At 46.0% G+C, this 71,107-nt stretch overlaps 1 protein-coding gene across 1 annotated transcript; it reads left to right on the top strand.

Moving 5' to 3' along the window:
* The first annotated feature begins 36,598 nt into the window (after positions 1-36,598).
* Positions 36,599-41,116, top strand: LOC132330810 (N-alpha-acetyltransferase 20). The gene is made up of 6 exons (XM_059853512.1): positions 36,599-36,756; positions 36,890-36,914; positions 37,003-37,093; positions 38,259-38,394; positions 39,335-39,480; positions 40,790-41,116. The coding sequence occupies exons 1-6, from the start codon at positions 36,671-36,673 to the stop codon at positions 40,873-40,875; spliced, it is 570 nt and encodes a 189-aa protein (XP_059709495.1). The 5' UTR covers positions 36,599-36,670; the 3' UTR covers positions 40,876-41,116.
* The last annotated feature ends 29,991 nt before the right edge of the window (positions 41,117-71,107 follow it).

The raw sequence follows: 71,107 nt of genomic DNA, 5'->3' as shown, positions 1-71,107 counted from the left end.
TTCGGTTTTTAAAGTTATTTTTACAGAGTATTGGTTATTCTTTGACTTAGTGTAGAGGTAGAATTTTTTTTTTTTTTTTTTTTTTTTTTTTTGTAAAGTTCAGGGTCATTGGCACTGTTTGGAGTTTAGTAAGGTGGTTTGAATTCTTCTTCGTAGTTTTTGTGATTTGCTGTGTGCGTTTCTATTGGGTTTTCTTTTATATTCGTTGCATTTTTCTGATGTGATGAGAATTGTTACGGCAAAGAGCGTTGTGTGGCTTTTTGCTGGCCGTCGGTTGGCTGGTGGAGGTATCTGGATGCTTTTGGAGGATATTGGTGGGAATTTGATGCTGTTTGTTTTGTCCTATTATTTAGGAATTGGATTTTAAATGTAAAATTATAACTATAATGATAATTAAACAAAACAAATAGATGTATAAAAATGGGAATAAAACCCCTTAAAATTTAAATATAGACCGAATATATAAAAGTGAAACATGTAACATGAATCATTATATATTACAATAAGCTATTATAATTTTTAATACAGAGTATTACATATGTTTATAGATATCTAAAGATCTAGATTATAAATAGAAACAAAGCCCCAATCAAAATATAAATATAGAAATGGATGACAAATATATGCAGACATATATAACAATATAAGATAATTATAAATACAGAATAATAAAAATCGATGCAATACATAATACAAGTAATACTGTATATATCTTATGATAATATATTATAGGAAATATGTATTGGATATATATAAGTAGAGTACATCAATATGTTATCGTATACTATATAACAAATTATAAATATAAATATGAAAATTATAAATATAAAAATATTGTTAAATAGTAAAGCGGGTTTTTTTTTGTCAATAGGCAGAGTTTTGATTGTAAAAATTTTAGATACAAATAATATAAAGGTGGAAATCTAAGGATAGAAATATATCATAAATACATACAGATATATATAAAATTTAAAAATATAAGAAAAAATCAGTTGTAGCAGTAGATATGATACATAATAGAAATAATAATTTAAATACTTTCTTAGGATTTTATATATCTTATATGCAATCACTATTATAATGCATCAAAAGAAACGAAAGAATAATATGTGAATATAATTATAGGAAGTAGAAATAAAAATATTTCAATGTCGTTTAAAATAAGGGGGGGGTTGTATTTATTTTGTTAGAGACAGGGTTTTTATTTTGAATAATAGAAGTATTATATAAATATAAATCTAAATAAAGAAATATACAATCGATATAGACAGATATGTATAAAAACGCAAAACATAAATAAATACAAACCATAGGAGTAGATGTAATATATTATACAAATTACCTAACGCATCAATGTCCGGTATAAAGATGCATGTGAATGTAAACATGAAAAATTTAAATCTAAAATAGATTTAAATATGGTTTTAAAGAAAGGGCGCTTGTTTCGTTCCTGTTGGGTAAGAGGCAGGTTTTCGGCGTTTATTTCAGAGGATTTTTTGGGGGATGGCAGCCGGCTTTTTGCCCGCCTTCCCCGCCCGCAGCCGAGCGCGGTCCCGCCCCCCGGACGGGCAGCGGCCGGGACGCGTCCGTGCCGAGGCCCGCGCGCGATCGCGCCCTGGGGGGCGGCTCGGCCGGGACGCGCTTGACCTTCCCAAGATGGCGGCCAAAAGGGCGGGAAGAAGGAGCACCGCGGTCTGCGTACCAGACTGCCTGCCCGCCGGCCCGGCGGGATTTTCCGTGAGGTATGCAGCGCCGGGCACACGGGCCCTGGGTCAGTGGCGCCGCTGGCGGGCGGGTGGCGGGCGGGCGCCGACAGGCAATGGCACGGACGCCTCTCTCTGCCGGGGACCCGCAGCCGCCGCCGTCCCGGGACTCGGGAGAGGCTCGGCCGGGAGCCGGGTGACCTTCCCAAGATGGCGGCACGAAGGGGGGGCGCGGTCGAGGCTCGCGGTCCGTTCGCTGCGCTGCCCGCACGGCGCCCCCGTGGCGGCGCCGGCCCGTCGGGGCTTTCCGCGGTGGTTCCGGTGCGGGGCTGGCGGGCTGTGGGCTCGGCAGCGCCGCGGGCGGGCGGGCGGGTTTTGGGGGGCCGCTGACGGGCACTGGCGTGGTGGCCTCTCTTCGCCGAGGTACTCACGGTGCATCCTCTGTTGCTGGAGGGGGGTTTTGTACTGAAGAAGCTTATTTTATTTTTCCGAATGAAAATAAGCTGCCCGGTATGCCCGTGTACGCGTCAGTAAAACGCTTGCTTTGGTAGGGAATTTAGTACTTAAAAGTAGGGGGTTTATTTTATTTAAGCGTGGATGAGTCTCCAATGACTCAATAGTCACAACAATGTCAATATTACAGCCTGGCAGGTGACCGCGTTGGAGAGAGGAGGGCAGCTGCCAGCAGGCAGCCCCCCGGGGAAAACAGGGGAGTTTCAGTGGTTTCTGGAGCCTGAGGAACAGGGAGATGCCCTGAGCTAAGCAGGAGTTAAGCGCAGTCATGCGGAGGCCTGGCTGTTACGATTGAAGGTCGCTTCGTGAATATCGATAGTTTCTGTAGGTATTTTTATATCTATAGAAAGATAAAAAGTAAAAGTAGAATATAGAGCATTGTGCAGGAGAAGAAGAACCCTTTATGTAAGATGTGACCTGAGGGGCATCATGCCAGGCTGTCCCTTCCAGATTGGGAAGGATTCAGTGTTTTGTATGGCACGATGGAGAGTTTTGAAAAGTAAGATTTCCTCTTCGGTGCAGGTCCGATGGGTGAGGCCTGGCAGCTTGTGCACTGCCACTGTGCTAACCTGCGTGCCTCTCCTTCCCTCCCTGCTCCGCAGGCACAGCACGGGATCAGCAGGGAGGGGCGGCTCTGTCGTGGAGGATCCAGGAGCTCGGCGTGCGTGTCTGAGCCTGCAGCTGCGAGCCGCAGCAGGACCCAAGGTCTGCACACGCCTGTGTACAGGTACTCTCAGAAATGTTGACTGTCCTGACTGAGCCCTCAGGAGCTGGCAGTGCCAGCCTGGAGAACAAGAGTAACTTCCAGCCATTTCTTTTGTCTCCGTGTCCAGTGTTCAGTCTAATTACTGCTGGGCCTTTGCCCATCATGGTGTGAAATGCTTCAGGGAATAAAGGGGGGGGAAAAAAGCGGGGGGAAAAGAAAAAAAGATCAAACAGGGGTCTAAACCTCCGGAGGAAGAAGACATCTGTCAGGACACACTCTTAAGAGAAATGGGATAAAGAATACTTGTTTACTAAATCTTTCGTATCTGTAGCTAGTTCAAAGACAGTCAAAGCCAGTCCTTCCCATTAGAAGGGCAAAAGAAGAACAGAGAAGCCCTCAGCCTAAGCCATTGGAAGCAGCAGCAGCAGCTTTGTGTACTCTGGTGTGGCAGGCATTCCTAGGTTGGCTTTTTTTCTTTTGCATCTAGCACCGGTAGAGGAAAGTTCTTTGCAAGGTGATAGTTCCAGCCTTGTATTGAAATGTGAGCAAAGAGGAGCTTTCTCAATTGGATTTGGGTTTATTCACGGCACTTGTAAACAGAGTTAAGGTGAAGATAACACGGGCAGGGAGTGTGCCGTGGGTTACCACAAGCGATAAAGGATTTTGGGTCGGTGACAAGGCAGTTTCCCCTTCAACGTATTGTTTTTTTTTTCTAGAAGAATGATGCGAGGACAGAAAAGTTGCAATGGCATTGCAGTTCCCTGCACAGAAAATAGCCAGGGAGGTGAAGCGCGGCCAAGTGGTGCCGTTCGACTGCGCCCCGACTGGGAGCATCAGGTGAGTGACGAGGACTGAGCCGCTCCCCCCCTTTAGCAAGCACACCAGCAGTGTCAAGCCGCATCACCCTTTTCCAGACCGCTGGCATGTGCTTGGGGACAATAACCTGTACTTTTCACAGCCAGGTCTTCTGAGCCACAGCACCTCCTGCTCTGCGGTGGCCACTGCTCACTGATCCCAGTGAAAACAAACTTGTGTACAGGCACTCTGCAAAATTCCCACCTTAGATGCCACTGAAGCGCAGCTTTGGCTTTCGGGCATCTCCCCTGCAGGCCGTCCCTTGTGTCATTTCCGCAGAGGATTCCTTGTTAGTTAATTACTTCATTTTGTTTTTCATTTCCAAAGAATATCAGTTGACTTTTACAGCTTCTTCAGTGCTCCCCAAGCTTCATGCCACACCTAAATGCTCATCTTCGCTGCCTGAAGGTCCTTTCTGACCTGAACGATTCTATGACTTTGGTCCGTACTTCAGCTTATGGGAGAAGCTGCACGTTGATTGGGTTTTGGAGAAAAAGATTTGAATGTCCAGCTGTGAATTGATCTTGTGTTTTGTCTTCCAGGTTCATTCCCATTGTGATCTGCAAATGGCAAATCAGGGTTGCTCTTTATTAAAACCAAAAGCGCTCTCAGAATGTTGATGGAGGTGATGATTGCAGGGGCGATGCTTCTGGAGAATAGCTCCCCCATCTTCCCCAGGGCCTGGGCAGAGAGAGGTGGAGCTCGGAGTCCCCCCAGTCCTCCCGCGGGTGTCGGCGTCTGCAGCGCCATCGGGACGGGATCCACGGCGCAGCTCCCTCCTCCAGAGGCCGAAAGCTCAGCCTCCAGTTTCGTGCAGGGTGATCACCTTTCCAAGGCAATACAAGCACTTCCCAAGAGCAGCTGGTGAAGATGGCGCAGAAGCAAGGACAAGGGTGCAGTGAAAAGTTTGGTGCATCGATCCAGCTTCCGGACATGGTAGGGAAGACGCACCGTTTGATAAAACACCAAACACGGTAGTTTTCATTCTTTGTGTTTTTCTGTGCCCCCATTGTGATCACCCCTGGAAGTATTATTTTTGAAAAACATATCTAGGAGAGAAATCGTAACCTGCTTTGCGTCCTTCTGCCTGGAAGGGTTGTGACACAGGGAAGTGAGGAAGGGGCTGGCCGGGGTCAGCCTCTGCTGAGCCTCAGCTCTGGCTGTTGCTCCTGCTTCCCGGGTACACCCAAAAGCTGTCATGATCAAAAGAGCAGGCAGCCCTTCTGTCCTGAGTCACAGGGGCCATTTCTTCCTGAGTGACTCAAGATGGGAAATCATTCTTGGAGCTTCAAAAGAAAAAAAAAAAAAACCTCATGCAATCATTTGTAAGTGTGTATATATACACATACATTTCCTTCAATGAAGAAGAAAATCTTAGAAATATCATGTCACGTCTGGCTTCCTAGAGAAAATCCTTATCTCTGGGCTTCTGAAATCAAATGTCTGTGCATTTATAGAGCATTTCCCCTCTTTTTATGTGCCTCCCACAGTGATCTTCTACCCTGCCCCATGGCAAGAAGAGTTTGGTGATTTTGCTGCTCTGCTCTCTCAAGGGTGTTGCAGGCTGCGTAGCAGGGAGTGAAGCCCTTGTCGCTGCTCATCAGACACTTTCCTACAGAATTCTCCCTGCAGTGATAAAATTAGACTGGTGTTTGTGAGCTGCCAAGTAGAGCAGGTAACATTGGACAAGAATGGTTTCTGAGCTGCTGTTCACTAGCACGTGTTTCCCCTTTCCAGCGCGGTGCCGCCGCCCAAGAAAGGATTTTTGTGGGTCAGCCAGATGTGCTCCTGCCTCCCACTGAGGCTCTGAGATGGAGCCGAGTTTGCATTCCAGTTTATTGCAACAGAGGGTCATCGGAAATTTCCTCAGCTATCTCAGGCACAGAGCCATGGAAGCAAGTAAGCCTGAGCTCCTGCGTGCTTGCTGTGAGCCTTGAGACGAGTGTGCATCATTGCAGGCTTGGAATTTATTGAAATGCGCTAAGGAAACCGGCTTTGGGGGGGGAGGGAGGGAGGGAGGGAGGGAGGGGAAATCCTCTCTTCACATGTGCCAATCCTTCTCTGAAACTCATCCCGGCAGGTCAGCACGAAGACTGAACGTGTAAGAAGATGTGGGGTGCAATGGAGAACCTGGCAGGAGCATCCGACGCACACGTGCACGAGTTTTGCTTTTTGCTTGGATTGAAGCTCAAAAGTTGTAAGGAATTTGGGAATGAGATGGGACGTTTCAGAAGAAGAGGAAGGAGGCGAAGAAGTTGTTGTTACAGTCCTGGCAAAATCCTTTGTTCTAGCTAATAAAAGAAGTTAGTTTAAAAAAAAAAAAAAAAAAAAAAAAAAAGTGTTTTTTTTTCTTGAATATTATATTCATTGGTGGTGTATGGTGTGTTGCTTTATTTCTTGGTATTATTAACTCTCTGTCATTGTTTTCTTTTTGAGTGAGGCTAACTTTATGGATGGGTTGGTTTGTATTTGAGTTAGGATTAATTTCAGTAGGTTTCTTTAATAGACTTGGGATATTGTTGGGATTTTGGTTTTTGTTTATTGGATGTATAAACAGAGAGATTTGGTAGGGCTAGCTCGGCTGCTGGAGTTTTGGGTGTTAATTTATTAGATGGCTTTTGTTAAAAGCCGTTTTTAAATTGTTGAAAGTTTTCTTAAAAAGGTAGTGGTTTAAAGGTGGTTTTTAGTAATTGATTGTATTGTTTTATGCTGTTTGTAGCTGGTGTACGAGAAGGGATATGGTGTACTTCTTGAGTGTTACGGTTTTAGCGTTCCCAAGTTCCGATTTATTTCTGGTGTGATGGGTTTTGTTTAGTTTTTATCTTTGGGGACAGGGGCATTTTTATGGTGGGTTTTTATAGGCAACATTTTTTAAAATTTGCGTAGTGGTATTTTTAGTATTTTAATAGTTTAGATTTTTTTATTTGTATGCTTTTAATTAGTTTTTTTTAATTTTTAAGGTAATTTTTATAGATTATTTGTTCTTATTTGTGAGTTAGCATAAAGGTGGAGCTTTGGGGGCTTTTTGTAGTAATGTTTAGGGTCAGTTGCACAGTTTTGAGTTCAGTGAGTCGGTTTGATTTATTTTTTCATGGGTTTTTGTTTTTATTAGCAGTTATTTCATTTTCAATGTGATTTTGAGGTTTTTTGGGTTTCTGAGATACTGGTTTGGGAGGAAGTTTAGGATTGGAATGGATGGGGGGGTTTGGGCTAGTTATAGAGGGGTTTTAAAATTTATTTCCAGTTGGGTTTCTGTGAGTTTTTAATGGGGTGAAATGTAGTGGGGCCTTTGTTCTTTGTTAGTAGCAGAAATAGGTTTTGTTTGGATGTGCTGCGACGGGACGAGCGTGCCCTGCGCGCCGGCGCTGACCGAGGCGCGTCGGGATTTCTCTGGTTCTGACGGGTCAGGTGAGTGAGTTGATATGGTTTACTAGACAGGTCAAAATAGAAATAAAAATAAATTTGAAAGGAAATCTAAAACTATAACTGTAAACATAAACATGGAAAACAGATAAATATATAAAACTATCATATAATGTATGTTATTGTGACATACTATCATATATAGAAAATAGAGCCTAATATATATACACAAATGTATATAAGTAGAGATTGTAAATATAAAAATATTCACTATAGTTTAAAAGAAATTGGGGTTTTTTTTTTGTTTTTTTAGGTTATAGGCTGGGTTCTTTTATAAATAGTAGAAATATAAATAATGTAAAACTATAAATCCAACTATACAAATATATAATATATCTACTGATACCTATAAATATTTAATATAACTAAATATAAGTAATATAAATATATAGTATAAAGACAGATCTGTTCTTCAAGGCATTCTCTATACTAGATAATCTATAAATATAGTAAAAAATAGAAATGTACATGTGAATATAATGATGAAAAATAAAATTATTTTTAAACTTTTAAATACGGTTTAACTGAAGGGGTGTCTTTGGTTTTTATTTGGTTAGAGACAGGGGCTTTATTTTAAACAAGGCAAGTATTATAGAAATGTAAATCAAAATATAGAAATATATTATAAATATATAAAGATATATAACTATAATTAAACTCTAAATGTAAACCTAAATATAAATATGTGTAAGTAATGTGAAGAGATGTAATGTAGAATATCAAGAACATTATAGGGCAATTGAAATTATAAATATAAATGGATAAATAAATACGAAATATATTACTATAAAATATGTTAATATAATTTAAAAGAAAGGTCTTTTTTTCTTTTTATTTGGTGTGAGGCAGGGTTTTTGTTTTAAATAATATGAATATAGATATTATTGTTTTATATTTCTAAATATAGAAATATAGAAAGAAGATATGAAAATACAGATATAGAAATATAAGCTAGAAATATATATAAATAATAGGAAGAGGTGTAATATAGAACACAAATGACACCATACATTAAGATATATACGAGTATAAATATGAAAAATAAAATAAAAAATAATGAAATAAATTTTAAAGGAATGGGGTTCTTTTTGGCTTTTGTTTGGGTAAAGGCAGGGGTTTAATTAGAAATAATGTAAGTGTTACAGAAGTAAAAATCTTAACCCGAAATATCTAATCAGTATATAAAAATATGTATAAAACCATAGAAATAAACCTTAGTAATGGGAACAGACGAAATATAGAAATTCAATTTCTATCTAAATAGAAATTTGTAAGTATAAATTGTTAAATTACATTATACACCAATGTACATGATAGATATAAATGTGAATATAAATATGAAAAAATATAAAAAGTGAAATAGATACTGTTTTAAAGGAATGTTTGGGTTTGGGCTGGTTTTGGGGTTTTTTTTGGTTTGTGTTTTTCTTTCTGTTTCTTATTGGGTGAGAGGCAGGGTTTAATTTCTTCCGGCTTATTTTTTGGCATTTCTTTCAGAGGAGTTTTCGGCGGGGGCCGCCCCTGTTCTCTCTCGCCGCCTTCCCTGCCCGCAGCCCCAAGGCGCGCGGCTGCCCCCGGCTGGGGCGCGCGGCGGTGCTGCCGCCTTGTGGGCAGAGCGCGGTACTGCAGCCCGGCACGGGCAGGCGTCCCCGCTGCCGCCATGTTGGGAGTGGCGTGCGGCGGGTGTCGCGGAGCCGCTTGACCTTCTCAAGGTGGCGGCCCAAAGGGCGGGAAAGTTGAAAAGACCCGCGGTCTGTCTATTGGAACTGCCTGCATAGCACCCCGACGCCAGGGCGGCCCCGGCAGGATTTTCTGTGGCGTTTCATGTGTCCCGGACGCGGGCTGTCGGCTCAGCGGCGCGGTGGGCGGGCGCTTTTCGGCGTGTTTCTGACAGGCATCTGCGTAAACGCCTCTCTCTGCTGCTGGGGCTTCTTGCGGCCGCCATGTTGGGAGTGGCGTGTCGCGAATGTCGCGGACTTTCTCTGACCTTCTCAAAATGGCGGTGCAAAAGGGCGGGAAAATTGAAGGCCCCGCGGTCCGTCTAACCGGACTGCCTGCACAGCACCCTGACGCCTGCGCGGCCACGGCGGGATTTTTTGTGGCGTATCAAGTGCCTCGGACGCGGGCTGTGAGCTCAGTTGAGTCGCGGACGGTTGTAATTTGGCGTGTTTCTTACAGGCATCTGCGTAAACGCCTCACGGTGGGGGGGGGGGGGTCCTCGTTTGGCCGCCATGTTGGGAGTGGAGTGTCGCGGATGTCGCGGACTCGCTTGACCTTCTCAAGGTGGCGGCATAAAGGGCGGGAAAATCGAAGAGCGCCCCTCCCGGTAAGTCTGCCGCCTTGTGGACAGAGCGCGGTACTGCAGCCCCCCCGAGCCAGCGCCCTGCCCATCCCCAGGCGTTGGAAGCGACCGCAAAAAGGGCGGTAGAGGGATAGAGATCTGTACAAAGAGACAGAAATAGGGATCGTAAACAGAAAAATATTTGAATGTCGTTTAAAATAAATTGGGGCTTTTTTGGTTTTTATTAGGTTATAGGCTGGAGTTTTTGAAAAATAATATAAATATAAATAATATAAAAATATAAATCCGACTATACAAATATATACTATATATACCGATACCTGTAAATATCTAATATAAATAAATTAAACTTATAGAAATACCTATTATAAAAATAATATATCTGATAGATCAAAAGGTTTTCTCTAGACTATATATCACATCTATAAATATAACGAATAAAAATTATAAATGTACATATAAATATAATTATGCATAACAAAATTCTTTTTAAATCTTTAAATACGTTGTAAATAAAGGGGTGTTTCTGGTTTTCATTTGGTTACAGGCAAGGGTTTTATTTTAAATAATGTAAATATTTTAGAAATATTTTCTATATCTAAATATAGAAAGACAAAATAAATGTATCAAGATATACACCTGTAACTAAACTATAAATTTAAATTTAAATATGAATATATGTAAGTAAGTTGAAGAGGTGTAATTTAGAATATAAATAATATTAGGCGGCATAATAATTATTTAGTATAAATGTGTATATAAATATGAAAAATGTAAATATAAAGATATGTAAATATAGGTTAAAAGAAAGGGTTCTTTTCGGTTTTATTTGGTTAGAGGCAGGGCTTTTATTTTAAATAATATGAATATAGATATTATTGGTTTATATTTCTAAATATAGAACTATATAATCAGGATATAAATGTAGATATAAAGTATAAATCAATAGAAATAATAGGAAGAGATGTAATAGAGAGCACAAATAATTAATATATACATTATTATACATTTGAAATGTAAATGTGAGTCTAAATATAAAAACCATAAGTAAAACAAAAATTAAATGCAGTTAAAAAAAAAGTGGTTCTTCTCGGCTTTTATTTGGTTCGAGGCAGGTTTATTTTTTTAAATAATAGAAGTGTTACAGAAGTAAAAAACTTAACCAGACATATATGATCAATATAAAAACATATATAAAAATATATAAATAAATATAAACAATAGGAATGTATGTAATATAGAATATAAATTTATATACAGATAGAAAACGATAAGCATAAATGTACAAATAAACGTTATACATCAATATACATTTTAAATAGAAATGAATATAAATCTAAAAAAAAAAAATTTAAATATTTTTTACAACAAAGGGCTGGTGGGTTTTTGGTTTTTTTTCGTTTTTATTGGGTTAGAGGCAGGGGTTTTGTTTTAAATAATATGAATATAGATATTATTTTTGTCTATTTCTAAATATAGAAATATATAATCAGGATATAAATATATAGATAGAGAAATATAAAATAGAAATAAATATAATAGGAAGAGATGTAATATAGAACACAAATGACACTATACATGAATATACATTTAAACTGTAAATGGGAGTATAAATATGAAAAATGTCATTTAAAAAAAATTAAATAAAGTTCAAAAGAAAGGGGTTCTTTTTGGCTTTAATTTGGGTAGAGGCAGGGGTTTTATTTGAAATCATATGATTGTTACAGAATTATAAAATCTTAACCAGAAATATATAATCAATATGTAAAATATATTAATAAATCTAAGTAATAGGAATCGATTAAATGTAGAGTATAAATTTATATATCAATAGAAAATTATAAATATAGAAATCAACATTATGCATCAATATACATTATAAATCGAAATTTGGGTATAAACATGAAAAACTTGAAAATAAAATATATTTAAATATTGTTTAAAAGAAAGGCTTGGGTTGTTCTTTGTTGACTTTTTTTTTCTTTTTTGCCGCCTGGTGGGCAGAGCGCGGTACTGCAGCCCCCCGAGGTTAGCCGACGATAGCCGAAGTTAGCCGAAGAACCGAAAATATCTGAGTGTGGACGAAAATAGCCGAGCGGAGCCGAAGAACCGAAAATAGCTGAGTGTAGACGGAAATAGCCGAGTGTAGCCGAAGAACCGAATAGGACCGAGTTTAGACGAACCGCGCCGCGTTCAGCACAAGAACTTTTCCCCTCCTTTTTCGAGGTGCATTGGGTGTCCCAAGGAGGGCTGGGTTCCTCAGCAGGGGTCTTAGGAGTTGGCGCTGATTCTGCTTTTTCTGAAGGTGTATCAAAGTGTGCTACCTGAATGACAGTTCTCTCCCCTGGAAAGCTTTCTCTCAATGCCATCAGCGCACGAACGCGTTTTAGTTGTGGAACCAGACGGAATGAGAAAAGCCAACACCCGTAGCAGATTTCTGTTTGCTCTGGGTCTGTGAGAAGCGGGCTCTGCGCTGGTCACCGAGAGGCGCTGTTGGAGAGTGGCACCAGCGCCAGGTGTGAGTGTGACGATGATGAGGGCTCGGAGCAGCCCCAGGTGTGAGTGTGAGGATGAGGAGGGGCCGGCTCCTGCCGGGGTCTGTTTTAGGGGGAGGGTTTGCCTCAGCTCCCTTTTGCATGGTGCTGCTGCTGAGTAGCGGGGTTCATGGGGGGTTCCCGGGGCTGTCTCATGGAAGGACGGTGAGAGCTTCTCCCGGGGTCTGGGGGAACACCAGGATGCGCGCTTGGATACGTGGAGCGTTGCTTAAAGGAGGTGCCGAGAGACACAGCTTTGTGCCGGGAAGCGGCAGCCGAACAGGTGAGCCCGTGTGGACTCGGAGCGGGGACTTTTGTCCTTTCCATTCTCAATTTCATCTTGCCAGTCCCTCCCCGGTTCCCCAGGAACAAAAAAAAAAAAAAAAAAAGGAGCTTATGAGGACAAAAGAAATTAAGGAGAGGGAAGCAGCTACTTTTCTTTCATTGTCCATGTTTGAACCGGGGGGGATCTGCCTTCACTTGTGGATTTAAGGGTGTTGATTGAAGGAAAACCTGCCTTTTCCCGGCTGTTAGGGGTATCACAGGGGCGACAGGGAATCCCTGCGTTCTGTTTTAAGGGGAATTGGAAAAATATCGTGGTCGTATTGTGAGTTTGATTTGAAGGTAGCCACCCCATTTTCATCATCCTAAGGTTTAAATTGAGGGGGCAGCCCTGTTGTCCTTCCTTCTCAAGGGTTCGAATTGAGAAGGAGGGACAACCCTCTTTGCCATCAGTTGAAGGCTTTCATTTGAGGAGAACCCCTTATTTTCTGTTATTACAGGGGATGAAAATGAAGGGGAGCACACATTTATTCGCCCTTGTTGAAGCGAGGTGAGCCCCGCCCGCGGCGTCAGTTTCGGGGTACAATTGCGGGCACCTCCAGCTCTCGCAGCGTTCGCAGGCTTGCGATCGGGCCGTGCCGCTGCATTCGAGGGCGCTTCTTCTGCCCGTGGCCCGGCCCCGAACGTTCCCGCTCGGGAGCCCTCCCGGCACCGCCCGGGCGCTCGCTGAGGCGGACGGGGAATTTGGCGCGGCGGGGCTGCCGCGGCAGCGCCGGTGCGAGCCGTGCCGGAGCCGAGCGGGGCTGTGCCGGGCCGGCGGGCGGGAGAGGCGGCCCGGGCCCTGCGCTGGCCCGGCCGGTGCCGGCCGCTCTGCCCGCTCCGGGCGCGGGGCTCGGGCGCCGCCGGGGCCCCCTGGGCCCGGTGCCGGCCCCGCCGGGCCGGGGGAGCGGGCGGGGGGCTCCGGGGCGGCGCCGCCCCTGCGCGCCGGAGGAGCCGCTGTCCTGCCGGCAGCCGCGCTCCGTCCGTGCCGGCAGCGCGGGCTTCGATTGCTGAAAGTTCTTGGACGTCGTGGTTTCGAGGCGGGTTTTGGGAATCGATTGCATCGGTTCGTTCTGTTTGCAGTTGCTGGATGCTGAGGGATAGGGTGTTTTTCCTGAATGCTGTGGATCTCGGTTCAGGTGGTGACGATAAAGGTTTGTTTTGAATGGAGTTTTGTTGTCGGATTTTTTTTTTTTTTTTTTTTTTTTTTTTTTTGCCGGGGTGTGCGATGTTTTCTAAAGGTGTGCGATGGTTTTTATGGGTCGTAGCGTGAAGTAGAGGTTAGGCGTTTAATTCTGTTGTGGTGGCTTTTAGTAGCGTGAGTGTGTAGCGTTTGTTCTGGTGGGCTTGAGGTAGCGTCAGGTAGTTAATAGCAGCGGGGTTTTAAAGATATTTATAATTGCATTTGTGTTTATCGTCTTACAGGGCTTTCATTTATTTGGTTTGTTCGATTGTAGCGTATGTTTTATTGTGACGGATCATTTGGGAGATATTGTTTATGGTTCCGTTTCTCTTTAGGCTTTGTGTTCGTTTCTAGGCGGCATTTTATTTTGATAGATTGAGGCACTATGGGTTTATTCAGTTAGGAATTTTTTGTTGTTGTTGTAAATTTAAGTTTATTTAAATTTAAGTTTTCGGTTGGGTTTTTTTGGTGGTGCTTTTTTTTTTTTTTTTTTTTTTTTTGGCCTTTGATATATTTGGGTGTTGTTTATCAGGGGTTTTTTTTTTGGAACATGGGTATTTATAGGGTGGGTCTTTTTAAGTAGTTTTTTTATTTGGGTAGTTATTTTCTTATTTTGTAGTGGTTGAGATTTTTTTTTCTGTTTCGTTAATTAGTTCGGTTTTTAAAGTTATTTTTACAGAGTATTGGTTATTCTTTGACTTAGTGTAGAGGTAGAATTTTTTTTTTTTTTTTTTTTTTTTTTTTTTTGTAAAGTTCAGGGTCATTGGCACTGTTTGGAGTTTAGTAAGGTGGTTTGAATTCTTCTTCGTAGTTTTTGTGATTTGCTGTGTGCGTTTCTATTGGGTTTTCTTTTATATTCGTTGCATTTTTCTGATGTGATGAGAATTGTTACGGCAAAGAGCGTTGTGTGGCTTTTTGCTGGCCGTCGGTTGGCTGGTGGAGGTATCTGGATGCTTTTGGAGGATATTTGTGGGAATTTGATGCTGTTTGTTTTGTCCTATTATTTAGGAATTGGATTTTAAATGTAAAATTATAACTATAATGATAATTAAACAAAACAAATAGATGTATAAAAATGGGAATAAAACCCCTTAAAATTTAAATATAGACCGAATATATAAAAGTGAAACATGTAACATGAATCATTATATATTACAATAAGCTATTATAATTTTTAATACAGAGTATTACATATGTTTATAGATATCTAAAGATCTAGATTATAAATAGAAACAAAGCCCCAATCAAAATATAAATATAGAAATGGATGACAAATATATGCAGACATATATAACAATATAAGATAATTATAAATACAGAATAATAAAAATCGATGCAATACATAATACAAGTAATACTGTATATATCTTATGATAATATATTATAGGAAATATGTATTGGATATATATAAGTAGAGTACATCAATATGTTATCGTATACTATATAACAAATTATAAATATAAATATGAAAATTATAAATATAAAAATATTGTTAAATAGTAAAGCGGGTTTTTTTTTGTCAATAGGCAGAGTTTTGATTGTAAAAATTTTAGATACAAATAATATAAAGGTGGAAATCTAAGGATAGAAATATATCATAAATACATACAGATATATATAAAATTTAAAAATATAAGAAAAAATCAGTTGTAGCAGTAGATATGATACATAATAGAAATAATAATTTAAATACTTTTTTAGGATTTTATATATCTTATATGCAATCACTATTATAATGCATCAAAAGAAACGAAAGAATAATATGTGAATATAATTATAGGAAGTAGAAATAAAAATATTTCAATGTCGTTTAAAATAAGGGGGGGGTTGTATTTATTTTGTTAGAGACAGGGTTTTTATTTTGAATAATAGAAGTATTATATAAATATAAATCTAAATAAAGAAATATACAATCGATATAGACAGATATGTATAAAAACGCAAAACATAAATAAATACAAACCATAGGAGTAGATGTAATATATTATACAAATTACCTAACGCATCAATGTCCGGTATAAAGATGCATGTGAATGTAAACATGAAAAATTTAAATCTAAAATAGATTTAAATATGGTTTTAAAGAAAGGGCGCTTGTTTCGTTCCTGTTGGGTAAGAGGCAGGTTTTCGGCGTTTATTTCAGAGGATTTTTTGGGGGATGGCAGCCGGCTTTTTGCCCGCCTTCCCCGCCCGCAGCCGAGCGCGGTACCGCCCCCCGGACGGGCAGCGGCCGGGACGCGTCCGTGCCGAGGCCCGCGCGCGATCGCGCCCTGGGGGGCGGCTCGGCCGGGACGCGCTTGACCTTCCCAAGATGGCGGCCAAAAGGGCGGGAAGAAGGAGCACCGCGGTCTGCGTACCAGACTGCCTGCCCGCCGGCCCGGCGGGATTTTCCGTGAGGTATGCAGCGCCGGGCACACGGGCCGTGGGTCAGTGGCGCCGCTGGCGGGCGGGTGGCGGGCGGGCGCCGACAGGCAATGGCACGGACGCCTCTCTCTGCCGGGGACCCGCAGCCGCCGCCGTCCCGGGACTCGGGAGAGGCTCGGCCGGGAGCCGGGTGACCTTCCCAAGATGGCGGCACGAAGGGGGGGCGCGGTCGAGGCTCGCGGTCCGTTCGCTGCGCTGCCCGCACGGCGCCCCCGTGGCGGCGCCGGCCCGTCGGGGCTTTCCGCGGTGGTTCCGGTGCGGGGCTGGCGGGCTGTGGGCTCGGCAGCGCCGCGGGCGGGCGGGCGGGTTTTGGGGGGCCGCTGACGGGCACTGGCGTGGTGGCCTCTCTTCGCCGAGGTACTCACGGTGCATCCTCTGTTGCTGGAGGGGGGTTTTGTACTGAAGAAGCTTATTTTATTTTTCCGAATGAAAATAAGCTGCCCGGTATGCCCGTGTACGCGTCAGTAAAACGCTTGCTTTGGTAGGGAATTTAGTACTTAAAAGTAGGGGGTTTATTTTATTTAAGCGTGGATGAGTCTCCAATGACTCAATAGTCACAACAATGTCAATATTACAGCCTGGCAGGTGACCGCGTTGGAGAGAGGAGGGCAGCTGCCAGCAGGCAGCCCCCCGGGGAAAACAGGGGAGTTTCAGTGGTTTCTGGAGCCTGAGGAACAGGGAGATGCCCTGAGCTAAGCAGGAGTTAAGCGCAGTCATGCGGAGGCCTGGCTGTTACGATTGAAGGTCGCTTCGTGAATATCGATAGTTTCTGTAGGTATTTTTATATCTATAGAAAGATAAAAAGTAAAAGTAGAATATAGAGCATTGTGCAGGAGAAGAAGAACCCTTTATGTAAGATGTGACCTGAGGGGCATCATGCCAGGCTGTCCCTTCCAGATTGGGAAGGATTCAGTGTTTTGTATGGCACGATGGAGAGTTTTGAAAAGTAAGATTTCCTCTTCGGTGCAGGTCCGATGGGTGAGGCCTGGCAGCTTGTGCACTGCCACTGTGCTAACCTGCGTGCCTCTCCTTCCCTCCCTGCTCCGCAGGCACAGCACGGGATCAGCAGGGAGGGGCGGCTCTGTCGTGGAGGATCCAGGAGCTCGGCGTGCGTGTCTGAGCCTGCAGCTGCGAGCCGCAGCAGGACCCAAGGTCTGCACACGCCTGTGTACAGGTACTCTCAGAAATGTTGACTGTCCTGACTGAGCCCTCAGGAGCTGGCAGTGCCAGCCTGGAGAACAAGAGTAACTTCCAGCCATTTCTTTTGTCTCCGTGTCCAGTGTTCAGTCTAATTACTGCTGGGCCTTTGCCCATCATGGTGTGAAATGCTTCAGGGAATAAAGGGGGGGGAAAAAAGCGGGGGGAAAAGAAAAAAAGATCAAACAGGGGTCTAAACCTCCGGAGGAAGAAGACATCTGTCAGGACACACTCTTAAGAGAAATGGGATAAAGAATACTTGTTTACTAAATCTTTCGTATCTGTAGCTAGTTCAAAGACAGTCAAAGCCAGTCCTTCCCATTAGAAGGGCAAAAGAAGAACAGAGAAGCCCTCAGCCTAAGCCATTGGAAGCAGCAGCAGCAGCTTTGTGTACTCTGGTGTGGCAGGCATTCCTAGGTTGGCTTTTTTTCTTTTGCATCTAGCACCGGTAGAGGAAAGTTCTTTGCAAGGTGATAGTTCCAGCCTTGAATTGAAATGTGAGCAAAGAGGAGCTTTCTCAATTGGATTTGGGTTTATTCACGGCACTTGTAAACAGAGTTAAGGTGAAGATAACACGGGCAGGGAGTGTGCCGTGGGTTACCACAAGCGATAAAGGATTTTGGGTCGGTGACAAGGCAGTTTCCCCTTCAACGTATTGTTTTTTTTTTCTAGAAGAATGATGCGAGGACAGAAAAGTTGCAATGGCATTGCAGTTCCCTGCACAGAAAATAGCCAGGGAGGTGAAGCGCGGCCAAGTGGTGCCGTTCGACTGCGCCCCGACTGGGAGCATCAGGTGAGTGACGAGGACTGAGCCGCTCCCCCCCTTTAGCAAGCACACCAGCAGTGTCAAGCCGCATCACCCTTTTCCAGACCGCTGGCATGTGCTTGGGGACAATAACCTGTACTTTTCACAGCCAGGTCTTCTGAGCCACAGCACCTCCTGCTCTGCGGTGGCCACTGCTCACTGATCCCAGTGAAAACAAACTTGTGTACAGGCACTCTGCAAAATTCCCACCTTAGATGCCACTGAAGCGCAGCTTTGGCTTTCGGGCATCTCCCCTGCAGGCCGTCCCTTGTGTCATTTCCGCAGAGGATTCCTTGTTAGTTAATTACTTCATTTTGTTTTTCATTTCCAAAGAATATCAGTTGACTTTTACAGCTTCTTCAGTGCTCCCCAAGCTTCATGCCACACCTAAATGCTCATCTTCGCTGCCTGAAGGTCCTTTCTGACCTGAACGATTCTATGACTTTGGTCCGTACTTCAGCTTATGGGAGAAGCTGCACGTTGATTGGGTTTTGGAGAAAAAGATTTGAATGTCCAGCTGTGAATTGATCTTGTGTTTTGTCTTCCAGGTTCATTCCCATTGTGATCTGCAAATGGCAAATCAGGGTTGCTCTTTATTAAAACCAAAAGCGCTCTCAGAATGTTGATGGAGGTGATGATTGCAGGGGCGATGCTTCTGGAGAATAGCTCCCCCATCTTCCCCAGGGCCTGGGCAGAGAGAGGTGGAGCTCGGAGTCCCCCCAGTCCTCCCGCGGGTGTCGGCGTCTGCAGCGCCATCGGGACGGGATCCACGGCGCAGCTCCCTCCTCCAGAGGCCGAAAGCTCAGCCTCCAGTTTCGTGCAGGGTGATCACCTTTCCAAGGCAATACAAGCACTTCCCAAGAGCAGCTGGTGAAGATGGCGCAGAAGCAAGGACAAGGGTGCAGTGAAAAGTTTGGTGCATCGATCCAGCTTCCGGACATGGTAGGGAAGACGCACCGTTTGATAAAACACCAAACACGGTAGTTTTCATTCTTTGTGTTTTTCTGTGCCCCCATTGTGATCACCCCTGGAAGTATTATTTTTGAAAAACATATCTAGGAGAGAAATCGTAACCTGCTTTGCGTCCTTCTGCCTGGAAGGGTTGTGACACAGGGAAGTGAGGAAGGGGCTGGCCGGGGTCAGCCTCTGCTGAGCCTCAGCTCTGGCTGTTGCTCCTGCTTCCCGGGTACACCCAAAAGCTGTCATGATCAAAAGAGCAGGCAGCCCTTCTGTCCTGAGTCACAGGGGCCATTTCTTCCTGAGTGACTCAAGATGGGAAATCATTCTTGGAGCTTCAAAAGAAAAAAAAAAAAAACCTCATGCAATCATTTGTAAGTGTGTATATATACACATACATTTCCTTCAATGAAGAAGAAAATCTTAGAAATATCATGTCACGTCTGGCTTCCTAGAGAAAATCCTTATCTCTGGGCTTCTGAAATCAAATGTCTGTGCATTTATAGAGCATTTCCCCTCTTTTTATGTGCCTCCCACAGTGATCTTCTACCCTGCCCCATGGCAAGAAGAGTTTGGTGATTTTGCTGCTCTGCTCTCTCAAGGGTGTTGCAGGCTGCGTAGCAGGGAGTGAAGCCCTTGTCGCTGCTCATCAGACACTTTCCTACAGAATTCTCCCTGCAGTGATAAAATTAGACTGGTGTTAGTGAGCTGCCAAGTAGAGCAGGTAACATTGGACAAGAATGGTTTCTGAGCTGCTGTTCACTAGCACGTGTTTCCCCTTTCCAGCGCGGTGCCGCCGCCCAAGAAAGGATTTTTGTGGGTCAGCCAGATGTGCTCCTGCCTCCCACTGAGGCTCTGAGATGGAGCCGAGTTTGCATTCCAGTTTATTGCAACAGAGGGTCATCGGAAATTTCCTCAGCTATCTCAGGCACAGAGCCATGGAAGCAAGTAAGCCTGAGCTCCTGCGTGCTTGCTGTGAGCCTTGAGACGAGTGTGCATCATTGCAGGCTTGGAATTTATTGAAATGCGCTAAGGAAACCGGCTTTGGGGGGGGAGGGAGGGAGGGAGGGAGGGAGGGAGGGAAATCCTCTCTTCACATGTGCCAATCCTTCTCTGAAACTCATCCCGGCAGGTCAGCACGAAGACTGAACGTGTAAGAAGATGTGGGGTGCAATGGAGAACCTGGCAGGAGCATCCGACGCACACGTGCACGAGTTTTGCTTTTTGCTTGGATTGAAGCTCAAAAGTTGTAAGGAATTTGGGAATGAGATGGGACGTTTCAGAAGAAGAGGAAGGAGGCGAAGAAGTTGTTGTTACAGTCCTGGCAAAATCCTTTGTTCTAGCTAATAAAAGAAGTTAGTTTAAAAAAAAAAAAAAAAAAAAAAAAAAAGTGTTTTTTTTTCTTGAATATTATATTCATTGGTGGTGTATGGTGTGTTGCTTTATTTCTTGGTATTATTAACTCTCTGTCATTGTTTTCTTTTTGAGTGAGGCTAACTTTATGGATGGGTTGGTTTGTATTTGAGTTAGGATTAATTTCAGTAGGTTTCTTTAATAGACTTGGGATATTGTTGGGATTTTGGTTTTTGTTTATTGGATGTATAAACAGAGAGATTTGGTAGGGCTAGCTCGGCTGCTGGAGTTTTGGGTGTTAATTTATTAGATGGCTTTTGTTAAAAGCCGTTTTTAAATTGTTGAAAGTTTTCTTAAAAAGGTAGTGGTTTAAAGGTGGTTTTTAGTAATTGATTGTATTGTTTTATGCTGTTTGTAGCTGGTGTACGAGAAGGGATATGGTGTACTTCTTGAGTGTTACGGTTTTAGCGTTCCCAAGTTCCGATTTATTTCTGGTGTGATGGGTTTTGTTTAGTTTTTATCTTTGGGGACAGGGGCATTTTTATGGTGGGTTTTTATAGGCAACATTTTTTAAAATTTGCGTAGTGGTATTTTTAGTATTTTAATAGTTTAGATTTTTTTATTTGTATGCTTTTAATTAGTTTTTTTTAATTTTTAAGGTAATTTTTATAGATTATTTGTTCTTATTTGTGAGTTAGCATAAAGGTGGAGCTTTGGGGGCTTTTTGTAGTAATGTTTAGGGTCAGTTGCACAGTTTTGAGTTCAGTGAGTCGGTTTGATTTATTTTTTCATGGGTTTTTGTTTTTATTAGCAGTTATTTCATTTTCAATGTGATTTTGAGGTTTTTTGGGTTTCTGAGATACTGGTTTGGGAGGAAGTTTAGGATTGGAATGGATGGTGGGATTGGGCTAGTTATAGAGGGGTTTTAAAATTTATTTCCAGTTGGGTTTCTGTGAGTTTTTAATGGGGTGAAATGTAGTGGGGCCTTTGTTCTTTGTTAGTAGCAGAAATAGGTTTTGTTTGGATGTGCTGCGACGGGACGAGCGTGCCCTGCGCGCCGGCGCTGACCGAGGCGCGTCGGGATTTCTCTGGTTCTGACGGGTCAGGTGAGTGAGTTGATATGGTTTACTAGACAGGTCAAAATAGAAATAAAAATAAATTTGAAAGGAAATCTAAAACTATAACTGTAAACATAAACATGGAAAACAGATAAATATATAAAACTATCATATAATGTATGTTATTGTGACATACTATCATATATAGAAAATAGAGCCTAATATATATACACAAATGTATATAAGTAGAGATTGTAAATATAAAAATATTCACTATAGTTTAAAAGAAATTGGGGTTTTTTTTTTGTTTTTTTAGGTTATAGGCTGGGTTCTTTTATAAATAGTAGAAATATAAATAATGTAAAACTATAAATCCAACTATACAAATATATAATATATCTACTGATACCTATAAATATTTAATATAACTAAATATAAGTAATATAAATATATAGTATAAAGACAGATCTGTTCTTCAAGGCATTCTCTATACTAGATAATCTATAAATATAGTAAAAAATAGAAATGTACATGTGAATATAATGATGAAAAATAAAATTATTTTTAAACTTTTAAATACGGTTTAACTGAAGGGGTGTCTTTGGTTTTTATTTGGTTAGAGACAGGGGCTTTATTTTAAACAAGGCAAGTATTATAGAAATGTAAATCAAAATATAGAAATATATTATAAATATATAAAGATATATAACTATAATTAAACTCTAAATGTAAACCTAAATATAAATATGTGTAAGTAATGTGAAGAGATGTAATGTAGAATATCAAGAACATTATAGGGCAATTGAAATTATAAATATAAATGGATAAATAAATACGAAATATATTACTATAAAATATGTTAATATAATTTAAAAGAAAGGTCTTTTTTTCTTTTTATTTGGTGTGAGGCAGGGTTTTTGTTTTAAATAATATGAATATAGATATTATTGTTTTATATTTCTAAATATAGAAATATAGAAAGAAGATATGAAAATACAGATATAGAAATATAAGCTAGAAATATATATAAATAATAGGAAGAGGTGTAATATAGAACACAAATGACACCATACATTAAGATATATACGAGTATAAATATGAAAAATAAAATAAAAAATAATGAAATAAATTTTAAAGGAATGGGGTTCTTTTTGGCTTTTGTTTGGGTAAAGGCAGGGGTTTAATTAGAAATAATGTAAGTGTTACAGAAGTAAAAATCTTAACCCGAAATATCTAATCAGTATATAAAAATATGTATAAAACCATAGAAATAAACCTTAGTAATGGGAACAGACGAAATATAGAAATTCAATTTCTATCTAAATAGAAATTTGTAAGTATAAATTGTTAAATTACATTATACACCAATGTACATGATAGATATAAATGTGAATATAAATATGAAAAAATATAAAAAGTGAAATAGATACTGTTTTAAAGGAATGTTTGGGTTTGGGCTGGTTTTGGGGGTTTTTTTGGTTTGTGTTTTTCTTTCTGTTTCTTATTGGGTGAGAGGCAGGGTTTAATTTCTTCCGGCTTATTTTTTGGCATTTCTTTCAGAGGAGTTTTCGGCGGGGGCCGCCCCTGTTCTCTCTCGCCGCCTTCCCTGCCCGCAGCCCCAAGGCGCGCGGCTGCCCCCGGCTGGGGCGCGCGGCGGTGCTGCCGCCTTGTGGGCAGAGCGCGGTACTGCAGCCCGGCACGGGCAGGCGTCCCCGCTGCCGCCATGTTGGGAGTGGCGTGCGGCGGGTGTCGCGGAGCCGCTTGACCTTCTCAAGGTGGCGGCCCAAAGGGCGGGAAAGTTGAAAAGACCCGCGGTCTGTCTATTGGAACTGCCTGCATAGCACCCCGACGCCAGGGCGGCCCCGGCAGGATTTTCTGTGGCGTTTCATGTGTCCCGGACGCGGGCTGTCGGCTCAGCGGCGCGGTGGGCGGGCGCTTTTCGGCGTGTTTCTGACAGGCATCTGCGTAAACGCCTCTCTCTGCTGCTGGGGCTTCTTGCGGCCGCCATGTTGGGAGTGGCGTGTCGCGAATGTCGCGGACTTTCTCTGACCTTCTCAAAATGGCGGTGCAAAAGGGCGGGAAAATTGAAGGCCCCGCGGTCCGTCTAACCGGACTGCCTGCACAGCACCCTGACGCCTGCGCGGCCACGGCGGGATTTTTTGTGGCGTATCAAGTGCCTCGGACGCGGGCTGTGAGCTCAGTTGAGTCGCGGACGGTTGTAATTTGGCGTGTTTCTTACAGGCATCTGCGTAAACGCCTCACGGTGGGGGGGGGGGGGGGGGTCCTCGTTTGGCCGCCATGTTGGGAGTGGAGTGTCGCGGATGTCGCGGACTCGCTTGACCTTCTCAAGGTGGCGGCATAAAGGGCGGGAAAATCGAAGAGCGCCCCTCCCGGTAAGTCTGCCGCCTTGTGGACAGAGCGCGGTACTGCAGCCCCCCCGAGCCAGCGCCCTGCCCATCCCCAGGCGTTGGAAGCGACCGCAAAAAGGGCGGTAGAGGGATAGAGATCTGTACAAAGAGACAGAAATAGGGATCGTAAACAGAAAAATATTTGAATGTCGTTTAAAATAAATTGGGGCTTTTTTGGTTTTTATTAGGTTATAGGCTGGAGTTTTTGAAAAATAATATAAATATAAATAATATAAAAATATAAATCCGACTATACAAATATATACTATATATACCGATACCTGTAAATATCTAATATAAATAAATTAAACTTATAGAAATACCTATTATAAAAATAATATATCTGATAGATCAAAAGGTTTTCTCTAGACTATATATCACATCTATAAATATAACGAATAAAAATTATAAATGTACATATAAATATAATTATGCATAACAAAATTCTTTTTAAATCTTTAAATACGTTGTAAATAAAGGGGTGTTTCTGGTTTTCATTTGGTTACAGGCAAGGGTTTTATTTTAAATAATGTAAATATTTTAGAAATATTTTCTATATCTAAATATAGAAAGACAAAATAAATGTATCAAGATATACACCTGTAACTAAACTATAAATTTAAATTTAAATATGAATATATGTAAGTAAGTTGAAGAGGTGTAATTTAGAATATAAATAATATTAGGCGGCATAATAATTATTTAGTATAAATGTGTATATAAATATGAAAAATGTAAATATAAAGATATGTAAATATAGGTTAAAAGAAAGGGTTCTTTTCGGTTTTATTTGGTTAGAGGCAGGGCTTTTATTTTAAATAATATGAATATAGATATTATTGGTTTATATTTCTAAATATAGAACTATATAATCAGGATATAAATGTAGATATAAAGTATAAATCAATAGAAATAATAGGAAGAGATGTAATAGAGAGCACAAATAATTAATATATACATTATTATACATTTGAAATGTAAATGTGAGTCTAAATATAAAAACCATAAGTAAAACAAAAATTAAATGCAGTTAAAAAAAAAGTGGTTCTTCTCGGCTTTTATTTGGTTCGAGGCAGGTTTATTTTTTTAAATAATAGAAGTGTTACAGAAGTAAAAAACTTAACCAGACATATATGATCAATATAAAAACATATATAAAAATATATAAATAAATATAAACAATAGGAATGTATGTAATATAGAATATAAATTTTTATACCGATAGAAAACGATAAACATAAATGTACAAATAAACGTTATACATCAATATACATTTTAAATAGAAATGAATATAAATCTAAAAAAAAAAAATTTAAATATTTTTTACAACAAAGGGCTGGTGGGTTTTTGGTTTTTTTTCGTTTTTATTGGGTTAGAGGCAGGGGTTTTGTTTTAAATAATATGAATATAGATATTATTTTTGTCTATTTCTAAATATAGAAATATATAATCAGGATATAAATATATAGATAGAGAAATATAAAATAGAAATAAATATAATAGGAAGAGATGTAATATAGAACACAAATGACACTATACATGAATATACATTTAAACTGTAAATGGGAGTATAAATATGAAAAATGTCATTTAAAAAAAATTAAATAAAGTTCAAAAGAAAGGGGTTCTTTTTGGCTTTAATTTGGGTAGAGGCAGGGGTTTTATTTGAAATCATATGATTGTTACAGAATTATAAAATCTTAACCAGAAATATATAATCAATATGTAAAATATATTAATAAATCTAAGTAATAGGAATCGATTAAATGTAGAGTATAAATTTATATATCAATAGAAAATTATAAATATAGAAATCAACATTATGCATCAATATACATTATAAATCGAAATTTGGGTATAAACATGAAAAACTTGAAAATAAAATATATTTAAATATTGTTTAAAAGAAAGGCTTGGGTTGTTCTTTGTTGACTTTTTTTTTCTTTTTTGCCGCCTGGTGGGCAGAGCGCGGTACTGCAGCCCCCCGAGGTTAGCCGACGATAGCCGAAGTTAGCCGAAGAACCGAAAATATCTGAGTGTGGACGAAAATAGCCGAGCGGAGCCGAAGAACCGAAAATAGCTGAGTGTAGACGGAAATAGCCGAGTGTAGCCGAAGAACCGAATAGGACCGAGTTTAGACGAACCGCGCCGCGTTCAGCACAAGAACTTTTCCCCTCCTTTTTCGAGGTGCATTGGGTGTCCCAAGGAGGGCTGGGTTCCTCAGCAGGGGTCTTAGGAGTTGGCGCTGATTCTGCTTTTTCTGAAGGTGTATCAAAGTGTGCTACCTGAATGACAGTTCTCTCCCCTGGAAAGCTTTCTCTCAATGCCATCAGCGCACGAACGCGTTTTAGTTGTGGAACCAGACGGAATGAGAAAAGCCAACACCCGTAGCAGATTTCTGTTTGCTCTGGGTCTGTGAGAAGCGGGCTCTGCGCTGGTCACCGAGAGGCGCTGTTGGAGAGTGGCACCAGCGCCAGGTGTGAGTGTGACGATGATGAGGGCTCGGAGCAGCCCCAGGTGTGAGTGTGAGGATGAGGAGGGGCCGGCTCCTGCCGGGGTCTGTTTTAGGGGGAGGGTTTGCCTCAGCTCCCTTTTGCATGGTGCTGCTGCTGAGTAGCGGGGTTCATGGGGGGTTCCCGGGGCTGTCTCATGGAAGGACGGTGAGAGCTTCTCCCGGGGTCTGGGGGAACACCAGGATGCGCGCTTGGATACGTGGAGCGTTGCTTAAAGGAGGTGCCGAGAGACACAGCTTTGTGCCGGGAAGCGGCAGCCGAACAGGTGAGCCCGTGTGGACTCGGAGCGGGGACTTTTGTCCTTTCCATTCTCAATTTCATCTTGCCAGTCCCTCCCCGGTTCCCCAGGAACAAAAAAAAAAAAAAAAAAAGGAGCTTATGAGGACAAAAGAAATTAAGGAGAGGGAAGCAGCTACTTTTCTTTCATTGTCCATGTTTGAACCGGGGGGGATCTGCCTTCACTTGTGGATTTAAGGGTGTTGATTGAAGGAAAACCTGCCTTTTCCCGGCTGTTAGGGGTATCACAGGGGCGACAGGGAATCCCTGCGTTCTGTTTTAAGGGGAATTGGAAAAATATCGTGGTCGTATTGTGAGTTTGATTTGAAGGTAGCCACCCCATTTTCATCATCCTAAGGTTTAAATTGAGGGGGCAGCCCTGTTGTCCTTCCTTCTCAAGGGTTCGAATTGAGAAGGAGGGACAACCCTCTTTGCCATCAGTTGAAGGCTTTCATTTGAGGAGAACCCCTTATTTTCTGTTATTACAGGGGATGAAAATGAAGGGGAGCACACATTTATTCGCCCTTGTTGAAGCGAGGTGAGCCCCGCCCGCGGCGTCAGTTTCGGGGTACAATTGCGGGCACCTCCAGCTCTCGCAGCGTTCGCAGGCTTGCGATCGGGCCGTGCCGCTGCATTCGAGGGCGCTTCTTCTGCCCGTGGCCCGGCCCCGAACGTTCCCGCTCGGGAGCCCTCCCGGCACCGCCCGGGCGCTCGCTGAGGCGGACGGGGAATTTGGCGCGGCGGGGCTGCCGCGGCAGCGCCGGTGCGAGCCGTGCCGGAGCCGAGCGGGGCTGTGCCGGGCCGGCGGGCGGGAGAGGCGGCCCGGGCCCTGCGCTGGCCCGGCCGGTGCCGGCCGCTCTGCCCGCTCCGGGCGCGGGGCTCGGGCGCCGCCGGGGCCCCCTGGGCCCGGTGCCGGCCCCGCCGGGCCGGGGGAGCGGGCGGGGGGCTCCGGGGCGGCGCCGCCCCTGCGCGCCGGAGGAGCCGCTGTCCTGCCGGCAGCCGCGCTCCGTCCGTGCCGGCAGCGCGGGCTTCGATTGCTGAAAGTTCTTGGACGTCGTGGTTTCGAGGCGGGTTTTGGGAATCGATTGCATCGGTTCGTTCTGTTTGCAGTTGCTGGATGCTGAGGGATAGGGTGTTTTTCCTGAATGCTGTGGATCTCGGTTCAGGTGGTGACGATAAAGGTTTGTTTTGAATGGAGTTTTGTTGTCGGATTTTTTTTTTTTTTTTTTTTTTTTTTTTTGCCGGGGTGTGCGATGTTTTCTAAAGGTGTGCGATGGTTTTTATGGGTCGTAGCGTGAAGTAGAGGTTAGGCGTTTAATTCTGTTGTGGTGGCTTTTAGTAGCGTGAGTGTGTAGCGTTTGTTCTGGTGGGCTTGAGGTAGCGTCAGGTAGTTAATAGCAGCGGGGTTTTAAAGATATTTATAATTGCATTTGTGTTTATCGTCTTACAGGGCTTTCATTTATTTGGTTTGTTCGATTGTAGCGTATGTTTTATTGTGACGGATCATTTGGGAGATATTGTTTATGGTTCCGTTTCTCTTTAGGCTTTGTGTTCGTTTCTAGGCGGCATTTTATTTTGATAGATTGAGGCACTATGGGTTTATTCAGTTAGGAATTTTTTGTTGTTGTTGTAAATTTAAGTTTATTTAAATTTAAGTTTTCGGTTGGGTTTTTGGTTGGGTTTTTTTGGTGGTGCTTTTTTTTTTTTTTTTTTTTTTTTGGCCTTTGATATATTTGGGTGTTGTTTATCAGGGGTTTTTTTTTTGGAACATGGGTATTTATAGGGTGGGTCTTTTTAAGTAGTTTTTTTATTTGGGTAGTTATTTTCTTATTTTGTAGTGGTTGAGATTTTTTTTTCTGTTTCGTTAATTAGTTCGGTTTTTAAAGTTATTTTTACAGAGTATTGGTTATTCTTTGACTTAGTGTAGAGGTAGAATTTTTTTTTTTTTTTTTTTTTTTTTTTTTGTAAAGTTCAGGGTCATTGGCACTGTTTGGAGTTTAGTAAGGTGGTTTGAATTCTTCTTCGTAGTTTTTGTGATTTGCTGTGTGCGTTTCTATTGGGTTTTCTTTTATATTCGTTGCATTTTTCTGATGTGATGAGAATTGTTACGGCAAAGAGCGTTGTGTGGCTTTTTGCTGGCCGTCGGTTGGCTGGTGGAGGTATCTGGATGCTTTTGGAGGATATTGGTGGGAATTTGATGCTGTTTGTTTTGTCCTATTATTTAGGAATTGGATTTTAAATGTAAAATTATAACTATAATGATAATTAAACAAAACAAATAGATGTATAAAAATGGGAATAAAACCCCTTAAAATTTAAATATAGACCGAATATATAAAAGTGAAACATGTAACATGAATCATTATATATTACAATAAGCTATTATAATTTTTAATACAGAGTATTACATATGTTTATAGATATCTAAAGATCTAGATTATAAATAGAAACAAAGCCCCAATCAAAATATAAATATAGAAATGGATGACAAATATATGCAGACATATATAACAATATAAGATAATTATAAATACAGAATAATAAAAATCGATGCAATACATAATACAAGTAATACTGTATATATCTTATGATAATATATTATAGGAAATATGTATTGGATATATATAAGTAGAGTACATCAATATGTTATCGTATACTATATAACAAATTATAAATATAAATATGAAAATTATAAATATAAAAATATTGTTAAATAGTAAAGCGGGTTTTTTTTTGTCAATAGGCAGAGTTTTGATTGTAAAAATTTTAGATACAAATAATATAAAGGTGGAAATCTAAGGATAGAAATATATCATAAATACATACAGATATATATAAAATTTAAAAATATAAGAAAAAATCAGTTGTAGCAGTAGATATGATACATAATAGAAATAATAATTTAAATACTTTTTTAGGATTTTATATATCTTATATGCAATCACTATTATAATGCATCAAAAGAAACGAAAGAATAATATGTGAATATAATTATAGGAAGTAGAAATAAAAATATTTCAATGTCGTTTAAAATAAGGGGGGGGTTGTATTTATTTTGTTAGAGACAGGGTTTTTATTTTGAATAATAGAAGTATTATATAAATATAAATCTAAATAAAGAAATATACAATCGATATAGACAGATATGTATAAAAACGCAAAACATAAATAAATACAAACCATAGGAGTAGATGTAATATATTATACAAATTACCTAACGCATCAATGTCCGGTATAAAGATGCATGTGAATGTAAACATGAAAAATTTAAATCTAAAATAGATTTAAATATGGTTTTAAAGAAAGGGCGCTTGTTTCGTTCCTGTTGGGTAAGAGGCAGGTTTTCGGCGTTTATTTCAGAGGATTTTTTGGGGGATGGCAGCCGGCTTTTTGCCCGCCTTCCCCGCCCGCAGCCGAGCGCGGTACCGCCCCCCGGACGGGCAGCGGCCGGGACGCGTCCGTGCCGAGGCCCGCGCGCGATCGCGCACTGGGGGGCGGCTCGGCCGGGACGCGCTTGACCTTCCCAAGATGGCGGCCAAAAGGGCGGGAAGAAGGAGCACCGCGGTCTGCGTACCAGACTGCCTGCCCGCCGGCCCGGCGGGATTTTCCGTGAGGTATGCAGCGCCGGGCACACGGGCCGTGGGTCAGTGGCGCCGCTGGCGGGCGGGTGGCGGGCGGGCGCCGACAGGCAATGGCACGGACGCCTCTCTCTGCTGGGGACCCGCAGCCGCCGCCGTCCCGGGACTCGGGAGAGGCTCGGCCGGGAGCCGGGTGACCTTCCCAAGATGGCGGCACGAAGGGGGGGCGCGGTCGAGGCTCGCGGTCCGTTCGCTGCGCTGCCCGCACGGCGCCCCCGTGGCGGCGCCGGCCCGTCGGGGCTTTCCGCGGTGGTTCCGGTGCGGGGCTGGCGGGCTGTGGGCTCGGCAGCGCCGCGGGCGGGCGGGCGGGTTTTGGGGGGCCGCTGACGGGCACTGGCGTGGTGGCCTCTCTTCGCCGAGGTACTCACGGTGCATCCTCTGTTGCTGGAGGGGGGTTTTGTACTGAAGAAGCTTATTTTATTTTTCCGAATGAAAATAAGCTGCCCGGTATGCCCGTGTACGCGTCAGTAAAACGCTTGCTTTGGTAGGGAATTTAGTACTTAAAAGTAGGGGGTTTATTTTATTTAAGCGTGGATGAGTCTCCAATGACTCAATAGTCTCAACAATGTCAATATTACAGCCTGGCAGGTGACCGCGTTGGAGAGAGGAGGGCAGCTGCCAGCAGGCAGCCCCCCGGGGAAAACAGGGGAGTTTCAGTGGTTTCTGGAGCCTGAGGAACAGGGAGATGCCCTGAGCTAAGCAGGAGTTAAGCGCAGTCATGCGGAGGCCTGGCTGTTACGATTGAAGGTCGCTTCGTGAATATCGATAGTTTCTGTAGGTATTTTTATATCTATAGAAAGATAAAAAGTAAAAGTAGAATATAGAGCATTGTGCAGGAGAAGAAGAACCCTTTATGTAAGATGTGACCTGAGGGGCATCATGCCAGGCTGTCCCTTCCAGATTGGGAAGGATTCAGTGTTTTGTATGGCACGATGGAGAGTTTTGAAAAGTAAGATTTCCTCTTCGGTGCAGGTCCGATGGGTGAGGCCTGGCAGCTTGTGCACTGCCACTGTGCTAACCTGCGTGCCTCTCCTTCCCTCCCTGCTCCGCAGGCACAGCACGGGATCAGCAGGGAGGGGCGGCTCTGTCGTGGAGGATCCAGGAGCTCGGCGTGCGTGTCTGAGCCTGCAGCTGCGAGCCGCAGCAGGACCCAAGGTCTGCACACGCCTGTGTACAGGTACTCTCAGAAATGTTGACTGTCCTGACTGAGCCCTCAGGAGCTGGCAGTGCCAGCCTGGAGAACAAGAGTAACTTCCAGCCATTTCTTTTGTCTCCGTGTCCAGTGTTCAGTCTAATTACTGCTGGGCCTTTGCCCATCATGGTGTGAAATGCTTCAGGGAATAAAGGGGGGGGAAAAAAGCGGGGGGAAAAGAAAAAAAGATCAAACAGGGGTCTAAACCTCCGGAGGAAGAAGACATCTGTCAGGACACACTCTTAAGAGAAATGGGATAAAGAATACTTGTTTACTAAATCTTTCGTATCTGTAGCTAGTTCAAAGACAGTCAAAGCCAGTCCTTCCCATTAGAAGGGCAAAAGAAGAACAGAGAAGCCCTCAGCCTAAGCCATTGGAAGCAGCAGCAGCAGCTTTGTGTACTCTGGTGTGGCAGGCATTCCTAGGTTGGCTTTTTTTCTTTTGCATCTAGCACCGGTAGAGGAAAGTTCTTTGCAAGGTGATAGTTCCAGCCTTGTATTGAAATGTGAGCAAAGAGGAGCTTTCTCAATTGGATTTGGGTTTATTCACGGCACTTGTAAACAGAGTTAAGGTGAAGATAACACGGGCAGGGAGTGTGCCGTGGGTTACCACAAGCGATAAAGGATTTTGGGTCGGTGACAAGGCAGTTTCCCCTTCAACGTATTGTTTTTTTTTTCTAGAAGAATGATGCGAGGACAGAAAAGTTGCAATGGCATTGCAGTTCCCTGCACAGAAAATAGCCAGGGAGGTGAAGCACGGCCAAGTGGTGCCGTTCGACTGCGCCCCGACTGGGAGCATCAGGTGAGTGACGAGGACTGAGCCGCTCCCCCCCTTTAGCAAGCACACCAGCAGTGTCAAGCCGCATCACCCTTTTCCAGACCGCTGGCATGTGCTTGGGGACAATAACCTGTACTTTTCACAGCCAGGTCTTCTGAGCCACAGCACCTCCTGCTCTGCGGTGGCCACTGCTCACTGATCCCAGTGAAAACAAACTTGTGTACAGGCACTCTGCAAAATTCCCACCTTAGATGCCACTGAAGCGCAGCTTTGGCTTTCGGGCATCTCCCCTGCAGGCCGTCCCTTGTGTCATTTCCGCAGAGGATTCCTTGTTAGTTAATTACTTCATTTTGTTTTTCATTTCCAAAGAATATCAGTTGACTTTTACAGCTTCTTCAGTGCTCCCCAAGCTTCATGCCACACCTAAATGCTCATCTTCGCTGCCTGAAGGTCCTTTCTGACCTGAACGATTCTATGACTTTGGTCCGTACTTCAGCTTATGGGAGAAGCTGCACGTTGATTGGGTTTTGGAGAAAAAGATTTGAATGTCCAGCTGTGAATTGATCTTGTGTTTTGTCTTCCAGGTTCATTCCCATTGTGATCTGCAAATGGCAAATCAGGGTTGCTCTTTATTAAAACCAAAAGCGCTCTCAGAATGTTGATGGAGGTGATGATTGCAGGGGCGATGCTTCTGGAGAATAGCTCCCCCATCTTCCCCAGGGCCTGGGCAGAGAGAGGTGGAGCTCGGAGTCCCCCCAGTCCTCCCGCGGGTGTCGGCGTCTGCAGCGCCATCGGGACGGGATCCACGGCGCAGCTCCCTCCTCCAGAGGCCGAAAGCTCAGCCTCCAGTTTCGTGCAGGGTGATCACCTTTCCAAGGCAATACAAGCACTTCCCAAGAGCAGCTGGTGAAGATGGCGCAGAAGCAAGGACAAGGGTGCAGTGAAAAGTTTGGTGCATCGATCCAGCTTCCGGACATGGTAGGGAAGACGCACCGTTTGATAAAACACCAAACACGGTAGTTTTCATTCTTTGTGTTTTTCTGTGCCCCCATTGTGATCACCCCTGGAAGTATTATTTTTGAAAAACATATCTAGGAGAGAAATCGTAACCTGCTTTGCGTCCTTCTGCCTGGAAGGGTTGTGACACAGGGAAGTGAGGAAGGGGCTGGCCGGGGTCAGCCTCTGCTGAGCCTCAGCTCTGGCTGTTGCTCCTGCTTCCCGGGTACATCCAAAAGCTGTCATGATCAAAAGAGCAGGCAGCCCTTCTGTCCTGAGTCACAGGGGCCATTTCTTCCTGAGTGACTCAAGATGGGAAATCATTCTTGGAGCTTCAAAAGAAAAAAAAAAAAAACCTCATGCAATCATTTGTAAGTGTGTATATATACACATACATTTCCTTCAATGAAGAAGAAAATCTTAGAAATATCATGTCACGTCTGGCTTCCTAGAGAAAATCCTTATCTCTGGGCTTCTGAAATCAAATGTCTGTGCATTTATAGAGCATTTCCCCTCTTTTTATGTGCCTCCCACAGTGATCTTCTACCCTGCCCCATGGCAAGAAGAGTTTGGTGATTTTGCTGCTCTGCTCTCTCAAGGGTGTTGCAGGCTGCGTAGCAGGGAGTGAAGCCCTTGTCGCTGCTCATCAGACACTTTCCTACAGAATTCTCCCTGCAGTGATAAAATTAGACTGGTGTTAGTGAGCTGCCAAGTAGAGCAGGTAACATTGGACAAGAATGGTTTCTGAGCTGCTGTTCACTAGCACGTGTTTCCCCTTTCCAGCGCGGTGCCGCCGCCCAAGAAAGGATTTTTGTGGGTCAGCCAGATGTGCTCCTGCCTCCCACTGAGGCTCTGAGATGGAGCCGAGTTTGCATTCCAGTTTATTGCAACAGAGGGTCATCGGAAATTTCCTCAGCTATCTCAGGCACAGAGCCATGGAAGCAAGTAAGCCTGAGCTCCTGCGTGCTTGCTGTGAGCCTTGAGACGAGTGTGCATCATTGCAGGCTTGGAATTTATTGAAATGCGCTAAGGAAACCGGCTCTGGGGGGGGAGGGAGGGAGGGAGGGAGGGAAATCCTCTCTTCACATGTGCCAATCCTTCTCTGAAACTCATCCCGGCAGGTCAGCACGAAGACTGAACGTGTAAGAAGATGTGGGGTGCAATGGAGAACCTGGCAGGAGCATCCGACGCACACGTGCACGAGTTTTGCTTTTTGCTTGGATTGAAGCTCAAAAGTTGTAAGGAATTTGGGAATGAGATGGGACGTTTCAGAAGAAGAGGAAGGAGGCGAAGAAGTTGTTGTTACAGTCCTGGCAAAATCCTTTGTTCTAGCTAATAAAAGAAGTTAGTTTAAAAAAAAAAAAAAAAAAAAGTGTTTTTTTTTCTTGAATATTATATTCGTTGGTGGTGTATGGTGTGTTGCTTTATTTCTTGGTATTATTAACTCTCTGTCATTGTTTTCTTTTTGAGTGAGGCTAACTTTATGGATGGGTTGGTTTGTATTTGAGTTAGGATTAATTTCAGTAGGTTTCTTTAATAGACTTGGGATATTGTTGGGATTTTGGTTTTGTTTATTGGATGTATAAACAGAGAGATTTGGTAGGGCTAGCTCGGCTGCTGGAGTTTTGGGTGTTGATTTATTAGATGGCTTTTGTTAAAAGCCGTTTTTAAATTGTTGAAAGTTTTCTTAAAAAGGTAGTGGTTTAAAGGTGGTTTTTAGTAATTGATTTTATTGTTTTATGCTGTTTGTAGCTGGTGTACGAGAAGGGATATGGTGTACTTCTTGAGTGTTACGGTTTTAGCGTTCCCAAGTTCCGATTTATTTCTGGTGTGATGGGTTTTGTTTAGTTTTTATCTTTGGGGACAGGGGCATTTTTATGGTGGGTTTTTATAGGCAACATTTTTTAAAATTTGGGTAGTGGTATTCTTAGTATTTTAATAGTTTAGATTTTTTATTTGTATGCTTTTAATTAGTTTTTTTTAATTTTTAAGGTAATTTTTATAGATTATTTGTTCTTATTTGTGAGTTAGCATAAAGGTGGAGCTTTGGGGGCTTTTTGTAGTAATGTTTAGGGTCAGTTGCACAGTTTTGAGTTCAGTGAGTCGGTTTGATTTATTTTTTCATGGGTTTTTGTTTTTATTAGCAGTTATTTCATTTTCAATGTGATTTTGAGGTTTTTTGGGTTTCTGAGATACTGGTTTGGGAGGAAGTTTAGGATTGGAATGGATGGGGGGGTTTGGGCTAGTTATAGAGGGGTTTTAAAATTTATTTCCAGTTGGGTTTCTGTGAGTTTTTAATGGGGTGAAATGTAGTGGGGCCTTTGTTCTTTGTTAGTAGCAGAAATAGGTTTTGTTTGGATGTGCTGCGATGGGACGAGCGTGCCCTGCGCGCCGGCGCTGACCGAGGCGCGGGATTTCTGTGGTTCTGACATGTCAGGTGAGTGAGTTGATATGGTTTACTAGACAGATCAAAATAGAAATAAAAATAAATTTGAAAGGAAATCTAAAACTATAACTGTAAACATAAACATGGAAAACAGATAAATATATAAAACTGTCATATAATGTATGTTATTGTGACATACTATCATATATAGAAAATAGGGCCTAATATATATACACAAATGTATATAAGTAGAGATTGTAAATATAAAAATATTCACTATAGTTTAAAAGAAATTGGGGTTTTTTTTTTGTTTTTTTAGGTTATAGGCTGGGTTCTTTTATAAATAGTAGAAATATAAATAATATAAAACTATAAATCCAACTATACAAATATATATCTACTGATACCTATAAATATTTAATACAAAATAAATATAAGTAATATAAATATATAGTATAAAGACAGATCTGTTCTTCAAGGCATTCTCTATACTAGATAATCTATAAATATAGTAAAAAATAGAAATGTACATGTGAATATAATGATGAAAAATAAAATTATTTTTGAACTTTTAAATACGGTTTAACTGAAGGGGTGTCTTTGGTTTTTATTTGGTTAGAGACAGGGGCTTTATTTTAAACAAGGCAAGTATTATAGAAATGTAAATCTAAATATAGAAATATATTATAAATATATAAAGATATGTAACTATAATTAAACTATAAATGTAAACCTAAATATAAATATATGTAAGTAATGTGAAGAGATGTAATCTAGAATATCAATAACATTATAGGGCAATTGAAATTATAAATGGGAAAATAGATACGAAAAATATTACTATAAAATATGTTAATATAATTTAAAAGAAAGGTCTTTTTTTCTTTTTATTTGGTGTGAGGCAGGGCTTTTATTTTTAATAATATGAATATAGATATTATTGTTTGATATTTCTAAATATAGAAATACGCAGCCGTGCCCCTTCTCAGCACGGCCCGCGGCGGCAGGTCTCAGGCGCGGGCCGGGCCGGGGCGGTTCTGCGGGGCGGGGCAGGGTTGCGCAGGGGGCGGGGGCGCCCCATCTGCCGCCTTTCCGTGGCGAAAGGGGCCCTTGGGCGCGCGAGCGTTTCCGGGGCAGCGTCTTCACCGTCATGCTCGGCGTCTGCGTCGTGATCGCCATCATCATGACAACGCTCCGCGCCTTCACCTGCGACGACCTCTTCCGATTCAACAACATGTGAGCGCCGGGCTGTCCCCTCTTCATGCCCCCGAGCCCCTGCGCTCTTCCCCACCCCGCGGGGTCCTCGCGGCGCCCCGCCGGCCGGGCGGGCCCGGGCCCGTGCTGAGCGCCGCACTCTCTTCCCCCACAGCAATCTGGACCCGCTGACCGAGACCGTATCCTTCCCGCCGGGGCAGGGGCGCGGGGTCGGGCGCGGGCGGCGCAGCCGTGACGGTCGCAGTTGCTCCTTAACCAAGCGCCCAGTACGGGATTCCCTTCTACTTGCAGTACCTCGCCCACTGGCCCGAGTATTTCATCGTCGCCGAGGCTCCCGGCGGGGAGCTGATGGGTTACAGTGAGTGCCGGGTGTCCCGGCGGTAACGTCTCCCTTCGTTGCCTCTTTCGGGGATTAGAACGCGGGAGTTTTTCTTACTCTTCGCGTTGACCAAATAACCAACATGGAAGAGGAACCTTGCGTTGCATCTTCTCGTTTCTTAAATGTCTTAGGGTATTATGCAGGACTCATTACCATAGCTTCCAGTTTGATGTTCCTAGCGCAGCGAGGAGCCTTGGCTGTCGTAACATCCACCCGTATTTGGTGAATGGGTATTTTTGTAATCTGGAAGATACAGTCCCTACCCACCGTCAGTAAAAGTGCGGGGCTTGCCTTTTGCATTGCCCTGTAAGGGAAAGCTCTGGGCCTGGATGTCATTTGCTAATTTGCTGTGGAATACTTGTGTTTTTCAGAAATCATGCCAAAGAGAACTGCTAGGAGACGGGGTGGGGCAGAGTAATGGTTTTTGCAGGGACCCAGGAACTAAAAGTATTTAACATATTAAGCTGAAAGTATGTGTGCTGTATAGAACATTTCTCTGTATCCATCACACTTGTTGCTTATTAGCAGTGCCTGTGTCATCTGTGAAAAGCAGAGGGTGGAAGTGTGAATTTTCATTAATAAACTAACATTGGATTGAAAGGAGAGAAACTAGAAAAAAGCCTCCCCAAAACACCATCCCCACCTCCTTTTTTTTTTTTTTTCCCTCCTTAAACACATTGTGTTTGCAGGGCCTTAGCTTTCTATTGCCGGACTGGCAAAGCTTCCCGAGCTCTATTCCCTCATAATCTCCAAAAGTCTCAGATAGTTGCTGGGATGGTAGTTTTGGGTTTCCAGTCCTCTGTTCCTCCTTTATTTCAGTCAGATTTCAAATTTTGGTTCAGTGAGACTTGTGAGAATTACTTAAAATTTGCATTTAGAAGTCGCCTCAAGGAAGGAATTTGCAAACTTGTTTGGTGTTTTTTTACACTAGTCAAGAAACTGCTGTAATATTTGAGTAAAATGACATTTTTAGTGGCTAAAATCACAATTTTAGAGTGAAAAGGTAGACATCCCTGTTTTAGCCTTTACCACAATCATTGTATCGTGTGTTTATCCATGGCTTATTCCTCTTGTGACGTTGTCTGGCTGCAGGCAGTGCATTACTCCAAAGGTGCTGCTGCGCTGATGCTCTGTATGTTCACAGTCATGGGCAAAGCCGAAGGCTCTGTGGCTAGGGAAGAATGGCATGGACACGTTACTGCTCTCTCTGTTGCACCAGAATTTCGACGGCTGGGTTTGGCTGCTAAATTAATGGAGCTCCTGGAAGAAATTTCAGAAAAGTGAGTAGTATGGCTATCTTTAAATTCATCTTTTAAAGTAACATTTAAAAGTAGTATTTCTACAGAAACATGTCCCTGTTTTACGTGGCAGAATTTTGCTTTACGTGGTGTTCTGATTTTCTTAAATTCCTTCTAGTTGGAGAAAAAGAGTTACGAAAGTTGCTTAGCAGTTTAAAATCCCAGGGGTTCTCTGTGAGCTAACTTGCCAGAGAGAGGAGGACATAGCCTGAACTCCAGTAGAGATAGTGTATAAAAGAACATTCCTTGACAGAGTCCGCACTGTTTCCTGTAGGGCCTCCAATATACTTGTTCAGTTACTGCGGGCTTTGTGCAATGCCCTCAGGCACAATCCTGAACAAATTTTGTACTGCAGAGATTATCTTAGTTTACTTGCCATCCCGTGCTTGGTTACTTGTACCTGAGAAAATTTAATTTAGTGTCAGATGAACCCACAGGGAAATGTCCTTAACTGATTATAGTAGCGCAACCCCACTATGGTTGGTAAGACTGGAAAGTAGTATGATGTTTTGAAAAACTTGCCGTGTGGAATTAAGGGTCTGTCATCTCCTGTTAGGCAACTGAATTTTGTGACTGATTCCACTTCTCCTAATCCAAGCAGTCTAAAATGTGGATACTTTTTAAATTGGATTTAGGCCTGTGGGGGCATTTAACTTGTCTTGTTCCTTCTGATCAAATTTCTGAACCCACTGACTGGTGAAAAATTGCCATGTGATAAAAATAAAATTAAATCCTTGTCTATGATTGAATTTTCCCATGGTAAACAAGTGTATCTGTTATTACATTGGGAAAGATGTTTAATTAGTATACTACATTGGACTTGTTTGTGTTTCATTACAATTTATGGGTTGTTATTTAGAAATACATTTACTTACTATTCCTTAATGTGGCTTTGTTTGTTTCTTTTCCTCTCCTGCTAAAGAAAGGGTGGATTTTTTGTCGATCTCTTTGTGAGAGTATCAAATCAGGTTGCTGTAAATATGTATAAGCAACTAGGCTACAGTGTGTACCGGACAGTCTTAGAGTACTACTCAGCTAGTAGTGGGGAGCCAGATGAAGATGCTTATGGTAAGTTCTTGTTTGGTCTCAAATTGAACAGAACTATTCTCATGTTGAAAGTTGCTGGGATTGTTTGTAAGACTCTTACTATTTTTTGATATGAAACCTATAAAAAAACCATGAAACAATTTGAAATAATTATATGAAACAATTTCAGATAGTTGCTGATTAATGGGATTTTTGTATTTTTGTAACTTTTCCTAATTAAGATTATATCAGTTACAAAACTTAATCTTGCCATTTGCACATTTTGTAGCATCTCTGGCAAAATCAAACACAGAACAAGAATAAATGAGAAGGAATGTCAGTGCTTTGTTCCTTTCATCCCGGAACAGGGACCTGAAACTTTGTTTTTCTCAGATGTCTATGTATAAATTAACAATTGTCAGCATTCCGCAATGACAAAGAATTGGGTAACATTTTCAATTTAAAAGGGAAGGAACATGGACATTGAAGTATGTTAATTTTAATTATGTTAACAAAAGTGAACTACCAAGTGCTTCCTCTTTCTAAATCCTTCTTAAAATTATCCTCCCAAAGGGTTACATGGTGAGGCTGTGTATCATTTCTGTTCTTGCACTGTTTATTTGATACGTAGGAGCGCTGTGAAATACAAGGGCTCAAACAGACACCTACCATTGCCGCATGTGACTTTAGTCATATATTTGCCTCTTTTAGCTTGTCATTTCCTTTCTATTTGGCTGAGTTTCATGCAGTGTTTTATATCAGTTGATATCATTGCCATTGAGCAACATTAAGGACAGCAGTGTGTCCTGAGGACAGCAACCAAGATGATGAGAGGTCTCAAGAGCAAGATTTAGGAGGAACAGCTGATGTCCATGAGTTTGTGCCACTTGGAGAAGAGAAAGCTGATGCATGCACTTTTCACAGTCTGTAACTTCCAAGGACTTCAGAGAGGGGTGTTGATCTCCTCCCTCCGGTGACCAGTGACAGGACATGAGGAGATGGAGCAAAGCTGTGTCAGGGAATGTTCAGAGTGGGTGTTAGAAGGCTCTTCACCGAGAGTTTGGTTGGTAACTGCAATGATCTCTCCAGGGAAAGGGTCATGACACCAAGCCCATCAGAGTTCAAGGAATATCTGCACAATGCTCCTAATCATACGGTATCATTTTAGTAGTACTGTGTGGAGCAGAGCAGGGAGTTGCACCCTTATGGGTCCTTTCAAACTTGAGATAGTCTTATGATTCTGGGAAATTTTCTTGATTAAAAATTATCTTATTTTAACGGAGAATTCACTTAATATGGCTTTGTACAAGGACTGCATTACTATAATAACATTTTTTTCCTGTTACTATAGATATGAGAAAAGCTCTTTCCAGAGATACAGAGAAGAAATCAGTTATACCTCTGCCTCATCCTGTGAGACCAGAAGACATTGAGTAACTTTAAGCTGTGGTTCTCATGCAATTTACCAAGGGTCAGGTTCCATCTTCTATAACCCCCAACAACTTATGCATAAGAAGTTTTAGGCCAAATGTTTTTCCCATAAAATACTTAAAAGCAATGTTGAGAAGCTGACTAACACTGCTTCTTTTGGTAATGCCTCTATACTGCCGCACTTACTCAATTTTTCCTTTCACATGTTGGAGAGTTGGAGACTATTAAAATGGAATTACTTCCTGTATGGTCTTTTCTTGGTTTTCTTGTGGCAGCTAAAATTTATTTCTGTTTCAGGAAGCATCTCATTGTATAGTCTGTGATTTAACAGTTCCCATGCCAGCTTAATTGTGGTGGAAGAAGGCAAATGAAGCCAGGACACTTAACTAGGATGCCCCAAACCCCTGCCAATCACAGGTTGCCAAAAAACCCCCACCTTAGGTTACAAAAATACTAGAAGCTCAGGTACAAAAATACCAAATACTCCGCCTACAAAAAACTAGGTTCCACAATACAACCCTAGGTGTATTTTTGTTCAAAACCCTAGTTTTGAGCCCTAGTTTCAAAATAATAGAAAACCAAATTCCAAAATACCAAAGAAAACCACGTTTCGAAATCACACAAATTAAAATACCAGAATTTTAACATAACCCAAGTTCCAAAATACAAAAGTAACCCGATTTCAGAATACCAGAACAGCAAGTTCAGAAATATCAAAATAACAGTTTCAAAACACTAAAATACCAAGTTCCAAAACACCAAAATTATTCCATTTCAAAATACCAGAATATCAAGTTCCAAAATAACAAAAGGACCCCATTTCAAAATATCAAACTGAAAAATACCAATTTTCAGATCTCTTATGTGGTCAGGATTCCCAATCCCAAAAGAATGCAATGTTGTCAAAATGGAATCTGCGCTACCAAAGTGCAGCCTGGGCTCCACCCCGCGCTCCTATGGGCCGCCGCCTCACGGCTCCCAAGCCTGCCAATCCCGGCCCGCCTTTCTCCGCCCTGTCCAATGACAGACGCCCTTTCAATCCGGGCGCGGTCCCTCCAATGACAGCCCGCTCAGTCGCGGCCAGGCCTCTCAGCCTCCCGTACGCCTCAGGCGTACTCCCCCGTACGCCTGAAGCGCCGCTCACGCCACCGCCGCTTTGGAAGCCGGCGGAGCTGTGTCCCCGCTGCCGCAGTCTCGGCAGGCGCTGATGAGGCCGGGAAGGGCGGGCGGGAGCTTCCAGTTGAGGTCCTTGCCGGGATTTCTCCCAGGGAAGCGGGCAGAGGGCTGGGAGCGGGCGGACTCGGCCCCGGCAATGGCGGCGGCGCGAGCCCGGCTTGAGGGGACCGCGGGGGGTCTCGGAGCCGAGTGCGGAGGGAAGGGGCGGGCTGGGATTGGTGGGGCCGGCGCTGCCTCGGGTTGTGATTGGCTGGCTGGCCCGGCCCTGGGGGATAAATAACGTGCGTTGGGGCGGCACCGGCGTCAGTTCGGCGGTGAAGCTGGGAGCGACGAGAGGTGCGCCTGCGCGATTCGAGGAGCGACGCTGCGCCAGGACGGCACCTCCGCGGCAGCTGATCCGGGGAGCGCCGGTGAGCACGGATGGGACGCCTGCGGCAGTATCTGAGGGCTGGCGCTGTCCAGTTCTCCCCGCCGCACCCTGCGCGGTTCGGGTAGCCGGGGGCTGGAGTGGTGCAGGCGGGGCCCGGCTGCTGTTAACTGCTGGGCGGCAACTAGACATTTCGCCGTTTTTGGATTTAAAGTAACGTTCCGAATACCGGGAATAAAACTGGCTTTTTGCGTTTTAATTACTTTATTTTGTTTTTACTTGTAATAACAATGATTTCTTTCTTTATTGCGTTGTTTTATCATTTTGCTCGTTTTTTTTTTTTTTTGGTTTTTTTTTTTTTTGGTTTTTTTTTGTTTGATGTGTTTTCTTTACTAGATACCTGATGTTAATTCAGTAGGAGTTGTGGGATTGGGGCTGAAACACCAGTTGTGAGATCAGTGGGGACATAAAGCCCCAGGGTGTGGAATAAGGACTTTGGCATGAGCCAGGCCCGAAACAGGGTGGAGCAGTGGGAATGCTGGGGCTGGATAAATGCCACCGGGAGAAGGGCATGGAGCGGCAGCGCAGGGCCTGCAGGACGTGCCTGGGGGTTCCCCTTGGTACCAAGTAGAGGCTGAGTGTGTGGGGGCTCAGAGGCCTCGAGGGCCCAAGAACCAGCCCAAGGGTGCCGTTTGGGATGGGGGAGCAGGAGCCCAGGGGCTGTTCCCAGCCCCTGGAGCTGCCTGGGGGGAGGTCAGGGGGTCTTAGTGCAGGTGCTGGGCTGAGGCCTAGGGTGAGGGGGAAGGTAGATGTTGGGCTTCAGGCCTCAAGCGTCCCCAAACTTGGGATCCCATTAGGGTGGATGGGTGGGTGGGTGGGTGGGTGGGACAGCTTCTAGAGACATTGAAATGATGGCAGGAACTGATTTGTGACCTTATCAACAGCCCCAAGTGAGAAGCAGAAGCAGCTTTTAGCTGCAGGCAGTAGAAAGCGGAGGAGCTGGAGCCGAGGCAGCAGAGCTGGAGGAGACAGAAATATGGTAGGGTTTGGGGTAAAACCCTTTGTGGGGCTGGGATAGGGAATGTGGAGCTGGGAGGTGAACTCCATGGTCGGAGCTGAAATTGCTGTAAGGGCTGTGATCTGAGCTCAAACCACAAAGAGCTAGAGCTAAAACAAAGATCCTGCCCTGAGGAGCACAAGTAGCATTATGTGGCACTGCTGGAGAGATGTTGAGGAAGAATTGGGACAGAAGAACTGGAAGTGAAATAAAGCTTGTGGGACTGGAGCTAAAATCACTGGGGCCGGGGTGGGGACTGCAGTGCTGCAGCATCAATCACTGCTCAAAGGGATACTCACTATACATCTGGAGAGTAATCATAGATTAGGATACAAAACGATAAAGCTGGAAATACAATAACGTCTGCCAGAATGGGGTGAGAATAGTGTTTCTGGACCTGAAGGTAAAACCTCACAACTGCACCCAAATCCAAAACCCAGTTGTCTCAACCCGGAGCAGATTTGTCTGGGGCAGCTAGAGATGGAAGGAGAGAGCTGGTGGTGAAATAAAGCTTGTGGGTCAACAGCTGAAATCACTGGGGCTGGGAAAGGGGAACTGTGGGGTTGGGATTGAGATTGCACATGGGATGGGAGCTGTAGGGCTAACATGGAGATGGTAGGATTTAGGTGCTAAACTCTCTGTAGGCCTCTCATACCGATGCTGGTGTTGGGTGTTGTGACTGAAGGTAGAACGGGTTATGCAGAACAGAAAAGGGGGCTACAGCCTTGCGCCTAAATACCCCGTCGATGGCAGGATACTACCTACTGCCCTACTGCGCCGCAGAGATCTAGTGGAAATCACTGTGGGGCTGGGAAGGGGATGGCGGGGCTGCGACTTTAAATGAAAATGGAAAAGAAACTATGAGACAGAGAATGGGGCTCTTTGAATTGTGTGAAAAGAGGCAGAATCTGTGAAGCTGCCAGGGATTGCGGGGCAAGAGATAAAATCATGGCGTGTCTGGGACCGGGACTGAAGATGGCACAGGAACCCTAGGGCTGGCACAGAAACCGTAGTGTTCTTCCGCCAAAAGAACTGTAGGCCCGTGTCACGGATGAAGGGGCTGGGTATTGTGACTGAAATTAGAATAGGTTGTGTGGAGAGGAAAAGGGGGCTGACACCTTGCGCCTGAAAACCCCGTCGATGCCAGGATATTGCCTGGGCCAGGGATGGCACCTCCTGGGATGGAGCAGAAAACACTGAGGGCCTGGGACTTGGAATGAAAATGGAAAAGATACTAGACCTGTAGATGGGGCTGTGGCCATCGAGGTGAACATATGCAGGGGCTGGCACCGTGGTTGGGGATTGATGATCTGGAGCTGAAAGCATGGGGGGCTGGCATATTGATTCTGGGGTGGGCTTTGAGACCCTTGGGCGGGGGCTCAAGCTTTGCAGAGCTGGAGCCAAAGCCAAGATGCTGCCCTTTGAAGCTGGAGAAGAGCGCTGGCAGTGAAATAAAGCTTGTGGGTCAGCAGCTGAAAGGGCTGAAATCACTGGGCCTGGACTCATCATTGCTTGTCTGCGATCGGGGCTGAACACGGCACAGGAACCACAGGGCTGCCACAGGCACCGTAGTGTTTTTCCGCCAAAATCACTGTGGGGCCCGTGCTATGGTGAACGTAAAATAGGTTGTGTGGCGCGCAAATGGGGGCTGCAGCCTTGCGCCAGAAAGCCCCGCTGATGCTAGGAGATCACCTAGGTCTGTGATGGCACCTCTAGGGATCCAGTGGAAATCGCTTTGGGGCTGGCATATTGATGCTGGGCTTGGCTTAGAAACCCTCGGGTAGGAGCTCAAGTCTTGCAGAGCTGGAGCCAAAGCCAAGATGCTTCCCTTTGAAGATGGAGAAGAGCGCTGGCAGTGAAATAAAGCTTGTGGGTCAGCAGCTGAAAGGGCTGAAATCACTGGGCCTGGACTCATCATTGCTTGTCTGCGATCGGGGATGAGCACGGCACAGGAGCCACAGGGCTGCCACAGGCACCGTAGTGTTTTTCCGCCAAAATCACTGTGGGGCCCGTACTATGGTGAACGTAAAATAGGTTGTGTGGAGCGCAAAAGGGAGCTGCAGCCTTGCGCCAGAAAGCCCTGCTGATAGTAGGAGATCACCTAGGTCTGTGATGGCACCTCTAGGGATCGAGCGGAAATCTCTGTGGGGCTGGGGCTCTAACTGAAAACGTAAAAGATCTTATTATGCTGAGAATGGGGCTCTTGGCCTTGAGGCAAAAAGAGGCACAGTCTGTCACAGTGTCACAAGATTGTTGGGCTGGAGGTAAAAGCATTGTTGGGCTGGCATAATGATGCTGGGCTCGGCTTAGAGACCCTCGGGTAGGAGCTCAAGTCTTGCAGAGCTGGAGCCACAGACAAGATGATGCCCTTTGAAGCTGGAGTAGAGCGCTGGCAGTGAAATAAAGCTTGTGGGTCAGCAGCTGAAAGGGCTGAAATCACTGGGCCTGGACTCATCATTGCTTGTCTGGGATCGGGGCTGAACACGGCACATGAACCACAGGGCTGCCACAGGCACCGTAGTGTTTTTCCGCCAAAATCACTGTGGGGCCCGTGCTATGGTGAACGTAAAATAGGTTGTGTGGAGCGCAAAAGGGGGCTGCAGCCTTGTGCTAGAAAGCCCTGCTGATGCTAGGAGATCGCCAAGGTCTGTGATTGCACCTCTAGGGATCCAGTGGAAATCGCTGTGGGGCTGGGGCTCTAACTGAAAACGTAAAAGATCTTATTATGCTGAGAATGGGGCTCTTGGCCTTGAGGCGAAAAGAGGCACAGTCTGTCACAGTGTCACAAGATTGTTGGGCTGGAGGTAAAAGCATGGTGGGGCTGGCATATTGATGCTGGGCTGGGCTTACAGGCCCTTGGGCTGGAGCGCAAGTCTTGCAGAGCTGGAGCCAAAGCCAAGATGCTGCCTTTTGAAGCTGGAGAAGAGTGCTGGCAGTGAAATAAAGCTTGTGGGTCAGCAGCTGAAAGGGCTGAAATCACTGAGCCTGGACTCATCATTGCTTGTCTGGGATCGGGGCTGAACACGGCACAGGAACCACAGGGCTGCCACAGGCACCGTAGTGTTTTTCCGCCAAAATCACTGTGGGGCCCGTGCTATGGTGAACGTAAAATAGGTTGTGTGGCGCGCAAATGGGGGCTGCAGCCTTGCGCTAGAAAGCCCCGCTGATGCTAGGAGATCACCTAGGTCTGTGATGGCACCTCTAGGGATCCAGTGGAAATCGCTGTGGGGCTGGCATATTGATGCTGGGCTGGGCTTAGAAACCCTCGGGTAGGAGCTCAAGTCTTGCAGAGCTGGAGCCAAAGCCAATGTGCTGCCCTTTGAAGATGGAGAAGAGCGCTGGCAGTGAAATAAAGCTTGTGGGTCAACAGCTGAAAGGGCTGAAATCACTGGGCCTGGACTCATCATTGCTTGTCTGCGATCGGGGATGAACACGGCACAGGAACCATATGGCTGCCACAGGCACCGTAGTGTTTTTCTGCCAAAAATCACTGTGGGGCCCGTGCTATGGTGAACGTAAAATAGGTTGTGTGGAGCGCAAAAGGGGGCTGCAGGCTTGCGCCAGAAAGCCCCGCTGATGGTAGGAGATCACCTAGGTCTGTGATGGCACCTCTAGGGATCCAGTGGAAATCGCTGTGGGGCTGGCATATTGATGCTGGGCTTGGCTTAGAAACCCTCGGGTAGGAGCTCAAGTCTTGCAGAGCTGGAGCCAAAGCCAAGATGCTGCCCTTTGAAGATGGAGAAGAGCGCTGGCAGTGAAATAAAGCTTGTGGGTCAGCAGCTGAAAGGGCTGAAATCACTGGGCCTGGACTCATCATTGCTTCTCTGGGATCGGGGCTGAACACGGCACAGGAACCACAGGGCTGCCACAGGCACCGTAGTGTTTTTCCGCCAAAATCACTGTGGGGCCCGTGCTATGGTGAAGGTAAAATAGGTTGTGTGGCGCGCAAAAGGGGGCTGCAGCCTTGCGCCAGAAAGCCCTGCTGATGGTAGGAGATCACCTAGGTCTGTGATGGCATCTCTAAGGTTCGAGCGGAAATCACTGTGAGGCTGGGGCTCTATCTGAAAACGTAAAAGATCTTATTATGCTCAGAATGGGACTCTTGGCCTTGAGGCGAAAAGAGGCACAGTCTGTCACAGTGTCACAAGATTGTTGGGCTGGAGGTAAAAGCATGGGTGGGCTGGCATATTGATGCTGGGCTGGGCTTACAGGCCCTTGGGCTGGAGCGCAAGTCTTGCAGAGCTGGAGCCAAAGCCAAGATGCTGCCCTTTGAAGATGGAGAAGAGCGCTGGCAGTGAAATAAAGCTTGTGGGTCAGCAGCTGAAAGGGCTGAAATCACTGGGCCTGGACTCATCATTGCTTGTCTGGGATCGGGGCTGAACACGGCACAGGAACCACAGGGCTGCCACAGGCACCGTAGTGTTTTTCCGCCAAAATCACTGTGGGGCCCGTGCTATGGTGAACGTAAAATAGGTTGTGTGGAGCGCAAAAGGGGGCTGCAGCCTTGCGCCAGAAAGCCCTGCTGATGCTAGGAGATCACCTAGGTCTGTGATGGCACCGCTAGGTATCCAGTGGAAATCACTGTGGGGCTGGAAATTGTACTGTGGGGCTGGGGCTCTAAATGGAAACGGAAAAGAACTTATAATGCTCAGAATGGGGCTCTTGGCCTTGAGGCAAAAAGAGGCACAGTCTGTCACAGTGTCACAAGATTGTTGGGCTGGAGGTAAAAGCATGGGGGGGGTGGCATATTGATGCTGGGCTGGGCTTACAGGCCCTTGGGCTGGAGCTCAAGTCTTGCAGAGCTGGAGCCACAGACAAGATGATGCCCTTTGAAGATGGAGAAGAGCGCTGGCAGTGAAATAAAGCTTGTGGGTCAGCAGCTGAAAGGGCTGAAATCACTGGGCCTGGACTCATCATTGCTTGTCTGCGATCGGGGCTGAACACGGCACAGGAGCCACAGGGCTGCCACAGGCACCGTAGTGTTTTTCCGCCAAAATCACTGTGGGGCCCGTGCTATGGTGAACGTAAAATAGGTTGTGTGGAGCGCAAAAGGGAGCTGCAGCCTTGCGCCAGAAAGCCCTGCTGATAGTAGGAGATCGCCTAGGTCTGTGATGGCATCTCTAAGGTTCGAGCGGAAATCACTGTGAGGCTGGGGCTCTAACTGAAAACGTAAAAGATCTTACTATGCTGAGAATGGGGCTCTTGGCCTTGAGGCGAAAAGAGGCACAGTCTGTCACAGTGTCACAAGATTGTTGGGCTGGAGGTAAAAGCATGGGTGGCTGGCATATTGATGCTGTGGTGGGCTTAGAAACCCTCGGGTAGGAGCTCAAGTCTTGCAGAGCTGGAGCCAAAGCCAAGATGCTGCCCTTTGAAGATGGAGAAGAGCGCTGGCAGTGAAATAAAGCTTGTGGGTCAGCAGCTGAAAGGGCTGAAATCACTGGGCCTGGACTCATCATTGCTTGTCTGGGATCGGGGCTGAACACGGCACAGGAACCACAGGGCTGCCACAGGCACCGTAGTGTTTTTCCGCCAAAATCACTGTGGGGCCCGTGCTATGGTGAACGTAAAATAGGTTGTGTGGCGCGCAAAAGGGGGCTGCAGCCTTGCGCTAGAAAGCCCCGCTGATGCTAGGAGATCACCTAGGTCTGTGATGGCACCTCTAGGGATCCAGTGGAAATCGCTGTGGGGCTGGCATATTGATGCTGGGCTGGGCTTAGAAACCCTCGGGTAGGAGCTCAAGTCTTGCAGAGCTGGAGCCAAAGCCAATGTGCTGCCCTTTGAAGATGGAGAAGAGCGCTGGCAGTGAAATAAAGCTTGTGGGTCAGCAGCTGAAAGGGCTGAAATCACTGGGCCTGGACTCATCATTGCTTGTCTGCGATCGGGGCTGAACACGGCACAGGAACCACAGGGCTGCCACAGGCACCGTAGTGTTTTTCCGCCAAAATCACTGTGGGGCCCGTGCTATGGTGAACGTAAAATAGGTTGTGTGGAGCGCAAAAGGGAGCTGCAGCCTTGCGCCAGAAAGCCCTGCTGATAGTAGGAGATCGCCTAGGTCTGTGATGGCATCTCTAAGGTTCGAGCGGAAATCACTGTGAGGCTGGGGCTCTAACTGAAAACGTAAAAGATCTTATTATGCTGAGAATGGGGCTCTTGGCCTTGAGGCGAAAAGAGGCACAGTCTGTCACAGTGTCACAAGATTGTTGGGCTGGAGGTAAAAGCATGGGTGGCTGGCATATTGATGCTGTGGTGGGCTTAGAAACCCTCGGGTAGGAGCTCAAGTCTTGCAGAGCTGGAGCCAAAGCCAAGATGCTGCCCTTTGAAGATGGAGAAGAGCGCTGGCAGTGAAATAAAGCTTGTGGGTCAGCAGCTGAAAGGGCTGAAATCACTGGGCCTGGACTCATCATTGCTTGTCTGCGATCGGGGCTGAACACGGCACAGGAACCACAGGGCTGCCACAGGCACCGTAGTGTTTTTCCGCCAAAATCACTGTGGGGCCCGTGCTATGGTGAACGTAAAATAGGTTGTGTGGCGCGCAAATGGGGGCTGCAGCCTTGCGCTAGAAAGCCCCGCTGATGCTAGGAGATCACCTAGGTCTGTGATGGCACCTCTAGGGATCCAGTGGAAATCGCTGTGGGGCTGGCATATTGATGCTGGGCTGGGCTTAGAAACCCTCGGGTAGGAGCTCAAGTCTTGCAGAGCTGGAGCCAAAGCCAATGTGCTGCCCTTTGAAGATGGAGAAGAGCGCTGGCAGTGAAATAAAGCTTGTGGGTCAACAGCTGAAAGGGCTGAAATCACTGGGCCTGGACTCATCATTGCTTGTCTGCGATCGGGGATGAACACGGCACAGGAACCATATGGCTGCCACAGGCACCGTAGTGTTTTTCTGCCAAAAATCACTGTGGGGCCCGTGCTATGGTGAACGTAAAATAGGTTGTGTGGAGCGCAAAAGGGGGCTGCAGGCTTGCGCCAGAAAGCCCCGCTGATGGTAGGAGATCACCTAGGTCTGTGATGGCACCTCTAGGGATCCAGTGGAAATCGCTGTGGGGCTGGCATATTGATGCTGGGCTGGGCTTAGAAACCCTCGGGTAGGAGCTCAAGTCTTGCAGAGCTGGAGCCAAAGCCAATGTGCTGCCCTTTGAAGATGGAGAAGAGCGCTGGCAGTGAAATAAAGCTTGTGGGTCAGCAGCTGAAAGGGCTGAAATCACTGGGCCTGGACTCATCATTGCTTGTCTGGGATCGGGGCTGAACACGGCACAGGAACCACAGGGCTGCCACAGGCACCGTAGTGTTTTTCCGCCGAAATCACTGTGGGGCCCGTGCTATGGTGAACGTAAAATAGGTTGTGTGGAGCGCAAAAGGGAGCTGCAGCCTTGCGCCAGAAAGCCCTGCTGATAGTAGGAGATCGCCTAGGTCTGTGATGGCATCTCTAAGGTTCGAGCGGAAATCACTGTGGGGCTGGGGCTCTAACTGAAAACGTAAAAGATCTTATTATGCTGAGAATGGGGCTCTTGGCCTTGAGGCGAAAAGAGGCACAGTCTGTCACAGTGTCACAAGATTGTTGGGCTGGAGGTAAAAGCATGGTGGGGGTGGCATATTGATGCTGGGCTGGGCTTACAGGCCCTTGGGCTGGAGCTCAAGTCTTGCAGAGCTGGAGCCACAGACAGATGCTGCCCTTTGAAGATGGAGAAGAGCGCTGGCAGTGAAATAAAGCTTGTGGGTCAGCAGCTGAAAGGGCTGAAATCACTGGGCCTGGACTCATCATTGCTTGTCTGCGATCGGGGCTGAACACGGCACAGGAACCACAGGGCTGCCACAGGCACCGTAGTGTTTTTCTGCCTAAATCACTGTGGGGCCCGTGCTATGGTGAACGTAAAATAGGTTGTGTGGCGCACAAAAGGGGGCTGCAGCCTTGCGCTAGAAAGCCCTGCTGATGCTAGGAGATCACCTAGGTCTGTGATGGCATCTCTAAGGTTCGAGCGGAAATCACTGTGGGGCTGGGGCTCTAACTGAAAACGTAAAAGATCTTATTATGCTCAGAATGGGACTCTTGGCCTTGAGGCGAAAAGAGGCACAGTCTGTCACAGTGTCACAAGATTGTTGGGCTGGAGGTAAAAGCATGGGGGGGGTGGCATATTGATGCTGGGCTGGGCTTACAGGCCCTTGGGCTGGAGCTCAAGTCTTGCAGAGCTGGAGCCACAGACAAGATGATGCCCTTTGAAGATGGAGAAGAGCGCTGGCAGTGAAATAAAGCTTGTGGGTCAGCAGCTGAAAGGGCTGAAATCACTGGGCCTGGACTCATCATTGCTTGTCTGCGATCGGGGCTGAACACGGCACAGGAGCCACAGGGCTGCCACAGGCACCGTAGTGTTTTTCCGCCAAAATCACTGTGGGGCCCGTGCTATGGTGAACGTAAAATAGGTTGTGTGGAGCGCAAAAGGGAGCTGCAGCCTTGCGCCAGAAAGCCCTGCTGATAGTAGGAGATCGCCTAGGTCTGTGATGGCATCTCTAAGGTTCGAGCGGAAATCACTGTGAGGCTGGGGCTCTAACTGAAAACGTAAAAGATCTTATTATGCTCAGAATGGGGCTCTTGGCCTTGAGGCGAAAAGAGGCACAGTCTGTCACAGTGTCACAAGATTGTTGGGCTGGAGGTAAAAGCATGGGTGGCTGGCATATTGATGCTGTGGTGGGCTTAGAAACCCTCGGGTAGGAGCTCAAGTCTTGCAGAGCTGGAGCCAAAGCCAAGATGCTGCCCTTTGAAGATGGAGAAGAGCGCTGGCAGTGAAATAAAGCTTGTGGGTCAGCAGCTGAAAGGGCTGAAATCACTGGGCCTGGACTCATCATTGCTTGTCTGGGATCGGGGCTGAACACGGCACAGGAACCACAGGGCTGCCACAGGCACCGTAGTGTTTTTCCGCCAAAATCACTGTGGGGCCCGTGCTATGGTGAACGTAATATAGGTTGTGTGGCGCGCAAATGGGGGCTGCAGCCTTGCGCTAGAAAGCCCCGCTGATGCTAGGAGATCACCTAGGTCTGTGATGGCACCTCTAGGGATCCAGTGGAAATCGCTGTGGGGCTGGCATATTGATGCTGGGCTGGGCTTAGAAACCCTCGGGTAGGAGCTCAAGTCTTGCAGAGCTGGAGCCAAAGCCAATGTGCTGCCCTTTGAAGATGGAGAAGAGCGCTGGCAGTGAAATAAAGCTTGTGGGTCAGCAGCTGAAAGGGCTGAAATCACTGGGCCTGGACTCATCATTGCTTGTCTGCGATCGGGGCTGAACACGGCACAGGAGCCACAGGGCTGCCACAGGCACCGTAGTGTTTTTCCGCCAAAATCACTGTGGGGCCCGTGCTATGGTGAACGTAAAATAGGTTGTGTGGAGCGCAAAAGGGAGCTGCAGCCTTGCGCCAGAAAGCCCTGCTGATAGTAGGAGATCGCCTAGGTCTGTGATGGCATCTCTAAGGTTCGAGCGGAAATCACTGTGAGGCTGGGGCTCTAACTGAAAACGTAAAAGATCTTATTATGCTGAGAATGGGGCTCTTGGCCTTGAGGCGAAAAGAGGCACAGTCTGTCACAGTGTCACAAGATTGTTGGGCTGGAGGTAAAAGCATGGGTGGCTGGCATATTGATGCTGTGGTGGGCTTAGAAACCCTCGGGTAGGAGCTCAAGTCTTGCAGAGCTGGAGCCAAAGCCAAGATGCTGCCCTTTGAAGATGGAGAAGAGCGCTGGCAGTGAAATAAAGCTTGTGGGTCAGCAGCTGAAAGGGCTGAAATCACTGGGCCTGGACTCATCATTGCTTGTCTGCGATCGGGGCTGAACACGGCACAGGAACCACAGGGCTGCCACAGGCACCGTAGTGTTTTTCCGCCAAAATCACTGTGGGGCCCGTGCTATGGTGAACGTAAAATAGGTTGTGTGGAGCGCAAAAGGGGGCTGCAGGCTTGCGCCAGAAAGCCCCGCTGATGGTAGGAGATCACCTAGGTCTGTGATGGCACCTCTAGGGATCCAGTGGAAATCGCTGTGGGGCTGGCATATTGATGCTGGGCTGGGCTTAGAAACCCTCGGGTAGGAGCTCAAGTCTTGCAGAGCTGGAGCCAAAGCCAATGTGCTGCCCTTTGAAGATGGAGAAGAGCGCTGGCAGTGAAATAAAGCTTGTGGGTCAGCAGCTGAAAGGGCTGAAATCACTGGGCCTGGACTCATCATTGCTTGTCTGGGATCGGGGCTGAACACGGCACAGGAACCACAGGGCTGCCACAGGCACCGTAGTGTTTTTCCGCCGAAATCACTGTGGGGCCCGTGCTATGGTGAACGTAAAATAGGTTGTGTGGAGCGCAAAAGGGAGCTGCAGCCTTGCGCCAGAAAGCCCTGCTGATAGTAGGAGATCGCCTAGGTCTGTGATGGCATCTCTAAGGTTCGAGCGGAAATCACTGTGGGGCTGGGGCTCTAACTGAAAACGTAAAAGATCTTATTATGCTGAGAATGGGGCTCTTGGCCTTGAGGCGAAAAGAGGCACAGTCTGTCACAGTGTCACAAGATTGTTGGGCTGGAGGTAAAAGCATGGTGGGGGTGGCATATTGATGCTGGGCTGGGCTTACAGGCCCTTGGGCTGGAGCTCAAGTCTTGCAGAGCTGGAGCCACAGACAGATGCTGCCCTTTGAAGATGGAGAAGAGCGCTGGCAGTGAAATAAAGCTTGTGGGTCAGCAGCTGAAAGGGCTGAAATCACTGGGCCTGGACTCATCATTGCTTGTCTGCGATCGGGGCTGAACACGGCACAGGAACCACAGGGCTGCCACAGGCACCGTAGTGTTTTTCTGCCTAAATCACTGTGGGGCCCGTGCTATGGTGAACGTAAAATAGGTTGTGTGGCGCACAAAAGGGGGCTGCAGCCTTGCGCTAGAAAGCCCTGCTGATGCTAGGAGATCACCTAGGTCTGTGATGGCATCTCTAAGGTTCGAGCGGAAATCACTGTGGGGCTGGGGCTCTAACTGAAAACGTAAAAGATCTTATTATGCTCAGAATGGGACTCTTGGCCTTGAGGCGAAAAGAGGCACAGTCTGTCACAGTGTCACAAGATTGTTGGGCTGGAGGTAAAAGCATGGGGGGGGTGGCATATTGATGCTGGGCTGGGCTTACAGGCCCTTGGGCTGGAGCTCAAGTCTTGCAGAGCTGGAGCCACAGACAAGATGATGCCCTTTGAAGATGGAGAAGAGCGCTGGCAGTGAAATAAAGCTTGTGGGTCAGCAGCTGAAAGGGCTGAAATCACTGGGCCTGGACTCATCATTGCTTGTCTGCGATCGGGGCTGAACACGGCACAGGAGCCACAGGGCTGCCACAGGCACCGTAGTGTTTTTCCGCCAAAATCACTGTGGGGCCCGTGCTATGGTGAACGTAAAATAGGTTGTGTGGAGCGCAAAAGGGAGCTGCAGCCTTGCGCCAGAAAGCCCTGCTGATAGTAGGAGATCGCCTAGGTCTGTGATGGCATCTCTAAGGTTCGAGCGGAAATCACTGTGAGGCTGGGGCTCTAACTGAAAACGTAAAAGATCTTATTATGCTCAGAATGGGGCTCTTGGCCTTGAGGCGAAAAGAGGCACAGTCTGTCACAGTGTCACAAGATTGTTGGGCTGGAGGTAAAAGCATGGGTGGCTGGCATATTGATGCTGTGGTGGGCTTAGAAACCCTCGGGTAGGAGCTCAAGTCTTGCAGAGCTGGAGCCAAAGCCAAGATGCTGCCCTTTGAAGATGGAGAAGAGCGCTGGCAGTGAAATAAAGCTTGTGGGTCAGCAGCTGAAAGGGCTGAAATCACTGGGCCTGGACTCATCATTGCTTGTCTGGGATCGGGGCTGAACACGGCACAGGAACCACAGGGCTGCCACAGGCACCGTAGTGTTTTTCCGCCAAAATCACTGTGGGGCCCGTGCTATGGTGAACGTAAAATAGGTTGTGTGGCGCGCAAATGGGGGCTGCAGCCTTGCGCTAGAAAGCCCCGCTGATGCTAGGAGATCACCTAGGTCTGTGATGGCACCTCTAGGGATCCAGTGGAAATCGCTGTGGGGCTGGCATATTGATGCTGGGCTGGGCTTAGAAACCCTCGGGTAGGAGCTCAAGTCTTGCAGAGCTGGAGCCAAAGCCAATGTGCTGCCCTTTGAAGATGGAGAAGAGCGCTGGCAGTGAAATAAAGCTTGTGGGTCAGCAGCTGAAAGGGCTGAAATCACTGGGCCTGGACTCATCATTGCTTGTCTGCGATCGGGGCTGAACACGGCACAGGAGCCACAGGGCTGCCACAGGCACCGTAGTGTTTTTCCGCCAAAATCACTGTGGGGCCCGTGCTATGGTGAACGTAAAATAGGTTGTGTGGAGCGCAAAAGGGAGCTGCAGCCTTGCGCCAGAAAGCCCTGCTGATAGTAGGAGATCGCCTAGGTCTGTGATGGCATCTCTAAGGTTCGAGCGGAAATCACTGTGAGGCTGGGGCTCTAACTGAAAACGTAAAAGATCTTATTATGCTGAGAATGGGGCTCTTGGCCTTGAGGCGAAAAGAGGCACAGTCTGTCACAGTGTCACAAGATTGTTGGGCTGGAGGTAAAAGCATGGGTGGCTGGCATATTGATGCTGTGGTGGGCTTAGAAACCCTCGGGTAGGAGCTCAAGTCTTGCAGAGCTGGAGCCAAAGCCAAGATGCTGCCCTTTGAAGATGGAGAAGAGCGCTGGCAGTGAAATAAAGCTTGTGGGTCAGCAGCTGAAAGGGCTGAAATCACTGGGCCTGGACTCATCATTGCTTGTCTGCGATCGGGGCTGAACACGGCACAGGAACCACAGGGCTGCCACAGGCACCGTAGTGTTTTTCCGCCAAAATCACTGTGGGGCCCGTGCTATGGTGAACGTAAAATAGGTTGTGTGGCGCGCAAATGGGGGCTGCAGCCTTGCGCTAGAAAGCCCCGCTGATGCTAGGAGATCACCTAGGTCTGTGATGGCACCTCTAGGGATCCAGTGGAAATCGCTGTGGGGCTGGCATATTGATGCTGGGCTGGGCTTAGAAACCCTCGGGTAGGAGCTCAAGTCTTGCAGAGCTGGAGCCAAAGCCAATGTGCTGCCCTTTGAAGATGGAGAAGAGCGCTGGCAGTGAAATAAAGCTTGTGGGTCAGCAGCTGAAAGGGCTGAAATCACTGGGCCTGGACTCATCATTGCTTGTCTGCGATCGGGGCTGAACACGGCACAGGAGCCACAGGGCTGCCACAGGCACCGTAGTGTTTTTCCGCCAAAATCACTGTGGGGCCCGTGCTATGGTGAACGTAAAATAGGTTGTGTGGAGCGCAAAAGGGAGCTGCAGCCTTGCGCCAGAAAGCCCTGCTGATAGTAGGAGATCGCCTAGGTCTGTGATGGCATCTCTAAGGTTCGAGCGGAAATCACTGTGAGGCTGGGGCTCTAACTGAAAACGTAAAAGATCTTATTATGCTGAGAATGGGGCTCTTGGCCTTGAGGCGAAAAGAGGCACAGTCTGTCACAGTGTCACAAGATTGTTGGGCTGGAGGTAAAAGCATGGGTGGCTGGCATATTGATGCTGTGGTGGGCTTAGAAACCCTCGGGTAGGAGCTCAAGTCTTGCAGAGCTGGAGCCAAAGCCAAGATGCTGCCCTTTGAAGATGGAGAAGAGCGCTGGCAGTGAAATAAAGCTTGTGGGTCAGCAGCTGAAAGGGCTGAAATCACTGGGCCTGGACTCATCATTGCTTGTCTGCGATCGGGGCTGAACACGGCACAGGAACCACAGGGCTGCCACAGGCACCGTAGTGTTTTTCCGCCAAAATCACTGTGGGGCCCGTGCTATGGTGAACGTAAAATAGGTTGTGTGGCGCGCAAATGGGGGCTGCAGCCTTGCGCTAGAAAGCCCCGCTGATGCTAGGAGATCACCTAGGTCTGTGATGGCACCTCTAGGGATCCAGTGGAAATCGCTGTGGGGCTGGCATATTGATGCTGGGCTGGGCTTAGAAACCCTCGGGTAGGAGCTCAAGTCTTGCAGAGCTGGAGCCAAAGCCAATGTGCTGCCCTTTGAAGATGGAGAAGAGCGCTGGCAGTGAAATAAAGCTTGTGGGTCAACAGCTGAAAGGGCTGAAATCACTGGGCCTGGACTCATCATTGCTTGTCTGGGATCGGGGATGAACACGGCACAGGAACCATATGGCTGCCACAGGCACCGTAGTGTTTTTCTGCCAAAAATCACTGTGGGGCCCGTGCTATGGTGAACGTAAAATAGGTTGTGTGGAGCGCAAAAGGGGGCTGCAGGCTTGCGCCAGAAAGCCCCGCTGATGGTAGGAGATCACCTAGGTCTGTGATGGCACCTCTAGGGATCCAGTGGAAATCGCTGTGGGGCTGGCATATTGATGCTGGGCTGGGCTTAGAAACCCTCGGGTAGGAGCTCAAGTCTTGCAGAGCTGGAGCCAAAGCCAATGTGCTGCCCTTTGAAGATGGAGAAGAGCGCTGGCAGTGAAATAAAGCTTGTGGGTCAGCAGCTGAAAGGGCTGAAATCACTGGGCCTGGACTCATCATTGCTTGTCTGGGATCGGGGCTGAACACGGCACAGGAACCACAGGGCTGCCACAGGCACCGTAGTGTTTTTCCGCCAAAATCACTGTGGGGCCCGTGCTATGGTGAACGTAAAATAGGTTGTGTGGCGCACAAAAGGGGGCTGCAGCCTTGCGCTAGAAAGCCCTGCTGATGCTAGGAGATCACCTAGGTCTGTGATGGCATCTCTAAGGTTCGAGCGGAAATCTCTGTGGGGCTGGGGCTCTAACTGAAAACGTAAAAGATCTTATTATGCTCAGAATGGGACTCTTGGCCTTGAGGCGAAAAGAGGCACAGTCTGTCACAGTGTAACAAGATTGTTGGGCTGGAGGTAAAAGCATGGGGGGGCTGGCATATTGATGCTGGGCTGGGCTTACAGGCCCTTGGGCTGGAGCTCAAGTCTTGCAGAGCTGGAGCCACAGACAAGATGATGCCCTTTGAAGATGGAGAAGAGCGCTGGCAGTGAAATAAAGCTTGTGGGTCAGCAGCTGAAAGGGCTGAAATCACTGGGCCTGGACTCATCATTGCTTGTCTGCGATCGGGGCTGAACACGGCACAGGAGCCACAGGGCTGCCACAGGCACCGTAGTGTTTTTCCGCCAAAATCACTGTGGGGCCCGTGCTATGGTGAACGTAAAATAGGTTGTGTGGAGCGCAAAAGGGAGCTGCAGCCTTGCGCCAGAAAGCCCTGCTGATAGTAGGAGATCGCCTAGGTCTGTGATGGCATCTCTAAGGTTCGAGCGGAAATCACTGTGAGGCTGGGGCTCTAACTGAAAACGTAAAAGATCTTATTATGCTGAGAATGGGACTCTTGGCCTTGAGGCGAAAAGAGGCACAGTCTGTCACAGTGTCACAAGATTGTTGGCCTGGAGGTAAAAGCATGGGTGGCTGGCATATTGATGCTGTGGTGGGCTTAGAAACCCTCGGGTAGGAGCTCATGTCTTGCAGAGCTGGAGCCAAAGCCAAGATGCTGCCCTTTGAAGATGGAGAAGAGCGCTGGCAGTGAAATAAAGCTTGTGGGTCAGCAGCTGAAAGGGCTGAAATCACTGAGCCTGGACTCATCATTGCTTGTCTGGGATCGGGGCTGAACACGGCACAGGAACCACAGGGCTGCCACAGGCACCGTAGTGTTTTTCCGCCAAAATCACTGTGGGGCCCGTGCTATGGTGAACGTAAAATAGGTTGTGTGGAGCGCAAAAGGGGGCTGCAGGCTTGCGCCAGAAAGCCCTGCTGATGCTAGGAGATCACCTAGGTCTGTGATGGCACCGCTAGGTATCCAGTGGAAATCACTGTGGGGCTGGAAATTGTACTGTGGGGCTGGGGCTCTAAATGGAAACGGAAAAGAACTTATAATGCTCAGAATGGGGCTCTTGGCCTTGAGGCAAAAAGAGGCACAGTCTATCACAGTGTCTGAGGATTGTTGGGCTGGAGGTAAAAGCATGGGTGGCTGGCATATTGATGCTGGTCTGGGCTTAGAAACCCTCGGGTAGGAGCTCAAGTCTTGCAGAGCTGGAGCCACAGACAGATGCTGCCCTTTGAAGATGGAGAAGAGCGCTGGCAGTGAAATAAAGCTTGTGGGTCAGCAGCTGAAAGGGCTGAAATCACTGGGCCTGGACTCATCAATGCTTGTCTGGGATCGGGGCTGAACACGGCACAGGAACCACAGGGCTGCCACAGGCACCGTAGTGTTTTTCTGCCTAAATCACTGTGGGGCCCGTGCTATGGTGAACGTAAAATAGGTTGTGTGGCGCACAAAAGGGGGCTGCAGCCTTGCGCTAGAAAGCCCTGCTGATGCTAGGAGATCACCTAGGTCTGTGATGGCATCTCTAAGGTTCGAGCGGAAATCACTGTGGGGCTGGGGCTCTAACTGAAAACGTAAAAGATCTTATTATGCTCAGAATGGGACTCTTGGCCTTGAGGCGAAAAGAGGCACAGTCTGTCACAGTGTCACAAGATTGTTGGGCTGGAGGTAAAAGCATGGTGGGGCTGGCATATTGATGCTGGGCTGGGCTTACAGGCCCTTGGGCTGGAGCTCAAGTCTTGCAGAGCTGGAGCCACAGACAAGATGCTGCCCTTTGAAGATGGAGAAGAGCGCTGGCAGTGAAATAAAGCTTGTGGGTCAGCAGCTGAAAGGGCTGAAATCACTGGGCCTGGACTCATCATTGCTTGTCTGCGATCGGGGCTGAACACGGCACAGGAGCCACAGGGCTGCCACAGGCACCGTAGTGTTTTTCCGCCAAAATCACTGTGGGGCCCGTGCTATGGTGAACGTAAAATAGGTTGTGTGGCGCGCAAATGGGGGCTGCAGCCTTGCGCTAGAAAGCCCCGCTGATGCTAGGAGATCGCCTAGGTCTGTGATGGCATCTCTAAGGTTCGAGCGGAAATCACTGTGAGGCTGGGGCTCTAACTGAAAACGTAAAAGATCTTACTATGCTCAGAATGGGGCTCTTGGCCTTGAGGCGAAAAGAGGCACAGTCTGTCACAGTGTCACAAGATTGTTGGGCTGGAGGTAAAAGCATGGGTGGCTGGCATATTGATGCTGTGGTGGGCTTAGAAACCCTCGGGTAGGAGCTCAAGTCTTGCAGAGCTGGAGCCAAAGCCAAGATGCTGCCCTTTGAAGATGGAGAAGAGCGCTGGCAGTGAAATAAAGCTTGTGGGTCAGCAGCTGAAAGGGCTGAAATCACTGGGCCTGGACTCATCATTGCTTGTCTGCGATCGGGGCTGAACACGGCACAGGAACCACAGGGCTGCCACAGGCACCGTAGTGTTTTTCCGCCAAAATCACTGTGGGGCCCGTGCTATGGTGAACGTAAAATAGGTTGTGTGGAGCGCAAAAGGGGGCTGCAGGCTTGCGCCAGAAAGCCCCGCTGATGGTAGGAGATCACCTAGGTCTGTGATGGCACCTCTAGGGATCCAGTGGAAATCGCTGTGGGGCTGGCATATTGATGCTGGGCTGGGCTTAGAAACCCTCGGGTAGGAGCTCAAGTCTTGCAGAGCTGGAGCCACAGACAAGATGCTGCCCTTTGAAGATGGAGAAGAGCGCTGGCAGTGAAATAAAGCTTGTGGGTCAGCAGCTGAAAGGGCTGAAATCACTGGGCCTGGACTCATCATTGCTTCTCTGGGATCGGGGCTGAACACGGCACAGGAACCACAGGGCTGCCACAGGCACCGTAGTGTTTTTCCGCCGAAATCACTGTGGGGCCCGTGCTATGGTGAAGGTAAAATAGGTTGTGTGGCGCGCAAAAGGGGGCTGCAGCCTTGCGCCAGAAAGCCCTGCTGATGGTAGGAGATCACCTAGGTCTGTGATGGCATCTCTAAGGTTCGAGCGGAAATCACTGTGGGGCTGGGGCTCTATCTGAAAACGTAAAAGATCTTATTATGCTGAGAATGGGGCTCTTGGCCTTGAGGCGAAAAGAGGCACAGTCTGTCACAGTTTCACAAGATTGTTGGGCTGGAGGTAAAAGCATGGGGGGGCTGGCATATTGATGCTGGGCTGGGCTTACAGGCCCTTGGGCTGGAGCGCAAGTCTTGCAGAGCTGGAGCCAAAGCCAAGATGCTGCCCTTTGAAGATGGAAAAGAGCGCTGGCAGTGAAATAAAGCTTGTGGGTCAGCAGCTGAAAGGGCTGAAATCACTGAGCCTGGACTCATCATTGCTTGTCTGGGATCGGGGCTGAACACGGCACAGGAACCACAGGGCTGCCACAGGCACCGTAGTGTTTTTCCGCCAAAATCACTGTGGGGCCCGTGCTATGGTGAACGTAAAATAGGTTGTGTGGAGCGCAAAAGGGGGCTGCAGCCTTGCGCCAGAAAGCCCTGCTGATGCTAGGAGATCACCTAGGTCTGTGATGGCACCGCTAGGTATCCAGTGGAAATCACAGTGGGGCTGGAAATTGTACTGTGGGGCTGGGGCTCTAAATGGAAACGGAAAAGAACTTATAATGCTCAGAATGGGGCTCTTGGCCTTGAGGCAAAAAGAGGCACAGTCTATCACAGTGTCTGAGGATTGTTGGGCTGGAGGTAAAAGCATGGGTGGCTGGCATATTGATGCTGGTCTGGGCTTAGAAACCCTCGGGTAGGAGCTCAAGTCTTGCAGAGCTGGAGCCACAGACAGATGCTGCCCTTTGAAGATGGAGAAGAGCGCTGGCAGTGAAATAAAGCTTGTGGGTCAGCAGCTGAAAGGGCTGAAATCACTGGGCCTGGACTCATCATTGCTTGTCTGGGATCGGGGCTGAACACGGCACAGGAACCACAGGGCTGCCACAGGCACCGTAGTGTTTTTCCGCCGAAATCACTGTGGGGCCCGTGCTATGGTGAACGTAAAATAGGTTGTGTGGAGCGCAAAAGGGAGCTGCAGCCTTGCGCCAGAAAGCCCTGCTGATAGTAGGAGATCGCCTAGGTCTGTGATGGCATCTCTAAGGTTCGAGCGGAAATCACTGTGGGGCTGGGGCTCTAACTGAAAACGTAAAAGATCTTATTATGCTGAGAATGGGGCTCTTGGCCTTGAGGCGAAAAGAGGCACAGTCTGTCACAGTGTCACAAGATTGTTGGGCTGGAGGTAAAAGCATGGTGGGGCTGGCATATTGATGCTGGGCTGGGCTTACAGGCCCTTGGGCTGGAGCTCAAGTCTTGCAGAGCTGGAGCCACAGACAGATGCTGCCCTTTGAAGATGGAGAAGAGCGCTGGCAGTGAAATAAAGCTTGTGGGTCAGCAGCTGAAAGGGCTGAAATCACTGGGCCTGGACTCATCATTGCTTGTCTGCGATCGGGGCTGAACACGGCACAGGAACCACAGGGCTGCCACAGGCACCGTAGTGTTTTTCCGCCTAAATCACTGTGGGGCCCGTGCTATGGTGAACGTAAAATAGGTTGTGTGGCGCACAAAAGGGGGCTGCAGCCTTGCGCTAGAAAGCCCTGCTGATGCTAGGAGATCGCCTAGGTCTGTGATGGCATCTCTAAGGTTCGAGCGGAAATCACTGTGGGGCTGGGGCTCTAACTGAAAACGTAAAAGATCTTATTATGCTCAGAATGGGACTCTTGGCCTTGAGGCGAAAAGAGGCACAGTCTGTCACAGTGTCACAAGATTGTTGGGCTGGAGGTAAAAGCATGGTGGGGGTGGCATATTGATGCTGGGCTGGGCTTACAGGCCCTTGGGCTGGAGCTCAAGTCTTGCAGAGCTGGAGCCACAGACAGATGCTGCCCTTTGAAGATGGAGAAGAGCGCTGGCAGTGAAATAAAGCTTGTGGGTCAGCAGCTGAAAGGGCTGAAATCACTGGGCCTGGACTCATCATTGCTTGTCTGCGATCGGGGCTGAACACGGCACAGGAACCACAGGGCTGCCACAGGCACTGTAGTGTTTTTCCGCCAAAATCACTGTGGGGCCCGTACTATGGTGAACGTAAAATAGGTTGTGTGGAGCACAAAAGGGGGCTGCAGCCTTGCGCCAGAAAGCCCTGCTGTTGGTAGGAGATCACCTAGGTCTGTGATGGCACCTCTAGGGATCCAGTGGAAATCACTGTGGGGCTGGGGCTCTAACTGAAAACGTAAAAGATCTTATTATGCTGAGAATGGGACTCTTGGCCTTGAGGCGAAAAGAGGCACAGTCTGTCACAGTGTCACAAGATTGTTGGGCTGGAGGTAAAAGCATGGGTGGCTGGCATATTGATGCTGGGCTGGGCTTAGAAACCCTCGGGTAGGAGCTCAAGTCTTGAAGAGCTGGAGCCAAAGCCAAGATGCTGCCCTTTGAAGATGGAGAAGAGCGCTGGCAGTGAAATAAAGCTTGTGGGTCAACAGCTGAAAGGGCTGAAATCACTGGGCCTGGACTCATCATTGCTTGTCTGGCATCAGGGCTGAACACAGCACAGGAACCACAGGGCTGCCACAGGCACCGTAGTGTTTTTCCGCCAAAATCACTGTGGGGCCCGTGCTATGGTGAACGTAAAATAGGTTGTGTGGAGCACAAAAGGGGGCTGAAGCCTTGCGCCAGAAAGCCCTGCTGATGGTAGGAGATCACCTAGGTCTGTGATGGCACCTCTAAGTTTCGAGTGGAAATCGCTGTGGGGCTGGAAATTGGATTGTGGGGCTGGGGCTCTAAATGGAAACGGAAAAGAACTTATAATGCTCAGAATGGGGCTCTTGGCCTTGAGGCAAAAAGAGGCACAGTCTATCACAGTGTCTGAGGATTGTTGGGCTGGAGGTAAAAGCATGGGTGGCTGGCATATTGATGCTGGGCTGGGCTTAGAAACCCTCGGGTAGGAGCTCAAGTCTTGCAGAGCTGGAGCCAAAGCCAAGATGCTGCCCTTTGAAGATGGAGAAGAGCGCTGGCAGTGAAATAAAGCTTGTGGGTCAGCAGCTGAAAGGGCTGAAATCACTGGGCCTGGACTCATCATTGCTTGTCTGGGATCGGGGCTGAACACGGCACAGGAGCCACAGGGCTGCCACAGGCACCGTAGTGTTTTTCTGCCGAAATCACTGTGGGGCCCGTGCTATGGTGAACGTAAAATAGGTTATGTGGCTCACAAAAGGGGGCTGCAGCCTTGCGCCAGAAAGCCCCGCTGATGCTAGGAGATCACCTAGGTCTGTGATGGCACCTCTAGGGATCGAGCGGAAATCACTGTGGGGCTGGGGCTCTAACTGAAAACGTAAAAGATCTTATTATGCTGAGAATGGGGCTCTTGGCCTTGAGGCGAAAAGAGGCACAGTCTGTCACAGTGTCACAAGATTGTTGGGCTGGAGGTAAAAGCATGGGGGGGCTGGCATATTGATTCTGGGGTGGGCTTTGAGACCCTTGGCCGGGGGCTGAAGCCTTTCAGAGCTGGAGCCAAAGCCAAGATGCTGCCCTTTGAAGCTGGAGAATCGTGCAGCTGCAGCTGGAAGAAGAGCACTTCCAGTGAAATAACGCTTGTGGGTTAACAGCTGAAAGGGCTGAAATCACTGGGCCTGAACACTCATCATTGCCTGTCTGGGATCGGGGCTGAACACGACATAGGAACCATAGGGCTGGCACAGGCACTGTCGTGTTCTTGCGCCGAAACACCTTTAGGCCCGTGGTTGAAGGGGCTGTGTATTGTGACTGAAAGTAGAATAGGTTGCATCGAGAGGAAAAGTGGCCTGCAAATAAATATAAATATATACAATGTGTATAAATGTATACATTTCTATACGATGTATGTAAATATAAATAAACAAAAAATTAGGAATTGATACAAATTTTACTGTATATATCATTTAATATGTAATATATATTACATAGCTAAATATAGCACATATATTAGAACACTGAATATATTATAATCTAATATAGTAAAAAAAAAAGGTGAATATATTATTATATAGTATAAAACCACTTAAGAAATTAAATATCAAAAATATAAATCTAAAAAAATATTAAAATATTGTTTAAAATGAAGGTATTTTTTGTTTTTATATGGTAACCGGCAGAGCTTTTATTATAAAAGTATAAATATAAATAAAGGTAGATATCTAAGCATGAAATATATCATAACTACACAAATATATATATAAAACTGTAATTTTAAAATAATGTAAGTATTAGCGGTACATATGATATAAATATAAATATAAATTATATTATTACGTTCTGATGTGCATTATATAAGTTAATAGCTGTAATAAACCGATATAAACTATAAAAGAAAATGTGCATATAATAATGAAAAATAGAAGCATGAAAATATTTCAATATGGTTTAAAGAAAGAGCCCTTTTTGGTTTTTATTTGGTTAGATGCAAGGGTTTTATTTAAAAAATATGAATATATATGTTATTTTTTATCGTTATAAATATATAAATATAAAATCAATATATAAAACCACAAAATATGAATAAATATAATTAATAGGAAGAGATGTAATATAGAATAAAAATTACACTATACATCACTATACATTTAGGATGTGAATATAAATATGAGAAATATAAATTTTAAAAATTAAATACTTTTTAAAAGAAAGGGGTTCTTTTTAGCTTTTATTTGGGTGGACGAGGGGTTTTATTTTAAATAATATAAGCATTATAGAAATATAAATCTAAATACAGAAATATACAACCGATATATAAAGATATGTATAAAAATAGAAATATCAATATAAAAATAGGACTAGATCTAATATAGATTAAAAATCAAATTATACATCAATATACATTATAAATCTAAAAATAAATATAAATTTGAAAAATAAAAATATAAAATGTATTTAAATATTTTTTAGAAGAAAGGCGTCTTTATTTTGGTTCTTTAGGTGTTAGAGACGGGGGTTTTTGGTTTTTTTTCCCGGTTTGTTTTATGGCATTTATTTCAGAGGAGTTTTCGGAGTTTAGTAAGGTGGTTTGAATTCTTCTTCGTAGTTTTTGTGATTTGCTGTGTGCGTTTCTATTGGGTTTTCTTTTATATTCGTTGCATTTTTCTGATGTGATGAGAATTGTTACGGCAAAGAGCGTTGTGTGGCTTTTTGCTGGCCGTCGGTTGGCTGGTGGAGGTATCTGGATGCTTTTGGAGGATATTGGTGGGAATTTGATGCTGTTTGTTTTGTCCTATTATTTAGGAATTGGATTTTAAATGTAAAATTATAACTATAATGATAATTAAACAAAACAAATAGATGTATAAAAATGGGAATAAAACCCCTTAAAATTTAAATATAGACCGAATATATAAAAGTGAAACATGTAACATGAATCATTATATATTACAATAAGCTATTATAATTTTTAATACAGAGTATTACATATGTTTATAGATATCTAAAGATCTAGATTATAAATAGAAACAAAGCCCCAATCAAAATATAAATATAGAAATGGATGACAAATATATGCAGACATATATAACAATATAAGATAATTATAAATACAGAATAATAAAAATCGATGCAATACATAATACAAGTAATACTGTATATATCTTATGATAATATATTATAGGAAATATGTATTGGATATATATAAGTAGAGTACATCAATATGTTATCGTATACTATATAACAAATTATAAATATAAATATGAAAATTATAAATATAAAAATATTGTTAAATAGTAAAGCGGGTTTTTTTTTGTCAATAGGCAGAGTTTTGATTGTAAAAATTTTAGATACAAATAATATAAAGGTGGAAATCTAAGGATAGAAATATATCATAAATACATACAGATATATATAAAATTTAAAAATATAAGAAAAAATCAGTTGTAGCAGTAGATATGATACATAATAGAAATAATAATTTAAATACTTTCTTAGGATTTTATATATCTTATATGCAATCACTATTATAATGCATCAAAAGAAACGAAAGAATAATATGTGAATATAATTATAGGAAGTAGAAATAAAAATATTTCAATGTCGTTTAAAATAAGGGGGGGGTTGTATTTATTTTGTTAGAGACAGGGTTTTTATTTTGAATAATAGAAGTATTATATAAATATAAATCTAAATAAAGAAATATACAATCGATATAGACAGATATGTATAAAAACGCAAAACATAAATAAATACAAACCATAGGAGTAGATGTAATATATTATACAAATTACCTAACGCATCAATGTCCGGTATAAAGATGCATGTGAATGTAAACATGAAAAATTTAAATCTAAAATAGATTTAAATGTGGTTTTAAAGAAAGGGCGCTTGTTTCGTTCCTGTTGGGTAAGAGGCAGGTTTTCGGCGTTTATTTCAGAGGATTTTTTGGGGGATGGCAGCCGGTTTTTTGCCCGCCTTCCCCGCCCGCAGCCGAGCGCGGTCCCGCCCCCCGGACGGGCAGCGGCCGGGACGCGTCCGTGCCGAGGCCCGCGCGCCATCGCGCCCTGGGGGGCGGCTCGGCCGGGACGCGCTTGACCTTCCCAAGATGGCGGCCAAAAGGGCGGGAAAAAGGAGCACCGCGGTCTGCGTACCAGACTGCCTGCCCGCCGGCCCGGCGGGATTTTCCGTGAGGTATGCAGCGCCGGGCACACGGGCCGTGGGTCAGTGGCGCCGCTGGCGGGCGGGTGGCGGGCGGGCGCCGACAGGCAATGGCACGGACGCCTCTCTCTGCTGGGGACCCGCAGCCGCCGCCGTCCCGGGACTCGGGAGAGGCTCGGCCGGGAGCCGGGTGACCTTCCCAAGATGGCGGCACGAAGGGGGGGCGCGGTCGAGGCTCGCGGTCCGTTCGCTGCGCTGCCCGCACGGCGCCCCCGTGGCGGCGCCGGCCCGTCGGGGCTTTCCGCGGTGGTTCCGGTGCGGGGCTGGCGGGCTGTGGGCTCGGCAGCGCCGCGGGCGGGCGGGTTTTGGGGGGCCGCTGACGGGCACTGGCGTGGTGGCCTCTCTTCGCCGAGGTACTCACGGTGCATCCTCTGTTGCTGGAGGGGGGTTTTGTACTGGAGAAGCTTATTTTATTTTTCCGAATGAAAATAAGCTGCCCGGTATGCCCGTGTACGCGTCAGTAAAACGCTTGCTTTGGTAGGGAATTTAGTACTTAAAAGTAGGGGGTTTATTTTATTTAAGCGTGGATGAGTCTCCAATGACTCAATAGTCACAACAATGTCAATATTACAGCCTGGCAGGTGACCGCGTTGGAGAGAGGAGGGCAGCTGCCAGCAGGCAGCCCCCCGGGGAAAACAGGGGAGTTTCAGTGGTTTCTGGAGCCTGAGGAACAGGGAGATGCCCTGAGCTAAGCAGGAGTTAAGCGCAGTCATGCGGAGGCCTGGCTGTTACGATTGAAGGTCGCTTCGTGAATATCGATAGTTTCTGTAGGTATTTTTATATCTATAGAAAGATAAAAAGTAAAAGTAGAATATAGAGCATTGTGCAGGAGAAGAAGAACCCTTTATGTAAGATGTGACCTGAGGGGCATCATGCCAGGCTGTCCCTTCCAGATTGGGAAGGATTCAGTGTTTTGTATGGCACGATGGAGAGTTTTGAAAAGTAAGATTTCCTCTTTGGTGCAGGTCCGATGGGTGAGGCCTGGCAGCTTGTGCACTGCCACTGTGCTAACCTGCGTGCCTCTCCTTCCCTCCCTGCTCCGCAGGCACAGCACGGGATCAGCAGGGAGGGGCGGCTCTGTCGTGGAGGATCCAGGAGCTCGGCGTGCGTGTCTGAGCCTGCAGCTGCGAGCCGCAGCAGGACCCAAGGTCTGCACACGCCTGTGTACAGGTACTCTCAGAAATGTTGACTGTCCTGACTGAGCCCTCAGGAGCTGGCAGTGCCAGCCTGGAGAACAAGAGTAACTTCCAGCCATTTCTTTTGTCTCCGTGTCCAGTGTTCAGTCTAATTACTGCTGGGCCTTTGCCCATCATGGTGTGAAATGCTTCAGGGAATAAAGGGGGGGAAAAAAGCGGGGGGAAAAGAAAAAAAGATCAAACAGGGGTCTAAACCTCCGGAGGAAGAAGACATCTGTCAGGACACACTCTTAAGAGAAATGGGATAAAGAATACTTGTTTACTAAATCTTTCGTATCTGTAGCTAGTTCAAAGACAGTCAAAGCCAGTCCTTCCCATTAGAAGGGCAAAAGAAGAACAGAGAAGCCCTCAGCCTAAGCCATTGGAAGCAGCAGCAGCAGCTTTGTGTACTCTGGTGTGGCAGGCATTCCTAGGTTGGCTTTTTTTCTTTTGCATCTAGCACCGGTAGAGGAAAGTTCTTTGCAAGGTGATAGTTCCAGCCTTGAATTGAAATGTGAGCAAAGAGGAGCTTTCTCAATTGGATTTGGGTTTATTCACGGCACTTGTAAACAGAGTTAAGGTGAAGATAACACGGGCAGGGAGTGTGCCGTGGGTTACCACAAGCGATAAAGGATTTTGGGACGGTGACAAGGCAGTTTCCCCTTCAACGTATTGTTTTTTTTTTCTAGAAGAATGATGCGAGAACAGAAAAGTTGCAATGGCATTGCAGTTCCCTGCACAGAAAATAGCCAGGGAGGTGAAGCGCGGCCAAGTGGTGCCGTTCGACTGCGCCCCGACTGGGAGCATCAGGTGAGTGATGAGGACTGAGCCGCTCCCCCCCTTTAGCAAGCACACCAGCAGTGTCAAGCCGCATCACCCTTTTCCAGACCGCTGGCATGTGCTTGGGGACAATAACCTGTACTTTTCACAGCCAGGTCTTCTGAGCCACAGCACCTCCTGCTCTGCGGTGGCCACTGCTCACTGATCCCAGTGAAAACAAACTTGTGTACAGGCACTCTGCAAAATTCCCACCTTAGATGCCACTGAAGCGCAGCTTTGGCTTTCGGGCATCTCCCCTGCAGGCCGTCCCTTGTGTCATTTCCGCAGAGGATTCCTTGTTAGTTAATTACTTCATTTTGTTTTTCATTTCCAAAGAATATCAGTTGACTTTTACAGCTTCTTCAGTGCTCCCCAAGCTTCATGCCACACCTAAATGCTCATCTTCGCTGCCTGAAGGTCCTTTCTGACCTGAACGATTCTATGACTTTGGTCCGTACTTCAGCTTATGGGAGAAGCTGCACGTTGATTGGGTTTTGGAGAAAAAGATTTGAATGTCCAGCTGTGAATTGATCTTGTGTTTTGTCTTCCAGGTTCATTCCCATTGTGATCTGCAAATGGCAAATCAGGGTTGCTCTTTATTAAAACCAAAAGCGCTCTCAGAATGTTGATGGAGGTGATGATTGCAGGGGCGATGCTTCTGGAGAATAGCTCCCCCATCTTCCCCAGGGCCTGGGCAGAGAGAGGTGGAGCTCGGAGTCCCCCCAGTCCTCCCGCGGGTGTCGGCGTCTGCAGCGCCATCGGGACGGGATCCACGGCGCAGCTCCCTCCTCCAGAGGCCGAAAGCTCAGCCTCCAGTTTCGTGCAGGGTGATCACCTTTCCAAGGCAATACAAGCACTTCCCAAGAGCAGCTGGTGAAGATGGCGCAGAAGCAAGGACAAGGGTGCAGTGAAAAGTTTGGTGCATCGATCCAGCTTCCGGACATGGTAGGGAAGACGCACCGTTTGATAAAACACCAAACACGGTAGTTTTCATTCTTTGTGTTTTTCTGTGCCCCCATTGTGATCACCCCTGGAAGTATTATTTTTGAAAAACATATCTAGGAGAGAAATCGTAACCTGCTTTGCGTCCTTCTGCCTGGAAGGGTTGTGACACAGGGAAGTGA

Source organism: Haemorhous mexicanus, chromosome 9 (genome assembly GCF_027477595.1).
Source record: "Haemorhous mexicanus isolate bHaeMex1 chromosome 9, bHaeMex1.pri, whole genome shotgun sequence".
NCBI lineage: Eukaryota > Metazoa > Chordata > Aves > Passeriformes > Fringillidae > Haemorhous > Haemorhous mexicanus.
This window is presented reverse-complemented; position numbering and strand designations above follow the sequence as displayed.

Excerpts from the sequence above, each read along its gene's own strand:
- LOC132330810 (XM_059853512.1), top strand. The coding sequence starts at position 36,671 with ATGCTCGGCGTCTGCGTCGTGATCGCCATCATCATGACAACGCTCCGC. Across the intron at positions 38,395-39,334 it reads CTGGAAGAAATTTCAGAAAA|AAAGGGTGGATTTTTTGTCG; the intron begins GTGAGTAGTATG and ends CTCCTGCTAAAG. Across the intron at positions 39,481-40,789 it reads GCCAGATGAAGATGCTTATG|ATATGAGAAAAGCTCTTTCC; the intron begins GTAAGTTCTTGT and ends CTGTTACTATAG.